The sequence below is a fragment of the Leptopilina boulardi genome, unplaced genomic scaffold, assembly GCF_019393585.1.
Source record: "Leptopilina boulardi isolate dan_hultmark-lab unplaced genomic scaffold, ZJU_Lbou_2.1 LbouV2_354, whole genome shotgun sequence".
In the NCBI taxonomy this organism is placed as follows: domain Eukaryota; kingdom Metazoa; phylum Arthropoda; class Insecta; order Hymenoptera; family Figitidae; genus Leptopilina; species Leptopilina boulardi.
The window spans coordinates 499,769-571,857 of record NW_026137923.1 but is presented as its reverse complement, the minus strand read 5'-3'; the positions used below and the strand labels follow the sequence as shown (position 1 = coordinate 571,857).

The 72,089-nt window shown below is 26.0% G+C and overlaps 3 protein-coding genes across 4 annotated transcripts; all 3 read left to right on the top strand.

Moving 5' to 3' along the window:
* Positions 1–9,303: 9,303 nt before the first annotated feature.
* LOC127286441 (facilitated trehalose transporter Tret1-like) lies at positions 9,304–13,769 on the top strand. The gene is made up of 2 exons (XM_051312874.1): positions 9,304–9,650; positions 12,007–13,769. Exons 1-2 carry the CDS (start codon positions 9,527–9,529, stop codon positions 13,353–13,355), a joined length of 1,473 nt encoding a protein of 490 aa, XP_051168831.1. The 5' UTR covers positions 9,304–9,526; the 3' UTR covers positions 13,356–13,769.
* Positions 13,770–27,702: 13,933 nt separating this feature from the next.
* LOC127286431 (otoferlin-like) lies at positions 27,703–40,616 on the top strand. The gene is made up of 13 exons (XM_051312856.1): positions 27,703–27,742; positions 28,057–28,259; positions 29,215–29,392; positions 29,692–29,885; positions 32,035–32,349; positions 32,498–32,830; positions 33,525–33,641; positions 35,352–35,486; positions 36,109–36,267; positions 36,523–36,792; positions 39,505–39,718; positions 39,925–40,148; positions 40,539–40,616. The coding sequence occupies exons 1-13, from the start codon at positions 27,703–27,705 to the stop codon at positions 40,614–40,616; spliced, it is 2,460 nt and encodes an 819-aa protein (XP_051168813.1).
* On the top strand, positions 40,104–55,104 carry LOC127286439 (otoferlin-like). 2 transcript variants are annotated; one of them, XM_051312870.1, is made up of 12 exons: positions 40,104–40,148; positions 40,539–40,610; positions 40,685–40,800; positions 40,915–41,059; positions 44,138–44,267; positions 46,337–46,665; positions 46,887–47,017; positions 47,449–47,636; positions 48,406–48,641; positions 50,374–50,546; positions 50,747–50,847; positions 54,838–55,104. In XM_051312870.1, exons 3-12 carry the CDS (start codon positions 40,687–40,689, stop codon positions 55,016–55,018), a joined length of 1,728 nt encoding a protein of 575 aa, XP_051168827.1. In that variant the 5' UTR covers positions 40,104–40,148; positions 40,539–40,610; positions 40,685–40,686; the 3' UTR covers positions 55,019–55,104. The 2 variants fall into 2 exon arrangements, with proteins under 2 accessions (XP_051168827.1, XP_051168828.1); XM_051312871.1 differs by lacking the exons at positions 40,104–40,148; positions 40,539–40,610 and having other exon boundaries at positions 40,682–40,800.
* The last annotated feature ends 16,985 nt before the right edge of the window (positions 55,105–72,089 follow it).

Here is a 72,089-nt window from a genome sequence, read left to right as displayed (position 1 = left end):
ACGCAACGAATTTTACCCTAAATCTGGGTTAAATCTTATGGGTTTTAGCATTGGAGAAAATTACCTGCAACAAAAATAACACCAGCTTTTTTTGTGTAAGTACGAATTTTATTACAAAATTTTGTTTTAAATATCTAAAAAGAAATTATTATATTAATAATTGTTTAATTTACTGTTTTATTTTACATTGACATCATAATTTTTGATAATTTATAGATTGAAAAAAATATTTCGTTCATTTGAATGTTCAGAACTTTTGGCTCATGAAATTTGATATTTTGATACTTCTCATATGTAATTCTCTGACTTTTCCATTATTTTGTTGACGAGGCGCATTATTATACACCCCAAATTTTATGTTTCATAATTTTTATTGTGCAGAAATCCATGTAAACCAAGTTGTAATTTACTAGGATCAGTCGGGGTAAATCCGAACGGGGGGTAAATCCGAACGCTAATTATTTCAGCTTAATTAAAATTTTTAAAAATAAGTTCGATATGAGAATTTTTACCTCAGATCCTCTTGAAAAGATTCTAAGTATTATCCCATTTTTTGTTTGTTAATTAGCAACAGCATAAACAAAGATAACAAGTATTGCAAAAAAGATTGAAAATCAAAGATGACACTCTTTCAGTATTTTGTCTCGTATTTGAAGAAAAAGAAGCTAAAAATTCATTTTATTATTTATAATTGTTTGTTATGAATACTAGAACAGAAACTATATTTGATTTTTGCCTTCTGTAAAATTTTATTAATAATATCAGACCGTTCGTATTTACCCAAGAAAATTGGAAAACTGGGGTAAATCCGAACGGTATTTTTAATAATTTTTTTTTACATCAAAGCCACACAAAATTGTTTTTATTTGATTACACTATTATTTTAACATTATAAAAGTACATAGAAAAAAGTTTTTCTTTTTATACGTATCCTCGTTAGTAATTAATAAGCAGAAACTTAATCTCTGTTCTCTCGAAGGAGTGTTTCAATTTTTTTACCAAATGGTTTGTTGAAAAAAGTTTTTCAGGATCTTAATAAAATTTGGTATTCTACGGTTTTTGGGGTCGCTAATTACCAATTTGAAGTCAGTTTTTCAAAATTCAAAATGGCGGACGAGAATTAAAAAATTCATTGGATTCCCTCGAAAATTGTTACTCGGGGGGTTTCAGGGTTAGCAAATTTGATCATTTTTAAAAATAAGTTTTAGGAAAGTACGCCATTTTGAATTTAAAAAATTTGACTTTTATTTTTGTATTTACATTCAATCACTCCAAAATACTTTCTGTAGCAAGTTTTGCAAAAATCCGTTATGATTTGATAAAGTTATTGAAGGTTTTAATTGTGTAATGCATTTTAATTTTTAACCTGTTTGATTTTTGTATTTATATATGATGCATTATTACATAATAGGTTTATTATCGTATTTTTTTTGAGTTTTTATATAAGTTTAACAATTGCAATACTTTAAATTTATTTTCCCTAAGATTTTTCTGAAATACAGTGGCGTTCGTATTTACCCCGGTATTTTAGGAAAGTTGCAAAGTATCGAGGTAAATACGAACGCTAAGTTTCCTGCGATTGTAATTTATCAAAAAATTTTTCTACCCCATAAAATTGTTCTATGGAAGTAAAGTAACAACTTCATGCACCAGAATACCGGAAGTATTTTTTTTTTTAAAGAAAAAACTTATGTTATTGTTGAAACTTACTAAAAGCGTTCGGATTTACCCCAGTTGACCCTATATCTCTTATACTTCTGAATAACAATGTAGTTTAACTTTTGTATAATGAATGTATAAATTATAAAAAGTTGTAAAAAATCAACATACAACGTTATATAATTATTACTTGACCGAATAAACATAATGTTATAAATTAAAATGTTCTAAAATAGAATAAATATTTTAATCCGCTACCAATAAGGCTTATTACTTATTACCAATTATTATTACCAATTACTTATTCAAAATAAAATTAATTAAAAACAAGAATTTATTTTAATTTAAATTCTACCAAATGCTTACTTGTTATATTTTTTATTTTGCAAAATTTCTATGTCTAATTTTTAATTTTCCTAATTTTTAAATTGTTTAATCATCGTTTTTCCGAACATCAAATTTTTTTAATTAACGAACAGTTATTTTCTATAATTTCCTTTCATTCTAACGTTTGATTGACCTAAAATCTGATTTTTCTAAATGACATGTTGCATATTTTTCATATCAATTATTATTGTCTCATTCAAAATAAGAAATTCAAATTCTAAACCAATGAAAATTCTGTAAAGGTAATTTTGGGTTATAGAAAAATTCTGCAATATAAGGGCATATCTTTGAAACCTTTAACTTTTCAATAAGAAAAAATTTTTTTTTGTTTTTGAGCACAATATTGAAACTCTGTCTACATAAACTTCAAGAACTAAGCTTTTCAATTATACAAGTGAACAGATAAAACAAGTTGTCTTCAAAAAGTTATAAATATTTAAAATTGAGAATTATTTTTAACCTGTAACAAAAAAATATTCAACAGGTGTTTGCTTTTTAGAATAAAAAACAGTTGAAGGGAATTTTCTAAGGGGTTATAATTTTAAAAAGCAATAAAATTCGTTTAATATTTTCAATATTTATATGAATAATAAAATACTGAAATAATGCACTGGGTATAAAAGCATGTGTCAAAAAATAACTAGATATATAAATTTTTTATTTGAATATTTACATTACATTTTAAAATAGATTTTTATTATAGTGAATTGTTTTAAAAATGTAAAATTGTAATTTTTAAAATTTACCATACGATTTTCATAGACTTTTTTCTATTTAAATTTAATATTCGTAAACTTTCCAATTTCTTTTCTATTTTTCTTTTCTCTCGCATCTTATCTTTTTTCAGAATGAATTTTTTTGGATCCATTTTTGTGTCTCGAAATAAACATTAAAACTTAACCTTCAGGTTTTAATAATTAATGACAGTTTCTATAAAAAAAATTATAATCGGCAACTTCGTACATAACAATTTCTTTCTAAAAAATTTCGGTCGATTCCAATCGACCGTAATTGATGAATATTTTTACATTATCTTTGCAATAAAGTATTTTTTCTCGAAGCACATTCACGGGATGTTAAATGGCACATGTGAAAATATATACAAGTACTTTTCGAATACTTTTATATGATTTTCATGAAGTATCACTCGTATTACGGTTGTTTTCAAATTTTGTCCACGCGTGTTTTCGTTTATTTAACTTATAATAGTTTTTTGAAGACATGAAGCACATCAATTTATTATGTCTCAAAATAATTATAGTAACTTGATCTTTGATTTCCCATAAGTTATTTTAACGTGCCGCTTGTCTTATAAAAGAAAAATCATAAATACGATGATTACGGTCGAAAAGGTTAAAAGTGAGGGACATCTTTTAAAAGCTTATAAATTTTTTCACAATTAATAAAATATTAATTTCCCTGCGAAAATGTGTTCACCGATTAATTAACATTGAAAAAATATATTTCAGAATTAGTAATTTTTATTAAATCTAAAACTATATCGTTTAAAGCATCAGAAAGTATGGTTAAGGACAAGTAGACATTGTTAAAATCGCGTATTAAAATTGAAATAATTATTTATGTATTTAATAAATTAAAGTGGAATCTTTTGGAAATGATTGATTGTATCAAGCATTAATATTTCCAACAAAAACCAACGAAAAATTTATTAAAATTATCAAAATATATGCGAGGGACATTAAAGTTAAAGGTTCTAGAGATATGCCCATAAAAAATCGGTTTAGTGAAAATTCTGCAAAATAATAATTCGAACGAATAAAAATTTGTTTCAAAAAAAGTTCTATATAAAATGAAAATTTTAATTAATTTCAATCGGAATTGTAAAATAAATAAATTATTAATTTTAAATAAAAAAATTGCAAAACTTCCTTCAAGGGTTCTGTAAAGCACTTAGAATTTACGCAAGGCTTTTGAGAGTTTCAAAGACTCCGAAAAATTTGACGGCTCCTGAGCGACGAATATTAATAAAAGGGATTTCAACATTTAGGGTGGAATAACGATGGAAACAGTAACCCGGGATATATAACGACATGACGAACTAAATATAAATATATATATACGTGAAAAAAAGGACGATTCAAAGGATGGAAAAAAGAAAATGGTCCAGGGGTATATATATATATGTGGTGTGGGTTTGTAAGTTAACCCTGATAGCTGGTTGAGGGCACGCGGGCCGAGTGTGCCCCACTCCGGGGGTCACCGTTGGGGGTGTTCTCGTTATATTTGCACAGTTCTTTTCAAAAAGGGTCACGTGCCCTTGAGTTCCCTCAAGCCGATATCGTATTTGTAGAACACGCACTCGTTTCACTCATCCATTATTACAATCCGCTGTTTCTGTTTGTGTGTTTTGGCGCAGTCGTTACGAGGAGTCTCTTTTGGTTTCACACACTTGTCCCGAGTTCTGAACTACGGGGCATTATACCTCGAAACAATGCCCACACCCGCAATCGAGAATCGAACCTCATCAGAAGTAAAAAAAAAAAATACAGCATCCCGTTTCATATATATATATATATATATATATATATATATATATTGGAATCACGTGGGAAAAAGATTTCTTTTTTTTATCCTCGCAATACCCTCAAGAATATACCACATACTTTGCGTAATCAAATTTTTCTTTTGCAAAAAATAAATTCTCCTTGTGCGGAGAAATTCATGTAATATTTTTAAATTTAGCAGAATAACAATTGTACACAGAAAAAAATAAAATCTTAAAATGAGAAGAAAATTCTTCTCAACATTTACTTTTACAATTTAATTTCAATATATGAATATTCATCTAAAAAATAGAGGATTCTTTTTTTTTTATTGAAGAAAATTTTGGTTAGATGATTACTTATAATCTTTCTTTTTCAGTTGAAAGTATTCTTTTCCAATTGCGAGATTTTTTTTCTCTAATTGAGATTATTCCTCTAGAAATATAGTTTTTTGTTTTTTTACGTACACCTTCAAACTGTTCAAAAAGTGACAGTTATGAAATAAATAACGGAAACCTAAGAAACCTTCTATGTGAAGTGGGACTAACAAATTACATCTGTAATTTTGAAAATAATATTAATTACTTATAATTAATAATGTTATTATAATAAATTAATGGCAATGTGTTTAACCCCTTTTCTTTTTTTGATTAGAATTTTTTAATATTCCAGTTAGAATTGAATTTTTCAGAATCATAATCTATAAATATTATTTTTAAAATATATTCATTTTTATGTAAATAAAAATAAGAATGAATATTTCTCTTCCATATTTTTATTTGTAAAAATGTTTATAAATAAATTTTTCAATTTTTGGAAGGATGGAAATAAAAATTATTATGTAAATAATTCATAAACTTTTTCACTTTCATACTATGCATTTTATTTTAAAATTAACTTAAGTTAAATGTATTTTTCATAAACTAAAAATGTTTGATATTTTTATTATATAGAAACTCGTGTTTTTGTCATGCTTCGTTCTCTAAAATGATTTCTTTCCCTATAAATAAATTAATCCAAGTTCTCAAGGGTGAACTAACTAATATTATTTCTTCTAATTAAATAAAGAAGATTGACACATTTCTGAACTTGACGTAGGATTGAAATGACTTATTAGAGATTATTCCTCTCAATTAGATATGAATACTTTAGTGCCCATATATAAGAGGAAAAAATGCGTCAAAAGAAGAGGAATCCTCTAAAATTAAGAACTTATTTTTTCGGTTGTATAATTATTATTTATAAAAAATATATCTCTAACCTTAGTCTGCAACTGATGTATCCGATGATGCATCGTTTTGGACGATAAGATGTGCCGGAAACACACGCGATTTAAAAAATTTCGAACACTCCCGAAAACGCACAATATTAAAAAACAAAATTTACTTTTCTCTAAAGATTTAAATGATCGTTATTTTAAGAATTTCGAACACTCTCGGAAAAAAAAATTTACTAAAAGACAAAAGAAAAATGTTTAACACTCCCGAAGTTATTCACTTATCAAATCTGAAAAATAATAAAAGAGAATATATATAGAAAATATTTTAACAACGACTTTTAAAATTAGAAAATTTACTCTTGCACGTTATGATCACGTCTAAACAGGTCAATACAGGAATTGCTACTGATTGAATTTTATTCTCTTTGGGGTGTTTTCAAACAATTCAATATTGTTATGACCTTTCAAAATAAACAATAAATAATTATCGGAATGCAGGTACAGAGATATACATTATTTACAAAATCGCTTTGTCAAAAAAGTACTTTGAAATTATAATTTTCAATTTAAATATTATTTTACTTATACAATATAAATTATACTTGAAGTTTTTAACTTGTCAGAGAAAAATGATTTATTTTTAGTTTAACGAAATCGTAAGGACAAATTGTTATTCTTAAGACTAAAAGTCGATTTTCACCTTTTTGTTCATTCTACACTGTAAAAAAAAAAATTTGATTCAAATAATCGGTTACTTGTCTATTATAAAATAAATATTTATTTTTATGTAAAAAATTATTACATATTTGAGTCAATATAATAATAAAGAATTTTATGTGAATCTGAGCAATTGTTTTAAAAAATTCCCGACATATTGGATCCGCAATATTAAGTTTTAAAAATCTGACTTCGGATTCGTAATCAGCAACCCCAAAAACTCCCGAGTTACGAGTTTTGGTCGTCGTGATTCTCCAAAAACAGGTTACTTTTCACAATAACATTTATTTTTTAAACATAGCGTTCTAAATAAATTTTTTTCGTAATATAAATACAGCAAGAGTAAGATGAAAAAATAACCTCAAAATTTATAAATTATATTACTTCAGTTTTAAATATAATTTTGGTCAATTTATGAATTTTTAAATTCCGAATAATTTTAACTAATTAATATAAGTGGAAATATAATTAATTAACATAACTTAAGATAAATTAAAATTAAACTAAATTTTTTGCTTTTGGTAATAATAAACATAAGGATGAAGAATAACTATGCAAAGTTTCATATTTTTTTCAATAATAATTTTGAAATTATTAAGTGGAGAAGTAAAAAATGACCTATTTATGGGGAATCACCCGTAGACAGTATAAACAGAATTAATAGGGAAATATACTCAGGGTTGGACACTTCGCTTTTCTTAGAAAAAGAACAGTAGCGCAATCTATGAACGGACGTGGCGAAGCTTCTCGTAGTGAAACCTAACTTTTTGTGCCATTACATTTTTGGAGGATCAAAAGCAGCGTCTGCTGTGACGTCGGTGCATTTGTAGGAACGAAAAAAGTTTTGTGAGCGATGTGATTAAACATAAAAAATGAATAAAGAAAACAAGAAATCGGCAAGGTAAGTTTTTTGCATGTATTTTGGGGTTCATGATTGAAGAAAAAATGAAGTAAAAAATCGAATCGCGAAACATGTCTACACTGAGAGAAGTTTAACGCAACATCTGCATTTTTTGAGGGACAGATATTGTACCACAATTATGTGCAGACGCAGTACTAAAACCGAACAGCAGCAGCGCCAATTGAGTACTGATTCTGACCTAACTTGTGGGACAAACGATTTAGTACAGTATCTGTCCACCAAAAAGCGCAGCTGCGATACAATTTAGAACCGATGTTGCTCGAAAGGTTAGGTACACTATCTGAACGTGTGTTTAGTACGAAATCTATGTTTAACTTCTCTCAGTGTAGTTATGGTTAGCACAATTCGAAAATGTTACTTCTACTTAGGGTTGGACACTTTGTTAATTATGAATTTGACAAAATTTATAAATAAATATACAAATAAACATTGACGCACACACACAGCACATATTCTGCCAAAAATATTAGCAAAATAATAATAACGTTAAAAATGCAAAAATGAACTTAAAAATCGTTTTCAGTAACGTTATAAATAATATTAATTGTCAACTATAAATAATAATATAAAAATGAAAAAATAAACATAATAAACGTTTTCAGTAACGTTATAAATCACACATAGCACGGCTTTTTGCTGTGAGGTTACTGTAAGGATATCTGTAAGGTTTGTAAAGTTACCGTGTGAGCCTGCAGTAAACTTGAGGTAATCTTAAAACTTCCACCTTACAATAAGCTTACACAGTAAAGCTAAGGTAAGCTTACATTGTAAGGTCGTGGTAAGTTTACATGGTAAGGTTGTGGTAAGCTTACACGGTAAGGTTGTTGTAACCTTCCTTTAAGGTTATTGTAAGGTTGTTGTAAGGTTACTGTAAACATAGAATGTTATTAAAAAATAAATTTTATTAATATTTATGCGCAGTAGTTTTCTATGGCACATAGGCTGCGCAGTAACTTTTATTTAACAAAGCCCTATTGGGGTTCATGAAGTACTTTACCAAATATATAATTTTTTATAAAAAAAATTATAATATAATATATATTATAATATAATTATTTTTAATATATTTTCATATTACTTTATGTTTACAGTAACCTTACAGCATCTTTACAGTAACCTTGCGGGAAGCTTACAACAACCTTACCATGTAAACTTACCACGACCTTACTGTGTAAGCTTACTGTAAGGCGGAAGTTTTAAGATTACTTCAAGTTAATTATAAATAGAAAAAATAAATTTTTTGACAGTAATTTATAAATAATATTTAGGTTTCAAGTAAATAAATTTGCTAGTGGTATACAGTTTGTAATAAAATTTCCCTTTCTTAAATTCATATTCAAAAGATTTTAATAGAATTAAATTTTTAATTTACCTAAATGTAATTATAATTTTCGTTTTTTATCAAAAAAAATTTCGGCTTTTACCCAACGGATAAAATCATTAAAATCAAACAAAAAAAATCCTTTCAAAATTTTTGCACAAGTTTTTTATTTTTGTAAAGAAGAAGAGGGAAATCTGAACAAATATCTTACGAAACGGGATCAATGATTGCACGGCAATTGAAAAGATTCATTAAAAAAAAAATGATGTAACACGAGAAACAATTTTCTCTTCAAGGAAATTATACGGTGTTTGTTGAAAGCTTTACAACTACTCTATATTTAATTGATACTTTTATATGTAGAGATATTAAAAGATTAATATCATACACTAAGTTCATATACACAAGTGGCAATGTTTGAATATGAATCTTGATAAAATGAATAATGTGTTTGATAACTATATCAAATTCTTGACGATCAAATAAAGCAAAAAAGGTGTGCATATATTTAATAGCATATTTATGTAACAGGTGTGTAACTCATCTGATCAGACTTCTTATATGGAATAGAACTTCCGTAGCGTGAGCAATGCAATTTTATTGTGAAAAAAAAGTTTGTTAAAATTCAATTGAAAATTAAAATATCTGTTAAAATAATTCTAGTTTGTTTTTTTAAAATTAGTGTAAATAGGATTAATAATAAATTTATAAAAGTATTTTTTGCATTAAAAAAAAATAATGTATTGAATATCATATAAAATCAATGAATATTTCTTGACTTTAATATTGTTGAAATAATGAAACTTAATTTATTTTCGTGTATTACGAATAGTGATGAGAAAAAAAGTGAAAAAGCGTACAGTTACGATGTGAATAAGCAACATGGGAGTCAAGCTTTACAATTTATTGCAGCAATCAGTGGTAATTAATGAGATAATTTTTTCATATTCTTCCAAGAGTATTAAAATTTTAAGACTATCGTCATTTTTATGAACTCTCCCTAAAATGAAATTAATTAAAAATAACTAATTGTTAGTAAAACCATGGCTGACTTTTTGCTTTAGTACATAAAAAATATTCATAATAAATTTAGCAATTAGTGAAAAAATAATTAATTATTAATCAATAAATAACTTTAAAAAAAAGTTAAATTTAATTAATCGTATAAAAATTTGTTGAAAAATATTTTAACATAATCTAAAAATGAATTTAAGTCGTAGTTATTTTAAACTAAATGATTAGTGGAAATATTATTATTTATTTTTTTTATCATTTATTATTATTATTTGAAATATTACTATTTAAATCACTTACTAACTTTTTGCTATAATTATAGAATTATTTTTAATTTTAACAAATTCATATTTAAAAGAAACATTATTATTATTATCGATGAATTATTTAACAGTCATTAGAAAAATGTAGATTAATCATGAAAAATATACAAAAGTATTAAATTTTATCTATTTACCATGAAATTAAAATTACAAAATAGAGTTACAAAGAAAAAAAATTAAATTTACAGATGGATAAATTTAATAAGAAAAAAAAAAATTCAGAAATAATTTTTCATTGTACATATTAATTATATATTACTTTTAAAAATTTTATAAGTTTAACTTAAATATTTCCGAATATTAAATGTTTTTAATGCACTTTTACATAATGCAATGATTTTTTAATTTTTTAGTATAGAAATATGAAACAATTTACCTTTAATTTTAAAGTTTTAAGAATTTTGCAACTTAAGAATTCAAATTCTTAGGTATTAATATTAGTATAGAAGATTTTTTAAAATTGACAAAAATATATTGTAGTGTACAAATATCAAAAATTATAATCATAATCTACTAAATTTGTATTTTTATAATTTTAACTGAGAGAACAAAAATTTTATTAATATATTTAACCAAAATCAGTTTGTCACAAATATTTTTTGGACTAAGGAAAAAAAGTTCTGTCGCACTATAATAACAAAATATGATGAAGTTGGCGTCGACACTCAGCGTCAAAAATTATTTTTCACGGGACAAAAAATATCAAATCATTTTTAAAAATGTTTTAGGTCCACATAATACCATAAAAAGTATTTCTTAAAGCATTATTTGGACCGAAAATAATAAAAAAAAATATAATTTGACATTTTTGGTCATGTGAAAAATAATTTTCGGCGCTGAGCATCGACGCCAATTTCATGGAAGTAAAATTTTTTTGTTATATTAAAACAAAAAATATATTTTAATTATAACAAAAATTTTAATACCTAAAAATTTTGTTATTTATTTTTAATAAAATTTTTTTAATTTGTTTTGCAAATTAATAATATCGACGTTTAAATATTTGTAATAAAAATTACAATAAAATTTTATAATAATTAAAAAATTTTTAGTGTAATTATTTTCGCATATCAGATGCAAGAGAATCACGCTTATTACTCTTCTTTTTATAAATAGACATAAGTTCATTCATTTCAAACTGCATGAGTATAATGTAATATTTTCTTATTTACATATATCAGCTGTTCGGTTAATCCTCTTTTCCTTCATAAGTAGAGAGATTATGAAAAGTTATTTATGAATGAAAGCATATTTAAATATACAATATCAAAAAGAAATTTTTCTTTCTTTAATTTTTTTTTTTTTTTTGATAAATAATTTTATAAATTTAATCATAATTTCTTCATTTATTAAAAAAAATTAAGATTTTAATTAAAAAAAATAATTTTGTATTCGAATAATCTTAGAGGCAAAAACTGTTAGGTTATGTTTGTGATTTTTGGATTGAAAATACACAAAGAGGATTAACTCTTAATATAAAGCACTGATATTTAAGTCTTATTAGATCCAAAATATTTAATAAAAATTTATTTTTATTTTACACAATAATTAAAAATGAACGTTTAATCAAGCTAAAACTATCACTAAACATAACCTAAAATTTTGTTGCCTCTAAGGTACCTTTTCTCGTAGCGTATCACATATACAAATAAGATTTTATCATATTAAAATCTTTCTTTTTATTATTAAAATTGACAAGAAAAAGAAAGAATTAAAAAAAGTAAAAACATTTTTAAGAAAATGATAAAAAAAAAATATTTAAAATAAAATTTGAAGAAATTATAAAAAAGTTTCTTATTCATTTGAACCTTCTCCGTACTTATATCAGGGTACAATCGCTATTCATATATCTTTCTAATTTATTGTTTGTATAATTTTATACATATTTAACCTCATATATTTAAGTAACCAAGTGTCATAATTGTGTAATATATTTTCAGCGTGCATCTCAGGAATTGGATTCGGTGCATGTGAAACATGGACATCGCCAGCTCTGCCGTATCTAAAGAGCAAGAAATCCGAATTTCCGGTCTCTGTCGTTCAAGGCTCATGGATAGCATCATTATTCAGTCTCGGTGGAATTTTTGGCTATCTAATCTATCCACTTCTTGTAAATCGAATAGGACGGAAAAATTCTCTACTTTTATTTTCCCTACCGCAAATAATTGGATGGATGACGACAATATTTGCAAAAAATTACATTACTCTCTATATATCGCGTGTAATCAGTGGAATTGGTTATTGTTCATCGCTTGGATTATTGGTGATTTATCTTGGTGAAATTGCCGACAAGGACATTAGAGGAATTTTATTATTTATTATAAAAATTTCCTATGACATTGGTATTCTTGTTGTTGCAGTGGCAGGTGCTTTTTTATCATATAACAAAATGAATTGTGTAATGCTTACATTGCCAATATTTTTCCTCGCTACTTTTCTATTTATGCCAGAAACACCATATTATTATCTTTTGCGTGGTAATGATAAAATGGCAATAAAAAGTTTAATGAAACTTCAAGGTTTCAAGAATTCCGATCAAGTTAAAGTTGAAATTGAACGAATGAAATTGGCAACGCATGATGAAAATTTACATAAGGAAAATAGTTTATGGAAATTGTTTAAGCATAGAAAACATCGTAAGGCATTAATGATTGCACTATGTGCTGATATAACTAAAGTATTTTCTGGCTATTTTGCCATTTTAACTTATACACAAACTATTTTTCAATATAATAAATCATCACTTGATCCAAAATATGCGACAATTATTATGGTGGTTGTGAAAATAATTTCTGGATTAATTGCCTCGCAGCTCATTGATTCTGTTGGTAGAAGAATTTTGGTTATTTTCTCGGGAATATTTGCATCAATATCATTGGGTATTGTTGGAACATTTTATTATTTACAATATTTGCGAGTTGATTTTTTACCCATGATTAGTTGGTTACCACTATTTGGTTTAACATGTTTTGAAGTGTTTTGCGCTTTTGGAGTGAGTCCCATGCCATTTGTATTGCTTGGAGAACTTTTTCCAACTGATGTTAAAGGACCGGCGACTGCATGTGTCACAATAATCACGGAATTTTTACTTTTTATTGTCACATTTGGTTTTGAGGTACTCAATAAAGCGGAGGGTATTTACACGAGTTTTTGGATATATACTGTTTGTTGTTTCATTGGATCGATAACATTATTTTTTGTCATGCCTGAAACGAAAGGTCGAAATCTCGAGGAAATTCAACATATTCTAATGGAGAAACGAAAATCTCCCAAAACGCCCGCACTCTAAAGTTATTAATTATTTATAATTAAATATGTGACCGAACAATGTAGTGGGCAATACATTTCTTTAAGTTTGAACAAATTTTGCAAAAAAAAAAAAATATATGTTTTTAAAATTTAATACCTTTTTCGGTTACTCTATTGTATATATCATAATAATGCGAATTTATAGAATTTCCGTGAAATTCTAATTAATTTTTGTAAAAAAAGTAAGAAACAATTTTCTAATCGAGCGATTAGAAATAATCCAATGATGAGTGATTGCATTTTTTCAATAATAAATGATAAATAAATAAATGTGTGAAAGAACAAATTTTTAATAATAAAAATCAAGAATTTGTGATGATGTTAAAGACTTCGCGAGAAAATATTTAGGATTGTAAATCTTGAAATATATTATATTCTATCCTTATCCATTTTATTAATATTGGTGACTAATAATTTTAATTGGATATATATGTAAAATTTATATATTAATTTTAAAAATATTATAATCTTGAAATAAAATTTCTGTAAAAAATAAGAATTTAAATAATAAAATTTATTAAAAAACAAAAAAAAATAAAATTTTAAATAAAAATTTATTTGCAAATTTAATTCAAAAAATTTTACTATCATTCCATATACATAATATTGTACTATTTATATTCTCCGAAACGAGAGAAAGACATTATTATATAGGAAAATTAGTATTCAAAAAAAAAAAAAAAATTAACACGCTAAATGCTTACTTATTTAGAAAACGATATTATAGAATGAATTGACGATTATCAAAAGAAAAATACACAAACTAAATGGTAAAATTTGTGCAAACGTTGCTGTTCCGGTGGGAGGTCGCAATTAACTTACTGCATAATTATAAAGCAGGAAGTTATTTTCGCGCATAATAATATTTTCACAGAATCTGGAATTAAAGAAAATCATATTCTCGCATAATTATGTAGTTTTGTTATTAGTTCTATGATTTCATCATACTGATTATAAATTTTTATCAAGTAAAATTTACATTTTAGCCGAATTTTTTTTTAATAAAAATTTATAAACGGAGAGAAATAAATATAGTACGGGGTATCAGTTACAATCCATATAATGTACAGAGTAACATCTTGATTGTAGTGGGTAACATAACCATATTTTTTGTAACATCTTTGATGGTAACGGATAAAATGTACTTTTAACCATCAAGATCTTAACATCTATTTCTCTCAGTGTGTATATATAATATATTAAATTGTCAAAAGTTTTTGTTTATTTATTTATTTATTTGGAACATAACGGGACATGCCCTTTCGTACAAAAGTACTCCTAAATCTAAAAATTACAATACTATATTTTGCTAAATCTAGGTAGCCACTTAAGAAATGATATTTTAGTTTTCGTTTAGCAAGATATTACGTAATGATGTTGTGAATCGTTTGACATTATTATCAAAGAAATTGATGTCGTTTGAAATCATGTTTGCCTCTCTGCTGAGTCTAGCAATCAATGAATTATTACCATAATTAGTTCTGTGAAATGCCACCGAAAACAATGTATATCGCCTAGAAAACATTCTGGGCACTGATAAATTTATCATAGAGAGAAGTGAAGGAAAAAAGATAGCTCCATTCATAAGTGTATACAAAAAAGCCATATCTGCAAAGTGGAACCGTGAATTTAACAATGGTATATTTAATACCGATCTAAGTTCCCTGTAATCATGTGTATGCAAGTCAAAGGGGATATTGAGTAATCTCGCGGCAAATCTAAGAAATTTGTTCTGAACACGTTCAATTCTGATTATATGGAAGATGTAGAAAGGTGCCCAAATGATACATGCATATTCTATAATTGTTCTGACAAGCGTCAGGTACAAAGTCCTGATGGTTAACATATTATGAAAAACTGAGGCACATCTCATTATAAAACCCAAGACTTTAGAGGCTTTTGAAACAGTCTCAGTAATATGATCATTAAATACTAAATTACTATTAAATACAACACCCAAATCACGCACCCTCTCTACTCTCTCCAAAATATGACCATCAATAGTGTAGTTGTTTAAATATAAATTTACACTACCTTTCGAAAAGGTTACAACAAAACTCTTTTTAATGTTTATACTTAAATGATTTTTAACACACCATTTTTGGAGTCTTTTTAAATCTTTTTGTAACTTCAAAATATCTTTTCGAAAGGTAGACGGATGAATCACTTTATAACACTTGAGGTCGTCAGCATAAAGTAAGAACGATGAGTGCCTGAATATTTGCTTTATATCATTCATATATAAAATGAACATTAAGGGGCCTAGGCGTGATCCCTGTGATACCCCAGAGGTTGCTAGAAAAGGATCGCTAAATTCACCACCAACCCTTACCACCTGATACCTGTCAGAAAGATAATTTTTGAAAAAAAGAACAATATTGTCAGAAATGCCCAGTGATTTCAGTTTATTTATAAGTATATTATGGTCCACCTTATCAAACGCCTTCGATATATAAGCATAGATAACATCGACTTGCAATCCCTTTTCTAATTTTTCTGTTAAAAAGGTTGTAAAAATACCCAAATTTGTTACAGTGGATCTACCCCTGGCGAAACCATGCTGTTCATCGATTATAGCTTCAGAGACCGATGTATAAAAATTATCATAAATTATACTCTCAAATATTTTTGCAAAAACACTTAAAATTGTTATAGGCCTATAGTTCTGGGTATTATTTTTATTATCAGACTTATAAACTGGAGTTATCAGTCCCTTCTTCCATTCATATGGAAAAACACAATATTTTAGCGATTTATTAAAAATTATAAACAAAGGTTCAATTAACGAATATCCACATGACTTTACAATGAATGGAGAAATTCTATCGGGACCTGGCCCCTTACTGACATCTAAGTCTTTAATTTGTTATTTAGTTTAAAAAAATTAATTAAATGAATGATAAATAAGAAAAAAATATTTCTTTGTTTAAATGAAAAACAATATTTTTTGTTTGAATTAAATAAAAAACAGGGAAATTTTTTTGACAGATTAAAAAAATTTTTTTAACGTAATTTAAATAATTTTTTTTTTATATAGATTTTTTTTGATGTTTTTTTAATGTAAATTCGATAGAGGAAGTCAAATATATATATATATATAAGAGAATCCAAAATGATGGCAATTTACCACTTGCAAAGACACGTGCCTAAATGAATCGCGTGCGCTATAATAGATCTTGAATTTGTACACCCTCGATTATTTTGCTCGCTCTATGGGATCTATAGGCATCACTCCCTCTTTTATATATATATACAAATCCCATTCAATTCAGAGCGTGGCGTTTATACCGATTTGGTGTTAATGATGTCTGTTATTGATATCTACCTTCTTTTTTTTTATTATGAATATATTTTTCACGCGTATAACAAAAAATTTAGGAAAAAAAGTAAAATGTATCAATGAAAGCGCCAATAAAAATTGTATAAAAAACAGAACAATTGTATATATATATATATATATATATATATATATATATATATATATAAATATATATATATATGAATAATGTATTTTTCACATTTTCACACAATAAAAAAGAAAAAAAAATTGTATATCTATTTTGATATTTTTAACAGTATCCTAATCGATAAAATATAACGATATTTAAATGTCAATTTTTGGTACTTATTTAAGAATCTTTCTTTTTTACTTTATAATTACAGTGAAAAAAAAATTTATTTGATTGAAATACTCGATTACTTGACTATTATCAAATAAATATATTTATTTGAACTAAATTATTTTTATTTGAATTAAATAAATTCTATTTGAACCAATAATTTTTGTATTTGAAAGAAATACCATCTCAAATAATAATTATTTGATACAAATAAAATATATTTATTTGATAATACTCAAGTATAATCGAGTATTTGAATCAAATAAATTTTTTTTTATCTGTGTATTATTGATGGAAAAAATTATTGATAAAAACTTATATATATATGTGACTTACCGATCGTTGATTTTTTTTTCTCCTCCACTTGCATTTTCACTGATAAATGTCCAGTGGTTTAATTTTTTGATGTTTTTTTTTTATCTATTGTTCAAGAAATTAGTAATTTTTCTTTTTGTATTTCAGTAGCCTGTAGGTAGATTACACAGTCTACATTGTTGAAAGGCATAGTATCAGATTCGCGAATCGGGCCAATCTGCAAGTAAATGACCAAAAACATAATTAGTATATTTATAATGGCACAAGAAACTAGAAATTAATTATAAAATAGATCAATACTCTCTAAATTTGAATTATAGTGAGAATTCGTTCTTTAATTCGAATTAGTATAGAAATCACTAATTTTTAGTAAAATAATTATACTATTTTATTAAGTGAATTTTTTTTTTTTTTTACTAAATTTGTAGTAAAAAATGACGATCTAAAAATGAATTAAAGTTTATAAAAGTATCAAATCGCCGTGAATTGAGAAAATTAGTGGATCAAATACGGACAAGTAAATGATTTTCTTGAATCAATATGATACTTTTTTTCAGTATATATATTAACATAAAATATTCTGTCCCAACTTCGTGTCACAATTGGTGTACTGTATGAAATTAATATTAAAATATTTTTCGAAAAAGCGTAATTTTTTTTTTTTATTGTAAGGACAGGTATAATTATTATATGTATATGTGATTATATAAATCGAAAAGAAACAGGACCACCCAAAAATTAATATATGATCATTTCCAAACTTACTGTTATAGTAAATTTCACACGCACGATAATTTTAGAATTTGTGTTAAAATGTTGAATCAAAAAGACGACACATTTATAAGCTACTTTATTGAGGTTTAGATATGGGAAAAGTCTTGATTTAAAAAAAAAAAAAAAAAATTATAGAAATATATTCTCCAAGAAAAGGCGATTATACTAAAATTCCTATTCTTCATATAAGTATATTTCTTTTTTCCTTCTGGCTTTTATTCGTCGATTACCACGGTTTCATAATGATTCTTGTGGGCTTCTCTTCCATTTGGATGTTTCTCTCTCTCTCTTTTTCTCCTGTCGTCGCCCATTGAGATAAAAAGATCCGTTCCTCCCATACCTTCCAGGTTATAACGCTTTCGCACCTGTGACACCGTGCCTGAATGTTTCAAGCTCTAAACATTTTGATTTACGAGCCATTTACACATATTGAGCCTCATGTGCTTGGAAACCGGCACGTTTAATGCCTTTGGCGAGTGGCCATTCCTATGGAAATGTCGTGGACTTTCAAATCTCATTTTATCTGATATCTTATTATACTCTTATTTTAGTCTCCTCGTCGTCGTCGTTCTTTTGCTATGGATGCTGCACTCTCGCACACATTGCATATATATATATATATATATATAAAGGATATTCAAAGACAAGTCGCGGAAGGTCTTCCGTTTATTTTTCTTCTTCTCCACTTCTTCATCCAGGGACACATTATAATGATAATATTCTTCCAACAACCCATTTGAACGCATATCAATCATAAACGATTTTACGATCTTTCGATACTTTCGAGGCGCCTGTTTCTAATTTTAAAATTCTCCTTTTAATCACACAGCAAATATATTTATTTTTAATATCATATAATAATTTAGATATTTTAGTTTCTTTTACGCATGATCCTTTTTCTTTATACAAAAATGACAAGTTGTCTCATAAGTTAAAAAAAAATTCTCCCATTCATTTATTTTGCAAAAATAAAAAAAAATTGGCTACTAATTAAATTAATTTTGTAAGAAGTTAAGTTTCTTTTTTTCTATAGTCATGTTTCATAAAAAAAATTAATGAATGGAAAAAAGCTTAAGGAAATAATTAAAGTCCTATATATATATATATATATTTATAAAATTTTGTCTGAATGAATAACAGAAGCTGTTATTATTTGCATAGCACTAGCAGTAATTGACGTGTGAAGTTCACATTCGTGTCTGACTGTATATAGACACTTCTCTATTATAATCTGACTGTCACTCGAAAAGTCAAGACAGCCGCTATTGTATAGCGGCTGTCACCTACCTATTCATGTGTCGACTAACATGAGTAGACAAAATTTCATCAAGCTAGAAAATACAATATTTTTTATCAATTACATATATATATATATATATATATATATATGCTTTCTATCCACATCACTTTTTTTAAAACCACTTTTTCCTTTCTCTTGCATACCTATATATAAAATCAAAATGGTGAAAAAAATACAATAATCATCTTAAATTTCACTTTATTCTTATAGGAAATGAGACTGACCGAGTTTTATGAGATTTATTATTGAACTACCATTTTTATTATAATTGATTAGTAAAATTTAACTAATTTATAGTAAAAAGTCAGTCACTATTTTAAATTATAGTTAAAATAAATTTATACTAACGGATCCATCTCAATAAATCATGCAGGCAGTTCGATATGAGTATATAAACAAAATTTTCTTTTTTTACACTTTTTTTTCAAAATTTGAAAAATTCATTTTTTGGAATTTTTGAAAAAAATCGTTGTTTATATTTTTTGAAATAACTTTTTCCTATATTGGTAAAAAATTTTAATTAATTCTTGGCATCAAAACGAATCTATTTTTATGTATATAAATTTTACATTTTATCAATATTTATATTATTTGCATAAAAATAATTATTTAAAATTCAATAAACATAATCTTTATTTAATTTTGAATATATTTTTTGTAATTTTTTAGTTTTCAACTAAACTGACGGTAACTAAGGCAATGATGATCACTGGGGCATTTAATATTTTCTAAAATTTCATAACATTTTTTGTTGTAATTTTTATGGATATTTTAAGATTTTTTAAAAAAAATAGTTTTTTTTACAATTTTTTCTTAAAAATATCATAACTTCTCCAATTTTCAAGCTTATGGCTTATTTTTTTCAGTTTTTTTTTAATACTTTTTTTTGGAAAATAATAAAAAATCTTAAAAAAAACAATAAATACTGTAAAACGATAATATGTTTTTGAATTTTTAGAAAAAAATTTAATTTCCGCAATTTTTTAGATTTTTAATTGTTTTTTAGGACAACATTTTTTTTTAAACTTTAGTAGAAAAAAACAAGAATTACTAAGTCGAATAGTAATATTTATATTAATTACAATGAGTTTAGCTAAATTTTTTTGTATAATTAAAAACAAATGATTTTCAATTATATTTTTAAATGTGATTTTTCTAACACAGAAAATTAAAAGGCATTAAAATAATAAGCGTTGCAGCTTATTTTAATGCCTTTTAATTTTCTGTGAAATTAAGTACAATATAGTGACGTGGCGACATCTTCAAAAAAATCAGCAAACTTTCTACCTACAAAAGCAGTTATCGACTAAGTTTGAATAAAAAAATCACCCTCTAAAGTAGAATAAAATTCAAAAAATAAAATTATAATCTTATTTATAAACTTATTATTTTTCAGCGTCCAACAAATTTTTTTTTTTTTTTTTTAAATAAATATTATTAATAAAAACTACTTTTCCAAGAAAATTACTATCCCATTTACTTATTTGACATAGTAAAAAAAAATTAATGAACATTATAGATACACAAAATTACTTGACATTAAAAAAAATCAAATTAGGGTCAACTGGGGTAAATCCGAACGCTTTTAGTAAGTTTCAACAATAACATAAGTTTTTTCTTTAAAAAAAAAATACTTCCGGTATTCTGGTGCATGAAGTTGTTACTTTACTTCCATAGAACAATTTTATGGGGTAGAAAAATTTTTTGATAAATTACAATCGCAGGAAACTTAGCGTTCGTATTTACCTCGATACTTTGCAACTTTCCTAAAATATGGGGGTAAATACGAACGCCACTGTATTTCAGAAAAATCTTAGGGAAAATAAATTTAAAGTATTGCAATTGTTAAACTTATATAAAAACTCAAAAAAAATACGATAATAAACCTATTATGTAATAATGCATCATATATAAATACAAAAATCAAACAGGTTAAAAATTAAAATGCATTACACAATTAAAACCTTCAATAACTTTATCAAATCATAACGGATTTTTGCAAAACTTGCTACAGAAAGTATTTTGGAGTGATTGAATGTAAATACAAAAATAAAAGTCAAATTTTTTTAATTCAAAATGGCGTACTTTCCTAAAACTTATTTTTAAAAATGATCAAATTTGCTAACCCTGAAACCCCCCGAGTAACAATTTTCGAGGGAATCCAATGAATTTTTTAATTCTCGTCCGCCATTTTGAATTTTGAAAAACTGACTTCAAATTGGTAATTAGCGACCCCAAAAACCGTAGAATACCAAATTTTATTAAGATCCTGAAAAAGTTTTTTCAACAAACCATTTGGCAAAAAAATTGAAACACTCCTTCGAGAGAACAGAGATTAAGTTTCTGCTTATTAATTACTAACGAGGATACGTATAGAAAGAAAAACTTTTTTCTATGTACTTTTATAATGTTAAAATAATAGTGTAATCAAATAAAAACAATTTTGTGTGGCTTTGATGTAAAAAAAAATTATTAAAAATACCGTTCGGATTTACCCCAGTTTTCCAATTTTCTTGGGTAAATACGAACGGTCTGATATTATTAACAAAATTTTACAGAAGGCAAAAATCAAATATAGTTTCTGTTCTAGTATTCATAACAAACAATTATAAATAATAAAATGAATTTTTAGCTTCTTTTTCTTCAAATACGAGACAAAATACTGAAAGAGTGTCATCTTTGATTTTCAATCTTTTTTGCAATACTTGTTATCTTTGTTTATGCTGTTGCTAATTAACAAACAAAAAATGGGATAATACTTAGAATCTCTTCAAGAGGATCTGAGGTAAAAATTCTCATATCGAACTTATTTTTAAAAATTTTAATTAAGCTGAAATAATTAGCGTTCGGATTTACCCCCCGTTCGGATTTACCCCGACTGACCCTAAAAAAATAAATAAATAAATTATCAAAATTCTAACAGCAGTAAAATACATAATATTAAAAAAAAAAAAATAACTTAAAAAACTCATATAAATGAAAATAAAAAACAGAACATTTTCAAGAACTACATTTTAAAATAAAAATTTCAAAATTGAAATCTCTGCTGACTAAATTTAAATAATTTGTCTTGAAAAGTTCTGTTCTTTCAATGATCGGTAAAATAAAAAATCGGAAAAAAATTTGCCTAAATTATTGAGAGCAAGGATTCTCGTGGTGGTGAAATCGTCAGATCTTGGTAAAAGAAATTGGAAGTCGAATCCCTTATTAAAATAGCACGCCACCGCCTGGTAAAGTAAATTCTGCTAAATCTAGATGCAGTGGCAAAAGACTGCCTCTTGGTGAGGACCAATTTAGACATACCACCGTATTGGGAACCCCAAGACCCTGAATTCGAAGGTCCATGCAACTTGTATCAGTCCCCAACAAATTGGTGAAATAAATCCAGTTCGCGCGAAACTTACGCTTTTTTTACAACCCACGAATTTTGTTTGTCGATCAATAAATCTTGTTTGTTCTCTACCGGAGAAATTCTTATTTCTCTTAAAAAGGAATTACAGCAAGGAGTCGACACAATTCGCAACGCCATATCGTATATCTCAACACATGTATGCCATTATTTTTTTTTTTTTTTTTTTTTTTTTTTTTATTTCAAAAACCATATCTCTTTCTTCTTATTGCTCACGATTCAACGCGAGAATCCTTTCTTCATTTTATATTTCATAAATAATAAAATAATAATAATAATAATAAAAGCCAAATAATAATGACACAAAGTATATTTTTTATAAAAAAATTTTTTTTTTTTCTTAGTATCAATTTAAACCAATCAATATTTTATTTTCAATCACAGAAATTAATTAATAATTTTTAAAGAATGTTACAAAGAATTTTAAGATTCAATTAAAAATTTGAATCTTTGGAATATTAGTAGTATTTAAATAAAACCAAAATATTAAATTATTAAATATAAAGTTATAAAATCGTATATGTGAATCAGTCAAATTTTACTGGAAACGGAGTCATTTAATCAATCAGTAGAATATTAAATCAATTAGTAGAATTTTACCGAAAATCTACAATATCCTTTTTATTGTCAGTTGATAAAATAGATTTAAAAAAAAATAATGATAAATATAATCACAAACAATCATAATATTCGATTGATGAAATTAAGAAAACCTATTTTTTGAGATTATTATTATTAATTAATTTCATCAATTATTAATTTGACTGATTTAAAAAATTAAAAATGTATAAATTTTTTTAAAAACTATAATTTTAAAATCAATTTCAGAGTAATTTTCATTTAATTTTTAATTTCTTTTGTAAACAGTTTGAAAATTGTCAATTTTTTTTTATAATTTAGCAATTTTTTAATTTAAAAAATTTTTTTTGTTATAGTTTTCATATATATATATATTCATAAATATTTTCAGTTCAAATATATAAATACTTTTCTTATTTATGAAATGTTCTGAATTTTACGTTCTATGTATAGAATAAAAAAAAGATATTCCATGCATCGTTTGTTGATAGAGAAGATTTTACGTTTTGTTTTAGTTACCAATTTGCCTGTTTTTTTTTCATTGAAAATCAATATTGGTTATAACTTTAAAAGTAGAATTCAACTTTTCTGATTTGTAACTTACCAATATGGGATAAGAGATTTCCAGTTATTTTCTACTTTATCCAATGAAGCGCTGCTCGCGTATTCTACACTTATTTCTGAAAAATAAAAAAATTTCAAATATATTAAAAAAATATTCCAGTTTTGTTTTTCATTAAATTAATCAAATTTATATCATAAAATAATTAATGTTACATCATTAAAACGGAGAAAAATAGTTTAATTGAATTGAAAGAAATCATTTTCTATACAAACATTAATTTTTTTTTTAAATAATTAAAATTTAATATTGAATTTTATATTACAAAAATTTTGAGTACATAATGATAAATTTGTTTACAACTATTAATTAACTGGAAATTTGTAATTATATGAATTATTAGTTAGTTATTATTATTATTATTATTTATATTTTTTTTACCATAATAATCATTTTTGCTTCCTCCGTTGAGCAAGTATTATTGTTATTATGTATTATCAATGTTTTTTCAAAAAGTTTGAAAATATTAAAGTTTAAATAAAATATACGTAATTTGATAAATTAAACAAACGAAAGTCCTTTTTGTATTTCGAGGCAAATTCATTGTTGACATTTCAAAGTAAAAATAAAAAAAAAAATTTCAACAAAAATGCCTCTTGTGAAAAAGCATGCTAAACACAGCTCATATCAAGTTTCAGTGACAATTCTCGAAGCAAGACACCTGCAGCAAAACAGTAATCCCTTGGTCATAGTAAAAGTAGGCAACCAAAAAAAAAGAACAGTTGTTCGTGAACGTACAGATAACCCCTTTTATAATGAGGTGATTATATCACTTTGTTTAATTAAAGCACAAATTTTAACTTTGAAATTTATTTCACATATCTAATTTATGTATAAAAATTAATTAATTAATATTGTCAAAATCATTCTTTATAAAATATTAATAAATTTTCTATATTAATTCAGAAACAAAATAATGAAATGCTATTTCAATTGAGAAAATTGAAATGAAATATTTTATTTTTATTTCATTATTTTTCAATATTAATTATTTATTTCTTTTTAGTATTTTGTATTTAACCTATCGAGTAGTTTTGACGTTTTTCTGAGCACGAAAATTATCATATCAGTTTATTTGAGAGGTTGCCTGAAGCGAATCAAATTTTACGGCAGCATAGTTTTCGAAGTCGCTACAGTCTGGGATCAACCAGGTACTTTCAAACATGTACTTATATATAAATTTATAATATCTTATTTAAAAAAATAAATAAATTTTCTCACTTTCAAACTACAGTACACATTCGTTAAAATTCAGATATATAATTAATTAATTTTCAATCAAATCACGACATTGATATAAGTTTCAATTTACATTTATAACTAAAGATACTTTAAACAATTGCAAAAAATTAATAAAAAATTATTAATTATGGGATATAGAATTTTTTTCAACAACTTGTGTATTAATAATTATTATACAATTACATGATTTTTATTATTATAAATATTTGAATTATATGAATTTTTAATATTTCGAATAAGATCATGAATATTATCACAAATGGGCAATGCTCACAAATCCAAAAGATCCTCTAGCTGGAGCTAAAGGTTATGTTAAATGTAACATTAATGTTCAAATAAAAGGGGAAAAAGTAAAAGTTCATCCGGAAACAGATGGTGAAGACGATATCGAAGGGTAATTATTATATTAATAAAATCAAAAAATTTGCTTTCTATATAAATTCTCTCTTAATTTAAATCAGTGGAATTTTACTTATTCACCAGTGTATTTCACACAAAAAACAAATACTGAAACCATTAACATCTTAAAATCAAAATTCCTTAAAACTAGTGTAATTTTAATCTTAAAACTAGATTAAGTCAATTTTAGGACTTAAAATAATACACTCAAGGCTGAAATTCAGTAAAAATGTTTCTAATGTTAACGGTTTTAGTCAAAAGTGAACTGAAAGTAAGTATTATTTTTTAAGTGTGTTTCACTAATTCAAATTAAGACAGTATTAATTAAAAATTAGAAACTAATTTAATAATTATCAGCCATCTATGGTTGACACATTAATTTCTAGGGTCGTTATTATTTTGACACAAAATTTTTCGTATTCTTTAAAAATCAATAGAATTTTCATTTTAAAGAATTTAATTACATATGATTATTATTTTTTAGACGAATTTTTATTTAACAGAACTTTTATTTGATAGAATTTCTCTTTAGCAACTTTTTATTCAAAAAATTTTAATTTAATCAAATATTAATTTAGAAGAATTTTCATTTAACAGAATTTTAAGTGATTTGAATTATTAAATGCCAAAAATTTCAATTCACCGAATTTTAATTAGTCCAAATTTTTATTTACATGAATTGTTATTTGATAGATTAAAACGCCGAATTTTTATTTTTGTCCGAAATTAAAAATATCCGACAAACAATATTGACAAAAAGATGTCGGTGCAAATTTTAAAAATAAACCAATCAGAAATTATTCAGAAAATTGTGGAATTTTAAAATTGGCTACGAAATATATTTTTGTCGATTGTTTGTCGGCCATTTTCAGTATCGAATAAATTTTCAGCAAAAAATAACTGATAGCAAAAAAAAAAAAAATTATATAATATAATTAAAATGATTTAAATCAAGAGTAATATGAAATCATACGATTCTGTGGATTTGCCCATAATATGTCAACTAAAGAAATAGGATGAATGTGTCAACCATAGAAAATGAATAGGTATCTCGCATATTTTTCAATATATAAATGAATGTTCAAAACATATATATATATTTTTTTCTTTCTCCGTGTTGAAATTGAATTTAAATAAAAATTCACAACTTTCTTTCAAATGTTCAGAAAACTTTTTTTTTACACTCTTAATACATTTTCGCGAGTTTCGCGAACGTAAATAAATTTAATAACTTTTACTGCAGAAATTTATTGCTTCCCTTGGGAGATGGTTTGCAGCCTACAAGACTTAGAGCCAGTTACATTTTTATAATTTATCGAGTCGATAGTTTGGCAGGTTCCATTGGTTCTTGTCGTTGCTCACGAGACCCTAAAGATATAAACCCATTTGTGCAAATATCTTTTGCAGGAATGAAAGTAAGAAAAATATAATCTCTCGTAAAAAAGAAAAACAAAATGTATATATATATATATTTATTTATAGTTTAAATTTGTTAAGCATGTTTTAAAGTACATATATTTCCCATATATAAAAAAAAGTTTTATGATCTTAACATAAAACAATTTTATGTCCTGTAAAATTTATTATGAATACTTAGGGGATAATATTATGATAGTATGTACATCACTATTACGAGAATTTTTATTTTTTCTCTGTGTCACTCTAAAAACTGTAATAGGAAAATATAGTTAGATTAACTGAGATTTATGGAGATCATATTTTGACCTTACTTTATGATTGTATGATAAATTTTTTCTATATTTATGTGTTTTTTTTTGAATATTTAAAAAAAAAAATTTTTTCATTAAATAAATTCAATAATAAATAGTTTAGTTAATAAATTACATGATGAAATAGGTATTTGAATTATTTTCATTCAGGCTGAAACAAGTGAAGGAAAACGTACTTTCGAACATAGATTTGATGAAAAAATTATTTTTAAAGAAATGTTCCCGCCTTTATTTCATCGAGTTAGAATTGCCTTAAAAAATCGAATACGAAGTTGCAGTAGTAATGAAATTGCTGTTTACACTTTAAATTTAAAAGATATATCACATGCTGGAGAAAATGGTAAAATTTAAAAATAATTATTTAATTATTTATTGTGGTACTTTTTGATCTAAAATTAAAATTTTTTTGGGTCGGTATCATATTGATAGAAATATTTTTGTGAAAATTTTTATAATATTGTATAACCGGTAATAATGTTAGTTTGTACAACTATTAAAATCCAAAATTATATTTTGTACTACGATTATATTTTTATTTCCATTGTTTATTATTATTAATTAAAATTAAATTTCATAACAATGATATTTTTAAGAGTAATTATTTTTTTATAACTTTGATATAGTCAAGAAAAAGATTTTTGAAGTGTAAAATTTAATTCAATTTATCATATTATATTTGTTTTTCCATCAGGATTTCTGCCTACATTTGGTCCATCTTTCATCCACTTTTATGGCATTGGATCAGCGAGAAAAATTTCCTGCATAGGAAATTGTTCAGTTCCACTGCCGATTTATCGTGGAAGATTACTACTTTCACTGAAAACGGAAATCAATGATCCTGAATCTGCTGGAGCCACTGGAGTTGAAATAGAACCCGCAGCATCCATCAAAGAAGTAAAAATTTGTTTAAAATTAATCAAATTAACTTTAAAATATTTAAAGTAAAAAAAATTCTCATTTCATTTTTATTTAATGATAAATTTTTTTAATTATTATTCTAATTATATCTATACATTTTTTTTGTCACTATTGATCAAATATTCTATAGAATTATTTAATTAAAAATATATCAATTAATTTAACGAAAAAGATAAATTTCAAAGTCGATATTGTTTAAATCATATAAATTAATCTTTAATTAAATTTGATGAGCTTTTTTTATGTAAACAACAATGCAATTGAAAATTAAATTTTAAGAGAATTAAATTATATTGAAGGAAGTTGCCATTAACACAAGATTTCCCTTGGCAATGTTATTTAAAAAATTCAATAAAGCAGTTGTACCAAAGTTAGTCATTAAATTTTGAGTTACGAGCTTAGTATCCGAATCCAATACGTACAACTTATTGGAACTAAAATTTATGACCAATTTCGGTAGATCTCACTTAACGTTCCACTTAGTCATCAAACCGCAAACTTTCCTAAATTACTGAGCAGTGCGTACACAAGTTGTCACATAACATTCACTTAATTTTCATTAAATAATAAATGAAATTAAATAACTTATAAGACGCGACCAAATCTCTTTACAGTTAATTCTTTTGCATTATTTTAAATTAAATAGTAAATATAGCTATTTCCCGTTTTCTCATCAGACATAAAACTTGTTTGATAATAATATTGTTAATAATGTTAATAAACATTTTTCTTCTAAACATTATAATCATTAAATGAAAATAATAAACGTGTAATATTTTTAATTGAAAATTTTCAAAATATAGTTTAAATATATATAGATTTAATATTTATGTGCTATATTTTAATAATTTGCTTTATGGTATAATTTATCATATTATTTATTGTTTGATAAATTATTTTATGTGCAAATATTAATCTTCTCTGATGACAGAAAAGTTTTTGGGACACCGAGCAATATCTTTTGGTTGGTATAATCTACGATGTATGCATGATAGATCGAAGTCGATTTAAGTCAAAATTTATAAGTTTCGAAATCAATTTGGGAAATTCAGGAAACCAACAATTTTCACAAAATCAATGCCCTTTTAATGAAAGTGATGAATCTGATGGTTCGTTAAAAATATATGCACAATTTTTTTTCTTTATATCTAAAAAAAAATCGTAATTCAAAAATAACTCATACAAATAATAATAATAATAATAATAATAAAAATAATAATAATTTTAAAAAAACAAAAAACAAAAAAGAAGTAACATTATTAACATAATGCAAAAAACGGTTGTAAATAAAATTTGATCAAAATGAAATTATTTGATAAAATTGTTGAAATGCAGAAAAATCTTGAAATAAATAAAGAAGAATTTTTATATACTTAGATGGGGAAAAAATCATTTACTTTTTTTTTAGATGAAGAAACAATGGAAACGAATCTGCAGTACGAGAGTCGAACTCAATCGAGAGGAACGGTTACAATGGATGAAAAATATAATTACATGCCCCTAGGCTCAAGTAAACCCTGCATTTATGTTAAATCATGTTGGCCAAATGTTGAATGGCGAACAATCAACAGTAACGCTCTTTCATACGTTGCCAAATTTCTCGTAAGTATCAACTTTATTTATGTTTTTTTTTTTTTGCACATAAAATATTTTTCAAATTAAGCAAGTTAATAATATTATTAAAAATAATTAAGAATTTATATTACTAAAAAAAATTAATTTAAGAGGAACAATTAGCTAGAATTAGTAATGCATTAAAATCAAAGTTTTAATTTGCATATATCTCAAAATTGTATTTTTTTTACTCTTTTTTAATTGTCTCAATGGAAAGCTTGACTAATTTTCTATAAGATATGTAATTTTTAGAGTGGGATCTTTTAAAGTTTTTCAAATATTAACAATAATTAATCCTCCGAGAGCGCTCTAGCCGCGCACCACTATGTTCCGGTAGGCAACACTCCTTACACGTAAGAGCACCAATTTATCTGCCGCGGCTTAGCGGCGCGCTCGGCTGATTAACCCCTTCGCAGTCGAGTTAAAAATCGCTGGTGGGCCTAAAACGGTCCGAAAAAAAAGTTTCCAAAAAAATATGACTTCATCATATTTAAGGTTTTTGTGGTCGCTGAATTCGAATTTGAGGTCAGTTTTTCAAAATTCAAAATGGCGGATCCAATATGGCGGACAAATTTTTAAAAAATCAATCCAATTTGCCTGAAATTTGTTACTCGGGGGTTTTTGGGGTCGCTAAATTCAAATTTGAGGTCAGTTTTTCAAAATTCAAAATGGCGGATCCAATATGGCGGACAAATTTTTAAAAAATCAATCCAATTTGCCTGAAATTTGTTACTCGGGGGTTTTTGGGGTCGCTAAATTCAAATTTGAGGTCAGTTTTTCAAAATTCAAAATGGCGGATCCAATATGGCGGACAAATTTTTAAAAAATCAATCCAATTTGCCTGAAATTTGTTACTCGGGGGTCTTTGGGATCGCTGAATTCGAATTTGAGGTCGGTTTTTCAAAATTCAAAATGGCGGATCCAATATGGCGGACAAATTAAAAAAAAATTTTTTTTTTAAATTTGTCCGCCATATTGGATCCGCTATGGCGGACAAATTTAAAAAAAAAATTTTTTTTTAATTTGTCCGCCATATTGGATCCGCTATTTTGAATTTTGAAAAACCGACCTCAAATTCGAATTCAGCGATCCCAAAGACCCCCGAGTAACAAATTTCAGAAAAATCGGATTGATTTTTTAAAAATTTGTCCGTCATATTGGATCCGCCATTTTGAATTTTGAAAAACTGACCTCAAATTCGAATTCAGCGACTACGAAAACCCCCGAGTAACAATTTGTGGTCAAAACGCATTAATTTTTAAATTATCCGCCATATTGGGTTGCCATATTGGATCCGCCATTTTGAATTTTGAAAAACCGACCTCAGATTCGTAATCAGAGACCCCGAAAACCCCTGAGCAACGAGTTTCATGTAAATCTGATAAATTTTAAGTTTTCATGGTCGCCATTTTGGGTCCGCCATTTTGTTTTTTTGAAATCTGACTTTAAATTTGAATTCAGCGACCCCAAAAACCCCCGAGTAACAAATTTCAGACGAATCAAGTTAAATTTAGTATTATTTTTTTGCGATGGCCATATATGGCCACTTGCACAGAGGTGGCACGACTTTTTCTGGCCACATATGGGCCCTGGACTGTCAAGGGGTTAATTATTAATATCTCTAAAATTTTAAAAGATCACATTTTGAAAATTACATATCTAATAGAAAATTAATCAAGCTTTCCATTGAGATAATTAAAAAAAAAGCAAAAAAAAAATCTAATTTTGAGATATATGCAAATTAAAACTTTGATCTTGATTTACAAGGTTAAATTTTATTTCTTCGAAAAAAATATTTATTAAAATTTAGATTTACATGACAATATTTTGTTCAAGTTTGTACTAAATACTTTTTAAAATTTCAAAACTTCGATTTTAAATATAAAATTTTTTAAAAAAACAAGAAATTAGAGGATAAGTTTTTTTAAAGTTTCATTTATTTTTAGTAATTTTTACATTAAATTCGCTATCTCTCTAGAAAATAGATTCACATAAATTGTGAGAACTTTACACAGACCTCTAGAAAACGTATATCGAAAGTTTGATATAATTAAAAAGGAAAAAAAAAACACCACCGTGGATGAATATAGCAATTCTCCTCGGCACCTTTTAAATCACGAAGAATGTTTTATTTCAGGAGGTGGAGCTCGAAAAACTAGAGACTTTAATTGCAGTGGAGCATGAAAGCGCTTACGTGAAATACAATGAATTGATTAAATCCTTAAAGCAGTATTGTTTGCACTATCTACATTTAATGGATACGGGCAGATATGAAGACGAAGGTGGTACAACCAGACTCGATAGGCACAGAGTCAATTTGTGTCGTGAAGAAATCAAATATATTTTAAAAGTCATTAAAATTAATGGAGAGCTCGTCAATAATAATTATATAAATATTGCCACAACACATGCCTATCATTTTCTTAAAATCATTCGAGATCTTTGCAAAGATGTAAATATATTAAATATATTATATAAAAATATTAAAAATCCAAGTTCAACAAAAATTTAGATTTGAAAGTTTATGATTTTGAAAAAATTAAGAGCACAAAAATTGTCACAGTTTATTTTTTGTTTTGTTGATTTAAAAATATTTTTAGCCACAGCATAATATGCCAGATATATTTATTTGGATGTTGGTGGGATCGAAGCGCGTAGCATACGCTCAATTACCAGCCGAACAAATTATTTACACGGACGAAAATGTGGCACGTGGTGCAGAATGTGGAGAGTGTATAAATTTATTCATGAAAAATGTCGAAGACGAAAGCGATTCACTCGATTATAACGCATGTAAAGTGGAAATATTTTTATGGATGGGAAATGTGAGATACGTTGAGGCTTGCTGGAGTGCAATACCATCAGGGTACGAGCTCAATCACCAATTGAACCTTGACACGTTTCCACGATTTTTCAAATACAACGAGTCCTCGGTACTTCATTTTTGTTTTTTTCTATGTCATATTTTACGTACCAGAATTTACAATTTTTATATTTACTTTTTATAAACCACTGACTCAGATATTTGTCATTTACAAAAAAAAAAAAAAAAATTTATATACCACTGATTCAGATATTTATCATTTAAAAAAAAAATAACGATATGCTAAACTTAAAAATATTTTTTAAAAAAATTAAATTTTAATTAAAAATAAAATGAGATTTTTCCATATCAAACTAAAATTAAAAGGAAAAAAAAAATTCCACGTTTCCCATTATATAAAAAAAATTTTTTTACAGTGATTTTTTTTGCAAACATAATTTTTATACATATTTCAATATATTGTAGATAAAAATCAGGTTTAAAAAAATATTTCAATACTCGATTTATCAGATTTTGAAAAATTGATCCTCATTTTTTTTTTCTTTAAAAAATTTAATTCTTTCTAATTCAATTTGCACAGTAAAATAAATTCTAAAAAAATTATATGTGAAAAGACAATCGAAAAAGTAAAAAAAAAGAAAAAGTATAAGTAATATGTTCTTGAAAAGGAAAATAAAAATCTTCGGAGCTTATATAGGTTTATACGTTTTTCACACACAGTTGCAACTCTAAAATCCCGTCACGCGACTTATGACTCTTTTGTGGAAATCAACGTTCTTAAAAAGTAATAAAATAAATTACAGAAATTCCAGTTACGAGCTCACATATTTCAAGGGCACTTTGAACCGGGAATGGACACCTCGGGCTTATTGGATCCATTGGTGCGAGTTTTATTTTACGGCTACACCTTGACGTCGACAGTAAGTCACAAGATAGTTCATTTAATCTAAATCAAATTAGTATATAGTAAAAAAAAATAAAAAAAAAAAAGTTTACAAAGAAAAGTCAAGATATTTTTTTCGAGTTAATTAATTTTTTTTTTCATATAAACTTTATTCATGTAAATATTTTATTTTACATAAAAATAATCAAATAATTTATTGTAATATATTTAATTTTTTTTTTTTAGAAAAGTTTAAATTAATAAATTACACAAAATATAATGTTTTATAATATTTATAAATTTGCTAATGTAGGGTCAACCGGGGTAAATCCGAACGCTTTTAGTAAGTTTCAACAATAACATAAGTTTTTTCTTTAAAAAAAAAATACTTCCGGTATTCCGGTGCATGAAGTTGTTACTTTACTTCCATAGAACAATTTTATGGGGTAGCAAAAATTTTTGATAAATTACAATCGCAGGAAACTTAGCGTTCGTATTTACCTCGATACTTTGCAACTTTCCTAAAATATGGGGGTAAATACGAACGCCACTGTATTTCAGAAAAATCTTAGGGAAAATAAATTTAAAGTATTGCAATTGTTAAACTTATATAAAAACTCAAAAAAAATACGATAATAAACCTATTATGTAATAATGCATCATATATAAATACAAAAATCAAACAGGTTAAAAATTAAAATGCATTACACAATTAAAACCTTTAATAACTTTATCAAATCATAACGGATTTTTGCAAAACTTGCTACACAAAGTATTTTGGAGTGATTGAATGTAAATACAAAAATAAAAGTCAAATTTTTTAAATTCAAAATGGCGTACTTTCCTAAAACTTATTTTTAAAAATGATCAAATTTGCTAACCCTGAAACCCCCCGAGTAACAATTTTCGAGCGAATCCAATGAATTTTTTAATTCTCGTCCGCCATTTTGAATTTTGAAAAACTGACTTCAAATTGGTAATTAGCGACCCCAAAAACCGTAGAATACCAAATTTTATTAAGATCCTGAAAAACTTTTTTCAACAAACCATTTGGCAAAAAAATTGAAACACTCCTTCGAGAGAACAGAGATTAAGTTTCTGCTTATTAATTACTAACGAGGATACGTATAGAAAGAAAAACTTTTTTCTATGTACTTTTATAATGTTAAAATAATAGTGTAATCAAATAAAAACAATTTTATGTGGCTTTGATGTAAAAAAAAATTATTAAAAATACCGTTCGGATTTACCCCAGTTTTCCAATTTTCTTGGGTAAATACGAACGGTCTGATATTATTAATAAAATTTTACAGAAGGCAAAAATCAAATATAGTTTCTGTTCTAGTATTCATAACAAACAATTATAAATAATAAAATGAATTTTTAGCTTCTTTTTCTTCAAATACGAGACAAAATACTGAAAGAGTGTCATCTTTGATTTTCAATCTTTTTTGCAATACTTGTTATCTTTGTTTATGCTGTTGCTAATTAACAAACAAAAAATGGGATAATACTTAGAATCTCTTCAAGAGGATCTGAGGTAAAAATTCTCATATCGAACTTATTTTTAAAAATTTTAATTAAGCTGAAATAATTAGCGTTCGGATTTACCCTCCGTTCGGATTTACCCCGACTGACCCTACTATATAATAAATAAAATGATAAAAATATTATTTGCATAATATAAGTTGTCGCTTATAATAATTAATGTAACAAAATTATTATTCAGTCATTGTGTAACTGACAGGTTATTAAACAAAGCCTCGACCCTTTCTGGGATCAAACACTAATTTTCCCTCCTGTCGAGTTATATGGAACAAGAGATCACTTGAAAATGTTTCCACCAAAAATCGTATTGGAAATTTTTGACAAGGATTTTTGTGTAATTGGAATTTTTTTATTATAAAAAATAATTATACCAGTGAAGGTTATATTTTATCTACACAAGTAAACTGTATTTTACATAGTGAAAAATTAGAAAACAATTTTTTTGAATTAAAGAAAAAAAAATAATTAAAAGAAAGGAAAAATACAAGAATTATTTATAGAGGCAAAAAAAATATTTAATTGATTTAAAAAATCATTTATTAAATTAAAAAATTTTTCTTTTTAAACTAAATAAATTTTCTTCAAAATAATCAAACCTTTTCAAAAATATTGTTTACAGTTAAATAATTATTTTAAGTTAAAAAAAATCTTCCTTTAAATAAGTTTTCTAAACATAAAAAACATTATGCTAAATAAAAAAAAAAGAAAACTTTTTTCATGAATATTATATCAAATTTATGATATGTATGTGAATTCAAGTATAAATTGAAAATATTGTTGAAACGTAAATTTTTTTTATGATTTTTAATAAAGTAACGTTCAATATTTTAATGAAGTCATCTGAGCGAAAAACACAAATACGGTTTAATAACTTTCCACTTATTTCCACAGTATATTTATATATATACACATACGTACAAAATGCTGTTTGAGGTTTTATAGTCGGCTTATTTCAGGGAACGGAATTTTGTGGTAGATGCATTGCAACCCCGATAGTAAAACTCAACTCGGAAACATATTCACCACCCAATTTTCCGCCCACTTTGCAATGGTACAAATTTCACTCCCAAAGGGAATGTAGCGGCGAGGTTTTAGCAGCTTTTGAACTCATTGAGGTGACAGATGTCTTTTAATCGTATTTTTCCCATTTAGAGAGCCTGTTATCCGCACTGTTTCACTGTTTCGACAGATGGGACTTTGTTATTTCAACGAAAAAAAATTTAATTAACAGATTTCAAAAATAATTCAAAATAAATTATTATTATTATTCATTTATTTATTAGTAGTATAAACTGGCTTACAAAAAAGAAAAATAAATTATTATTGTTATTATTTATTAATGATAAAAAATTGCCTCGCTAATTTTCCAGGTGGGAAATGATGAGATCGTGGATTTACCGTTAAACACATCCACAAACAAGAAGATTTATAAAGTGCCCGATTATATACGACCAAAAATGACAAATTATCGTTTAGAAGTGATATTTTGGGGTGTTCGCGATATGAAGAAAATCAATTTTGTTCCGGTTTATAAACCGAGAATTATCATTGAATGTTCAGGTGTCTATGTAAAATCCGAAGTAATGGAAAATGCAAAGAAATTCTCCAATTTCGAAGATATTCATTTTATCATTGATTTGGTAAGCAAATATGATTTTAATCAGTTACATACCCAGATAGCACGAAAACTTGCAGCAAGCTTGCGGCAAGGTTACCATGCAAGCTTGTCTGAGCGAGCGAAATGTCCCACCCAGGGCAAGCTTGCCGTGAAAGCTTGCTACAATCTTGCCATGAAAGATTGCTACAAGATTGCTGTAAGCATACTAAGAATGATTGCGGCAAGCTTGCCGTGAAATATTGCTGTAAGCTTGCTACGTAAGGTTGCAGGGGAATTTCAACAAGCTTCTGGAAAGGTTGCTGCAATTTTCAAAAAATTCATTTTGAATTAAAAAAAAATTTATTTGTTTTCTAAATTTGAAAATCCTTGTGACATTTATTATTATTAATTATGTCCTGTTTATTTTCATTTGGATTGAACTCGGGACTGGGAATTGAACTCGGGTTCGATAGACACTAACCAAAAACCCTAACCGAGAACCTACTCGACAACTATCAGAGAATAAAAAAATCTTACTCTTAACCCTCGTTTTTCAACTGTTTTTCAACTCATAAAAACAGTCGAGGGTTAAGAGCAAGATTTTTTATTCTCTGATAGTTGGTCGAGTAGGTTCTCGGTTAGGGTCTTTGGTTAGTGTCTGTCGAACCCGGGTTCAATTTCCAGTCCCCTCAAATTTGTTTCAAAAATTTTTTCGTTAAGTTTCCAAATGAAAATAAACAGGACATAATTAATAATAATAAACGTCACAAGGATTTTGAAATTTAGAAAACAAATAAATTTTTTTTTAATTCAAAATGTATTTTTTGAAAATTGCAGCAACCTTGCAGCAACCTTTCCGAAAGCTTGTTGAAATTCCCCTGCAACCTTACGTAGCAAGCTTACAGCAATATTTCACGGCAAGCTTGCCGCAATCATTCTTAGTATGCTTGCAGCAATCTTGTAGCAATCTTTCATGGCAAGATTGCAGCAACCTTTCCTGGAAAGCTTACAGTAAGCTTTCACGGCAAGCTTGCCCTGGGTGGGACATTTCGCTAGCTCAGACAAGCTTGCAGTAAGCTTGCACAGTAAGCTTGCCGCAAGTTTCCGTGCTATCTGGGTATATATATGGCTCAAATTTTTTTACCGCGTTTTGTACCCTTCAAAAAAGAGCTTTATAATTTTTTTTTAATTTTTTCATCAAGCCATTTATGAGATATAAATTTTTTAAAATTTGAGAATTTTTAAGATTTTTTATTTATGAATGCTCATAACTTTCTTAAAAATGCATCAATTTTAATAGTTTTTTCTTTCAAAGTCAACTTTTCAAAAATTTTCATGCAAAAAATTATAAAATTAAAATTTACTATATTTTTTCTTAAAATCTTGTTTTTAAAACTAATTGTATCCTTTGATTTTTTTTCAATTTAAAAAAAAAAATTTAAGCCTAGTCTGGTCGTGGGAAAACAATTTCTTCTTCAATATATTTTCAGAGTTTTTTTAAATTATCAAAATTTTAAAATTTTTTATACTACGTATTTTTATATATTTTGATGAGCTGATTATACGAAAATCATAGTGACAATACCCTCAAATTTGATTTTTATGGTGAAAACTATAAATTCTTAAAATTTTTGGTTTTTTTTCGTTTATTGGGTAAAATATGCAAAATTTTTAAAAAGTTCATAAGGTATAAAAAATGTATTTCAATAAGATTTACAACATTTGTTTAAAAGTTTCTTTTTTTAATTTTGCATGTTTTCCCAATAAATAAAAAAAAAACAAAAATTTTATGACTTTATTATGGTTTTCACCATAAAAATAAAATTTGTGGATATTGACACTATGATTTTTATAATCAGTGCATCAAAAAATACATAAAAGTACGTAGTATAAAAAACAACTGGAGATGTTTTAAAAAAAATTCCAAAAATATTGAAAAAATCACTTTCCCACGACCGAACTGGGCTTAAAATTTTTGCAAAAGGAATTAGTTTTGAAAATTTGTCGAAAAAAAAATTGAACAGTACATACAGTTTTAAAAATAAAATTTTAATTTTTAAATTACAAAAAAATATATTACCTACCTAAATTATTTTTCTGGAAGGAAGTTATGAGCATTCAAAAATAAAAAATCATTAAAATTCTGAAATTTTGTAAAATTCATATCTTGCTAAAAAAAATTGAAAAAAATCAAGAAAGCTAGTCTCAATTAGTATACTAAAAACAAAAAAGTTTTAAAAAAATCGGAGATATAAATGCAAAATGGTGTCTGATTTTACGTGGAATAGCTCAATATATATATAAATGTTCAATAAGACGTTATTGAGAAAAGCAGGTGTTGGAAATTCAATGAAACCCGAATTTAGGAAAGTTTCGTCGCGTGCAGAATGTGTTAAAATAAATTAGAGGTGTACAGGACTCGAGGGAATAGACTTCAGGTTTATCTCAAACTTGAAGCATATTATTGTCATTGGACTCGAGTTTATACATCGCGACCTCTGAATATTCATCATTTAAGGAATCATGCATTAAGAATAAATTAGATATATGGAAAATGGGATGAAAGAGGAGGGGGGGGATCTTCTTACTTATTTGCTTATAATAAAATAGTTAAAAAATAAAAAAAATTGCTCTAAATTAAATACCAGTTAAAATTTTTAATTAATTACACACAATTATAATAATAATAATAATAATAATAATAATAATAATAATAATAATAATAAATGACAAAATTTTATTTTATTAAACAAAGGACATGCCAATAGAAAGTGTTTATTGTCCAGCAATTTCCATAAAGGCCTACGATTCACGAGGTTTTGGATGTTTCAAATACGCCGGAGTTTGCATTATTCCAACTGCTTATAAATTTTTAGAGGAATTAATAACTCAAGTGGATTATGATTGTCAAATACACGAAATGAAAAATGTTAAAATTTGTCACGATCAAAAAATTCCATCCACAATATGTAAGAAATTGAAATTAAATAACATTTTTTTTATGTCAAAAACATAATTTTTTTCTCTACAAATTTGATAAATTTATATTTATAATTTTTTTTACAATACAAAATTTTATTTTAAATATAAATTATATATAAATAAAAATATATATTATTTTCATTTAATATTTAAAAAAAAAATGATTAGTAACTAAATTTAAATATTTTGAAAGTAACAATTCCCGACGATTACGATCCAACAAATGATGAAACAGTGTGTTTGATAAGTTACAAAAAAATGTCGGGTCAAGATTTTAATTCAAAATTAACAAGATTTTTTGGATCGATCAAACGTTTTACAAAACGTACACCATCGGAGAAAAAAAAGGAAGAGGTATACGAGCTGGATAAGGATGAAACACATGATTGGTGGAGCAAATATTACGCTTCTCTCGAGGTAAACTTACAATTTCCACCAACAACATTTTTCTCCTATTTGAACAGTTATATATGTAACATATTTCTCCTGAAGCAATACCTCTTTCTAAACGAGTTAGAAAATTGAGAAAACCTAGAGAAAACGAAGAAAATTTTTCGTTTCTATATAATATAATATATATAGTGATAAGAATGAATATATCTTTTGTGAAAATGTTATTTTCAATTTGTTAAATTTTATCATAATTTTAAAATTAAATTAAAATTCCAAAATAAAAATAACATTCGAAAGTAAAAAAAAATTGACAATTCAATATCTACTAGAAATAAATGCATTAAATTATTAAATTAATTTTTAATCGCAATTAGACAAAAATATAATAATTCCTTTTCGTATAAAATTATATAGGAGGAAAGAAATCGTGAACTCGGAATTGTAAGGAACTTACTTCCAGGTCAAAAACCAGTTCCCACATTTAAGGTATAATTTTTGAAAAAAGAAAAGAAAACAGGTATATTTTATTCATTACAATTAGATTTATTCCACCGAACTAGAAATGGAACCAAAGTTCTCGAGATTTCAAGACAGACTTCGAACTTTTGAATTGTGGAGGGGCAAAAGAACTGGTGACCCAAATCAGGATGAGAAGAATTTTGCCGGAAAATTTAAGGTGATAATTTAAAAGGAAAAAAAAAATTTTCTTTTTTTTATTACTTCAATTTTGTCATTTTTTTCGTAGAAAAAAATTTATTATCCCAATAGTGACATATTCTGAAAATTTCAGGGATTTATAGCATTATATCAATGGCCTCATCCTGAACAATTGCTATGCAAATCGAGAACAGGTAGAAATGCAATCGATGGTCTGTACAACGATTATCCTTCACAGGAACCGCTTCAACTACTTGTGCGGCTGTACGTTATAAAAGGTATAGTTATTTTAAATGCAAATTCACAGCAATTGTGGCTTAAAAAGAGTGCTTCGTGCCTTAAGTTGTATTAACTGATGTCTATTTTTTTTTTTACAAATTAATGCCACATCTATAAACGAACTAAAATTATACTCTTCTCAACTTTTTTTAGGTACCGGAATTCAGTTAAAAATTATTCATGTATTCAAAAGAAATTTTTTTAAAAATCTTTTGTTTAAAAATCTTGTTGGATTTTTAGGGCGTACGTAAATATTCATATTTGCTATCTTGAAAAATTAGAAAACAATTTTTTAATAGAACTTTTAAATTCTAGTAAATTGAAATAAATGAAACTTCAATTTAATAAAAATCTGCAGTTGAATGTAAATTATAAAATTACTTATAAATTAAATTTAAAAGAATTATTTCACTGCAATAAAATTCATATTTGTGAAATATTGAATTTTTCAAGGAGCAGATGTCTTCTAGACTTCGCATTACGAAAATGAGGGTTTCGCATCGTTTTTCTAAAATGGTATCGTTTCTTGGAAATGTGTTTTTTTGCAGAAATACGATGCCATAATCCCTGCAAACGAATTCTCTCAATTTCATCTTACGAGGAGCAAACTTCAACATTCTAAAACTTTTTCTAATAAAATCTCTCCCCCCACCCCCTTCAGTTTCAATTCACCTTTGCGCATCTTCACTTTTGATACTTTAGTTTCACGTCTCTTTTCATGAAATCCAACATTTCCAAATCTTAACTGACTCTTTATAAACATTTAATCTACTCTCATTTCGAAAAGTTGAAAGAGAACTTTCAATTCTAAAGACGAAAATCAACGAAAAGTTTCAACGAAAAAAAATGAATTTAAAGAATCTTCTAATATAATTTAACTTCAATTTAATTAATAAGATTCTATCAAATAGATTAGATTAATAAGTTTTTAGAACTTAGTATTTTAATTATGCACGGAGAAAAAAGAATTTTTGTGGTTACTTAAAATTAAGTCCACACAACAATTCCAGATAGTCAATATAGAACCAGCAGTTCTATTTGTTTTTGGGACAAAAAAATTGTTAAAATGTGATTGTTATTAAAACTATTCAGATTGTTCGTGAACAAACAGAATTTTTTGATGAACAAAGAAAATTGTTATGGAACAGTTGAAATAACAAAACTAAATTGTAAAATCGGCAATACAATTTGTTTTATTAACAAAGCTTTGATCCGTCTAATACAATTTGTTCAGTTTCTTTGCCTTCTAAAATAATCGATAACAGATTTTCGTAGGTCATATCACCAGTTTCATTTGCATTAAAATCTGTGGAACATGCAGCTTCTGAATCAAATTCTTCGACCTGAAACCAAAAGATTATTTTGAGTTGAAATTTGTTGTTAAATAATATTTAATATACATTTTGTATTTTTTAAGGTGAGGTTATGTTCAATAGTAACCGTGTATAACTTACCGTTAAAGATGAAATTGTCTCTTCATCCTGTCACGTCACCGTAACTTTTACATTCATGTTATAAGAATCCTTTTTTTTAATCAATACCGATTTGCGTTTCCCTGCGACTAAGCATCTTTTCTTTTATACAATATAAAAAAACCTTGCGTTTTGTCCTTTTCACACAGCTGCGATTTGAAACGAAGGCGCTCTATTTCTAATTCTCCATTTACTTATGTACTACCCCTCTAGTGTTTCTTTTCTACAATTGCGATTCGGAAACAAAGGCTTTCTAATTCTAAAACAAAGATTCTTTCTAATTTTGTAATATAATCGGACAAGCCCTCTTTTACGTTTAACTGAGAGAGAGAGAGAGAGAGAGAGAGAGAGAGAGAGAGAGAGAGAGAGAGAAGGCTAAAACTTCTAGCTTCTAATATAAGGGTGGAAAAAGCAATAGAAGACAATAAAATTTTATAGTATCTCTTACGTAAATTTGGTATAAAAAGACTACATTTATACGGAGAGACCAGTTTAGGATTTGTCACCGAAGCCGCTACGTTCAGTTCAGAACTTTTCATCATACACGTTACTTCTACTATACATATTTGGTACCAGTTCATCGTCTTCATATACGGAATCTTGTTACTTTGCACGATTTTTAAATACAAGTTCATTTTACGAGTGATTTATAGTCAAGTGTTATAAACCTCAACATTAAGAAATACTCATCTATACAAGGACCTGTTCTTTCCATATACTTGGAAAACATCTATCCTTCCTTTTGTAGAAGAATATCATTGTTGGGTCTTCGTCACGGCATTTCGAACTCCGGACCTACGGTCATTACCTATGCCCGTCAACCTTCCTGAGGCTTATAAATCAACATCCCTGGTATCAGCCTTTTTCTGTCATAACAGAAGACACCGCAGTGGTCCTTTTTCATACAACTTACATCTAAATTTTCAAGTGGAATGCTTACTTCCCCTTATTTCAAGAATGGTTGCTTCAGGATACTCTCTCTCAAAGATCAATTTTATAACTCTAAATGTTTGTCTAAATAAATTTGTAACCTTGTCATTAAAAATCACTATTCTCTTTCTTCCCTGTACCCTTAGCTCAAAGCCTTCTGCTCTGTAAATGAAACAGAAATTCACTGAATCATCGAGTGGCCATAAATAAAATAAAATATTATTTCGTTAGTTCTTTCTCTATTTGAGACGTAACAATCCATACACTACACTTGCAATAGATTTCTCACTTTAACCGGATTCATTATTTAACAGCACTTTGTGATTTAAAAAAAAACTAATAATAAAAACAAAAGTGGCACATATGCCAGAAACAAACGACGCGACGATTTGCATGCCAGTTAAAACAACATACATTTGTATTGAAAACAATCCGAATTGTAATATCAACAAATCTACTGACAACAATCCAAAAATTGTTTGCACCACAAACCCATTTTTCTCCGTATGGTCAATACTATAATTGAAATATTTTTTAAAATTAAATAATTATGAATTTTATTTTAATAATTCTCTATTTTTTTAATTAAAAAAAATTGTGAGATGAAATAAAAAGTTCAATTTCAGTACACTTTTGAAAATAATAAAAATTAATATTTTCATTATCGGCATATAGGAATCAATTTACATCCCAATGACCCACTCAGTGGAAAATCTGACCCGTATCTTCGCATTAGACTGGGAAAAAATTCTATCAACGATCGAAAAAATTACATTCCAAATAATTTGAATCCAACTTTTGGCAAGTGAGTGCTAATATAGAGAATACATTTTTATTTCCAAAAATTATACTGCAATGGAAAAAATATATATTTGATTCTGACTATTATCAAATAAATATATTTATTTTTATTAAATAATTATTATTTGATTTAATTGAATGGTATTTATTACAAATACAGAAATTATTGATTCAAATACCAGTTTATTTAATTCAAAGAAAAATTATTTGGTTTAAGAAAATATTTGTAACATTAAAAGATAAAGAAATACTTAAATACATAGTTAATGTGATGAATAAGGATTTTTTCAAATCGAGAATAGAAAAAATATATTATTTAAAAAATAAAATTGAAATCAAGTACACAATAATATATACTGAATTGATGAATTCAGTTCGATGAAATCAGATGCATAAAATACTCTGCTTCAGTCAAATCACATCAGTTGAATTAGTGACTCGCAGTAAACGGTGCAGTAAACTAATTAAAATTGGGGTCGTTACTGAAGTGCACAAACTAGACGCGTTTAATTAAGTTTCATTCATATAGACCACAATAAAGTAGAACAAGAGAAACGAATTTTAAGCCCTATAATATTCTATTATTGTTACAGAATGTTGGATAAAAAAAATTATTCAGTCAATCTCATTTTCATATTATCGCATATTATCGCATTTATTTTTAAAAGTATTTCTTTATTTAAAATAAATAAAACGATTTTATTTTTAACTGCATTTTCTTAAGTATAATGACATTTAAATTTTAAAAATATATTTTCTCTTTATTAAACAATTTTTATTTTATATTTAGGATTAAAGTTTTATATAGGTACTTTTATTATCTTTAATGACGTTTCAATTTTTTAAGCTTTTACCCTTATTTTTACTATCGATTTGTATATTTTTATAAGCTTTCTTTATTTTTACAACCATATAATTAAATAATAATCATTTAAAAAATTTAAATTTTTACTGATATAATAACAATTTTTGACTTAATTAATTTCATTCTTTAATCATTTTAAATTTATGAGTTTTTTTTTTATAAACGTAGAGATAAAAATATTTTTTTTAATTTTTTATATTTGCGCGAATAAGATACAGTCACTGGCTAACATTTGATATTTATAGGACAAAAGCTCAATAATTGAGGTCTATGAACTTTCATTAAATCTCAGAGCGATTATGAAGCATTGACCTATAATTGCGTTTCAATAATCATTATATTAAAGAATAATAATTAACCATAGATATTCACTTGATAAATTATTCTATGAATTATGTTCATAGATATTACACGATATTATGAAGACAATTGTTCATTAAACTCAACGTAAAAGAAAAATTCTATTTAAATTACCTATATACGTATAATAACGATTCAGGTATATAATAAATATCCCATTTTTTTTTATATTTCCATAAAATTTTATGTTTTTCGTTTAAATTCGAATAAATAACTTTTCTATATGGAAAATCAATAAAAGTGAAGAAAATTTATATACAATGGAAAAAAAAATTTTCTTTCTTACAAATAATTTGTTACTTATTGTCTTAAATAAATATATATTTGAATGAAAAAAATTCTTTTTTGAATCAAATAAACTGTATTCGAATCAATTATTCTTAATCTGTATTTAAAATAAATACCTTGACTCAAATAATAATTGTGATATAAATAAATATTTATTTATAATAGTTAAGTAAACAATTATTTGAGTGAAATTAATTTTTTTTCTGCTTAAACTATTTCATGAATATAAACTTTTTAGTAATTAATTATAAATAAATTTTTTCAATTAAAATAATATTAAAAAAAAAATAGGAAAATTTTTTTAGTACGAAATTAATTTTTTTAAAATACAAATGAAAATTTAAAAGTTCACATTTTGTGATAAAACCAATAGATGAGGTTTATTGGCTGGGTCAATAGCTCGTGTATTTTACGATGAGTGCAAACTAAAAATTGAAGTGGCTCTCTTGGTAAAACGAGTTTTTTTTTCTCCAAACATTGAATGCATTAGCTTATAGAAAAAAAAATTGTCAAAAGGGGAAAAAAAAACTAAAAATGAAATCACGTTTTTTGGTAAACAGATTTTTTGAAATGGAGGCAACATTTCCAAAGGATCACCTCATGACAATACAGATTTGGGACTATGATGCAACCACGCCAGATGATTTGATTGGAGAAACAAAAGTTGACATCGAAAATCGATTTTATAGTCGACACCGAGCGCATTGCGGAATCGCGAGGACATATAATACAACTGGATACAATGCATGGCGAGATAAGGAAAAACCAACTCAGATATTGGACTTTTTATGCCAGAGGAACAATCTTCCTTCTCCGGACTATCAGAAAGATTGTGTCAAGATTGGAAAACGAAAATTCCCTTTTACTGCAATTGTCGTTAACGAGAACGGTAATACAAATTGCAATGTTTATTTTCTATTTTTATTTATAATAATATTAATAATAAATTTATATGTTTGTTAAATAAAATAAAATAAATTGTCCTCTTTTTAAATTTGCTTATAATAATTTTACATACCTTGTAAAAGGAAATAAAAGAAATTAAAACAAAATTCTACAGTAAAATATAAAATCATGTAAAAATGATTCGCGGTCTATTTCATTTTACAGAAAGAGAAGAATGTATGGCTTTAAATGTCCTTCATCACTGGGAAGAATTTCCCATTTGCGGTTGTGCTTTAGTACCCGAGCATGTTGAAAGACGACCACTTTTCAACCACACAAAACCGGGACTAGAACAGGTATACTGATTTCTCAAAGACTTGATATCAAAGACAGTATATAGTTGATGAATCTCTTGCTAACGAACATTTTCTATAGTTTGTTCTATTTTATAAAAAAAAAAAAAAAAAAATTTATTCAAGTTTCCTCAATCGCGACGCTATTTTATATATATATAGTTCATCTCTATTGAAATTAAAAGCATTTATATACAACTTGAGTGGAAAAATTAGATAATTTTTAAAGGAAAATATTTTTTAATTAAAATTTTTTATATTTTTTCAAATAATAAATCAGATTGCGTAATTATTTAAAAAAAGATTTTTCTTGATATTTTGGTTAAATTAAAAAGAAAAAGTACTAATTATAGACGATATGTCATTTATGAAGTGAAAATAGAATTAGAATAATGTTTTAAACACTTTGAAATTGTCTTTATATCTATGCTAAGGGAAAGTTAGAAATGTGGATAGACATGTTTCCGATGAGCGAACTTCCGCCAAAACCGCCGATTGATATCACGCCTCAAGCACCGGAAGATTTCGAACTTCGTGTGATAATTTGGAATACCGAGAACGTTCCCCTCGTTGATAATCAATTCCTGACTGGCGAAAAGTGCTCCGATATCTACGTCAAAGGGTATACATAATATATTAAATTTTTCCATTTCAAAACTTTTCTCATCACTTCAAGAAGACTATTTTTTTTCCAATAAATTCAATCCTAAGGTCGAAAAAAAAATTTACAGCAAAAGTATCTAAAAAAAAGCAAAAAAATTCATTAATAAAATAATAAATAAAATTTAATATAATCAAATTGCACTGTCTATGCAATTACTTTTTTTTTGGCATTTTGAAAAATTTATTCAAAGAGGAAACTTCAAAAAAAAGGGAAGATATTTTTCCCACTTTAAATTCAATTCATTCAACGTACATACTTCGCCACTCAAGTAAAATTTATTATCTTTTTCAAAAATGATATTTCTCGCTACTCGTAAAGTGCAAATGCAAACAAAAAAAAAAAAAAAAAAAAAAAAAGAAAAACTAGAAATCTCCTACTTTTCTTATCTTGAAAAGAGAAACACTTTTCTTTGCACTCAGTGTAACGGAAACACGTGGAATATTTATTTTTATACTCAGCATATCCTTTTTCACCATTTTCCTTAAAATGGTTAAAAATATTTTACAACTTACATTTATGATTTAAACTTTATGTTATTATTTTATTTTTTCTTTATCAAGTTTCGCTCCGTCATATATATATATTTGTTACAAAAATATGTGAACTGTTCAATTTTTTCGAGTCAAAATTGCATAAAATTTAATTTCGAAATCTAAATCATTTAAAATTTCATGTTTCAAATTAGCTTCTTAAATTTATTTATTTTTTTTTTTTTTAATGAACATAGTTGGATTCTTCCCGAGGATATTCAAAAGACCGACGTACACTATAATTCGTTGACGGGGGAGGGAAATTTCAACTGGAGATTCATATTTCATCTGACTTATTTAAGAGGCGAGCGTTTAATGATTATCAAGAAGAAAATGTCTGCCTTCGCTCGAGATGAAACGGAAGTGAAACTACCGTGCAGATTGAATCTCCAGGTTTGGGACAGCGACCACTTTTCCTCAGATGACTTTTTAGGTGAGACTCAATTTTCCTTGAAAATTACTTTTAAAAAGTGAAGTAGTTGAAAGAAATGGCTCAGTTTGCTAGATTCGATTTACATAAAAGACGTGATTTCGGAAGTATATATATATATAGTCACACAGAGTTACGAAATTGTGCAAACTCTAGCGCATGAAATGGCAACCCTTCAACCTAGAAACTCAAGGGAGTGTAATTACTTTTTCAAGTCGCAACGAATAGGCTAACATTCCACGTATTTAAATACCGACATGAACCACTTTTTCGTTGAAATTAAGTGTTTCCTTCGGGAATGCTGTTTTACATTTTTTTTTTAAATACATATATAATATTGTTGGAAAGTACAATTAAAAAATCCAAACGCCTTTTTATCAAAACGAATTTGTATATTTTTCCTGTTTTATAAATTTAAAAATTGTTAAAAGAAATTTCTAGTTTATTATTTGTTTCTTTAAATGATGATTCGTTAAAATGGTTACATTAAAAATTAAAATTGTTTTCCTTTTTTTTATAGAAAACAAAATTTCTATTTGAATAAAATAGAAAAAATTTCGACCACTGAATTGAGAATAACCTATTCTCACATCCGGCAAGCGTTCTTTCATTTCCGGTAATCACACTGTGTGCATTCTAGATTCTAAAAGGGAAACTATTATCCTCGTAATAGTTATATATATATATATATATATATATATATATAACAGAAGAAGAGATACATAGAAACGATCATTGTTAAATGGAGTAGAAAATTGTTGTCCCATTTTCTATAATATTAATATTTTTCCAAATAAAATGATATAATTTCAGAAATTTACTCGAAATTTATTTTTCTATCGAAATCCCTACATTTTGACAAATTGAATTGAATTATTATTTTACGCAAGTCATTAATAATAATAATAAAAAAAAAGAAGAATAAAGATTAAGCGAGAAAATTAATTTTCTTATTTATTATTTTTCGAATTTCAAAAATGATCCCTGTCAGAATTTAACCGTGTGTAAAATAGAAAATGAATTAATTTTCCGCGGTAATATAAATTCCGCATATCCCTCCATTAAATGTTTGAATACATCTGAATATTTAAATATGTTCGTATACATAAAATAGTGATATTTTAATCAAGTCGTAATGTATTGTGAGCGTAAATATTATACGTATATATATTTGTTACACGTCCATCGGGAATTTCCAATATATTTCGGAATTATATGAAAATTGCTGAATAACGATGACTGAATTATTATAGAAAATCACTAAATCCACTTGTAGAATTCACATATTATGTACATGAAACGCTTTCTACCACAAATAACACGATTGGAACATGATGAAAATATTTTACAATACAAATATATTGTATTATATTGTATATATATATATACTCAATCCCAAGTCCAATAATACAGATTATTGGATAAACAATAATTTTGTCCCAAATTATTATTATTATTATTATTATTATTATTATTATTATTATTATTATTATTATTATTATTATTATTAATAATTAATAGTAAATTAAAAATTCAGAATAAATTAATAATTAACGTATTATACAATATAAAAATTTTCACAAAAAAAATTTGTGTCAATATGATACCAACCTAAATTTTTTCTTCAGTGTACAATGAAATTTGAGAAAAATACAATAAAACATAAAATTAGGAAAATTAATTTTATATTTTACAATGAATTAAAATTTTTTTACGACTTTATTTGACTTCTCAGGATCACTAAGCTTAGATTTAACGAAAATCCCCAAGGGAAGTCCTAATTCGAAAAGTTGTACATTGAAGCTTCTAGACCCTTCTTCGCCTACTATTAATTTATTCAAGATTATGAAAACCAAAGCCTGGTGGCCTTTCAGATCAACGGACGAGACAGGAATATATGTACCAGCTGTATGTAATTAAATTATTTTTTTTCTAGAAAGTATATCCTTATAAAAACAAAAAAAAAAAGAATTTGCGGTTATAATTGAATTAGCAATTTTTTCAAAGGTAAAATAAAAATTAATAATCCAATTACTTTTTTTTTTTGCAAAAAAAAAAAAAAAACAGTAAATAATGAAAAGAAGCTTCTTTTGTAAATATATATACAGGGAAAAATAGAAATGGAAATGATATTGGTGCCCATCGTTGAAGCTGAAGAGGAACCAGTAGGAAAAGGAAGAAATTCTCCCAAAGCACTTCCTCCGCCAAAGTAAGCTAAATTCTTAAAAGGGTGAATATCCCTGGAATATTAATTTTTTACTAACTTTTTCAAACTCTTACCAACGCGTTGGTTGTGCGCCAATTTATATATCAATATATAGTTCAAAACTTTTCTTTTCTCAACGAAATTTTTTTTATAAGAATTACTTTATAAACTCGCCTATACTAATTAAACAACTCGGAAGACTGAATTAATGCCGTCATTGAAAAAAAAGAAAAGAAAAAATTAAAAAAACCTCTAACAAAGTATACTCACTAGTCGAAAAAATATTATAAAGTTTCAGTAAAGTAAAACAATTTTAAATTTAATTTCAATATATAAACGTCAATCTGCAAATGACTGGTACCGCACTTGATTTATAAACTTTTCAAATGAGAAATATCTATTAATAAAAAACATTTTTAAAGCATGAAAAAAATCAAACGAATTTTCTATATCAAACATATAATTATGCTTAATTGAAAATTATTGTTATAATAATAATAATAATACATAATAAAAAAAAATTGATACAGAAAATAATGAACAATATGATAATTAAAATTATCTATATTACAATTTATGTAAAAAAAGTACTAGTTTTTAAATAAACATCATTTATGCAATATAGGTATTTTTTATCTGCCCATTTATGAACGTACAAGATCGTAAATAAATGTAAGCATCATAGTAATGGCAATCCTTGGTAATGAAATATCCTCATATATTAACTGTTGATATCAAACTAATGTTTCTTGAAAGTAAATCAAGACATAAAATTTTGATGCTGTTGCTAATAGTGTGTTATTTTTAGATTTAATTTTTTTTTAACATACAAAATATAATTGCCAATAATTTTCATATAACGAATGTTATGAAATTAATTTATTATGTTTAATACACAAAAAGTTACTTTTGAATATATTTTCCCCATATATATATACCTATATATAGTTTCTTTGAGACTTTCTCATTCACTTAAACAAACATTCTATAGATTAAAGATCGTTTTTAGTTCTTCGAACTTATTTTTTTTCTCATCGAATTCTATCTTTCTCTCATCTAAAATTTTCCAAAGTTCTTTATCAAACTTTTTCTAAGTTTCTATAACAAAGTAATTATTATTTGTCATAATAAATATTTCTTGAATTTTAAAATCATAACCAAATTTTTTTCCCCTCTAAAAGGAATTTTAAAAATTTTCAAAAATCTTCTTCTCTTTAATTCGTCAAATATATTCTCTTTTCATTTATCAATATTTTAGCAAAAAATTTTTAATTCTTTTTAAAATTTATTCATTCAATCTTTTTTTTCTGTTATTTTTCTTCTATGGCAAACTTTCTTCACCATTTTTTTTCATTTCTTCTTTTATATAGAAAGAAAAAAAGAGAATAGAAAGAAGGTGAAAGGAAAAAATTATTTCTCATTTTTAATGCACCTTTCAATCAAATATCTCAAATAAAGTGAACGTTAATTCTCGCACGAATGAACTTTCTGAAACCTAATTCAAAAAGTTGTAACAGTGCAAAATCTACTAACGGCATGAAATTTCCACGTAACTCTTCTAATCAATCTCAATAATTATATATAAAGAAAAACTTTCTTACAAGACATGTCAGGAAGTGATGGTATTGTCAAATAACTGAATAGAGCAACTAATTAAGATTGACGCGTTGTGCACAAATTTCTTTTTAATATAATTTCTTTTCACTGTTATATTATAGATATGGACATATCTCTAGAACTTTTAAACTTTGAGATATTAGAAAAATTAATTTTTTTCAGGGCACATTCGTGAAACAAATTTTATTGTCTTCAGTATTGATCAAATACTATAAAAAAATTTGCGTAATTCATTTTTACACATTGTTACGCAGCACAGTGGGCCTTATTGCAAAAAACTTGCCCAAAATCTCTAGATGTGTTTAAAACTGACTGAAATTTGTTAATCGCGGATTTTTTTGGTCGCTGATTACAAATCCGACGTTATTTTTTCAAAATTCAAAATGGCGGATCCAATATGGCGGACGACTTTTAAAAAAATTGATCCAATTGCCCTGAAATTTGTTACTTGGGGGTTTTCGTAGCTTAGTTTTTGTAACCATGTACATAAAATTTAAAGTTTCATTACTAATATTTAAAATGGTGTATCAAATATGTCAGAAAGATATTTTTCAATTATTCAATTTTTATAAAAATTTATGCCTAAGGTTTTCTAAGGTCACTGATTACGAAACTGAACTTATTTTAAAACCCAAATATATTATTATAATATAAACTAAAATTTTAAAAATCAAAATGTGTAATTTAATATTGAAATATTTAATGCTACAGTTTCGAAAATTTTATGTCCCATGGCTTATTAAGTCATAAGTAAATGTAGTTTATAACAATTTTTGAATTTTTTAAAAAATTTTGTTTGCAATTTTGGATACACCATTTTGAATTTTGAAAAATTAAGTTCAGATTCGTAATCAGTGACCCCATAAACCCCCGAGTAACAAATTTTAGGCCAATGGGATCAATTTTGTCAAAAGTTATCCGCCATATTGAATCCGCCATTATGAATTTTGTAAAACTAAGTTCAGATTCGTAGTCAGCGACGCAAAAAACCCCCGAGTAACGAATTTCAGGCCAATTGGATCAATTTTTTTAAAAGTCATCCGCCATATTGGATCCGCCATTTTGAATTTTGAAAAACAAAGTTCAGATTCATAATCAGCGACCCCAAAAATCCCCGAGTAACAAATTTGAGGCCAATGGGATCACTTTTTTAAAAAGTCGTCCGCCATATTGGATTCGCCATTTTGAATTTTGGAAAATTTAAAATTCAGATTAGTAGTCGCAGCGACCCCAAAAACCTTCGAGTGAGAAATATCAGCCAGATTTAAACACATCTATTAGTTAATACTTCACAAACTATGCGTCGGACAGTTTAGGTTTATATTCATTATTAATTATACAGTTTTAATGAAGTGTGCAAAGGTTAACGATTTTTCTGTATACTTTTATAATGCATGAGAAGAGATTACAATGAGTTGGGAGCATTTAAAAGCAAAATGCAACATGTGCTTTTCAAATATGTGGTTTTTTGATATGAGTTACGTTTTAAAATTTAATGTTTGAAGTCATTGCATTCTTTGTGTAAAGGAGGCACACATTCCTGTATGGGTTCAAATTACTTCTTATTAGGTAGATAATATAATCCCGTTGTGCCGTTACTCAAAAACCTTCGTTAAAAAAGTTATGTCAGTTTAACTGCTAACTTGTAGAAATTTTGAAAAAGTTGTCTCGCAAGTTTGAAGCTACATAGTTTTTATTCAATTTGAGGCACATCATTGTTTCATGGATTTTTTAGTTCTTCACACTCCCACCTACTTCTATTGCAAGCCACAAGACACACAATGTTTCGTTAAAAAAGTTACAGTCTATAAAATAAAAAAAAACAGTCAATATCACACACTAAAAAACTGTCGATTTCACCACTTTAACTTACGTTTGTCATTTCCTACATAATTAAAAAAATTATATAATGCATGATAAATTTAAAAAGCCCTATAATTGGTCAAATTATGGTATTGAAAAATTATTAAAAAAATTCTTAAGGTATCATAATGAGCGATAACCTAAAGTTTAAAAGTTCTAGAGATATGCCCATATATACTTTAAATTTAGTAAATAATAAATTCTAAATTAAAATGAGATTTTTCGTCTTCAGAATTTTCAATTATTTAAATCAGTGAAACGAAATAATTATCATTTAACTAAATGAAGCATTTTATGAATAAAAATTTACTGAAAATTTATTGCGAGATATTTTATCCAAAACTAGGAAAACATTTGAAAATGTTAAATAAACCAAAATAAGTAGAAAAAAATTAAAATTATGTTTTTCTTTTCTCCAAATAAATTAAAATGTGTAATATCATTAAAAAATAATTACAGCAAAATTATTATTACAAACAGAAAGTAACTTTTTTTTCGTCTTTTTATTTTCAGCCGACCTGACACGTCTTTTTCTTGGTTCCGAAATCCGTGGAAAGCTTTTTGCTTTGTGGTTTGCCGCCATTACAAGTGGAAGATTTTTTGCTGCATTGGCGTTCTTCTACTTATTTTTCTTGCAGGTTGTGGTATCTATGCCTTCCCTGGATATTTCGTCAAGCGTCTTTTGGGAGCTTGAAAGTTAAGATAACATGAAAATGTGGTCTGTACTAATGGCGAAATGAAAAAAAGGAGAGAACAAAAAAAAAAAAACAAGAAGAAACTCTCGAGAAAAACTGAAAAAAAGCCGTGTAAAAGGCAAAGTAAAAGAAAAATAAAAATAAGAAAGCTGTCTTATCTTAGGAAAATTATTTTTTTATATTACATTTATTTTATTAAACTTTCACATTTAATTTTATTCGGACTTCTTTTTTAATATTTAATTTCTTCAATATTTATTTTATCTTATCTTTTTATATATTAGATATTTCATTATTATTATTATTATTATTGTCCATAGTTTCAAAATAATTCAAATCCTTTGTAATATTTCAACAAGAAAAAGCCAGAAATCAAAATTCCTAAACCTTATTTGAAATATTCCTAGAATTATTAATAATTATCTCAAAATATTTCACTTGAATAATATTTACAATCTTCATAAATAATTTTTATATCATAAAATATTTCAGTTATAAAATAATTTTTTTCCTTCAACAAAATATATTTTGCAGACAGCAGAGTTAATTTTTGTTCCTATTTTAATGAAAACAACACATAAAACATTTTTTTGCTTCAACGTACTTTAATACGAATCTCAAAAAGTCAGATATGAAAATTTAATGAGCAGAAAGAAAAAATAAAGCGTAAGCTGGAAAATACGAAAGCGTAAGCTCAACAAAAACAAAAAAAAAATTCCCACACATATTTTTGTTTAAATTTTATTATCTTTACAAATTTTTTATTGATATTTTTTTCCCTCTATGTATTATTTAAAAGAAATTAAAAAAGAAAAAAAAACTTTGTCCCTGTGGGTGAGGGGAAGTGAAAGAAAATTGATAAAAGAGAAATAATAAATGTAAATAAAATTGATACTTTCAAATTACTTCTCAATAGTCCTTCTAATCAGAAAAGTAATAATAGTCTCTCGGTCAACATCGTCTGAAGTATACCGATCTGTCTGACTGAATTCAGTCTACTACTACTTAAGAGACTTTCATTCCCCTTTCTTATTATTCTTGGTTGCAATTTCTTTTTCTACTTAGAGTGACTTATACTACTTGCGAAAATACTTTCCGCTCAATAATGTATAATAAAATTCATATATAATTAGATAAATTTTTCATTTCATTTTGATATTCATTTTATTGAAATTTAATTTACTTGAGAGTAAAAAAGAGAAAGAGAATTAGATTTTTAATTTTAAATTAAAATTATTAAAAGTACAATCAACGAAATAGAAAATTATCATTTATATCAAATAAGTATCAAATTATGAGAAACTAAATTGTAAAATGTAAGAAAAGTAAAATTTTTTTATATTGCACATAAAGAGGAACATTTTTTTTCTCAACGAATTTTTTCAAAAAACAACCGTTCTCGACTTATTATAAGCTTTAAAAAAGTCTTTCTTTAATGTTTTATCTTTATTAGAAACAAAAATATAAAACTTTTTGCAACGCCTAAAATTGTGTAGGGTGGGCAAAATCTGCTGAGCGGCACTATATAATGTGGATACTGTCAGCGCTGTACTAACATACTAACATGTAGTTAAATCTTTAACCGGTCGGTAATATAGAAAACTATAAAAAAATTTCATTTCCAAATTTGAAATAAATAAGTGTGGCATCGAAACTAAACCTAAAGTAATTGAATAATACAAAAATCTTGAAAATATGACTTATAGTTTGCAATAATTTTTGTAAAAAAAAATTTTTCTTTTTCATTTGGTTTTTATCATTTTTATTATCAAACAGAACATTTTTATAAAAAAGCAATTTTTTTCGTGATGTTTTAACGAATTCTGACCCAAATGAATAAAATCAAAAAAAAAAAAGTAAAATGTAGTTACAATTCACGTGTCTCTTATCTGAAATTTCTAAATAAAATTTATCGAATAGTTTTTTTCCAATCACGATATTTATTTCTATTTAATGTGGTATGTAATCGAAAAATCGACAAGTGGAGAAAAAAGGGTTTTTGTATATATAGATATATACAATTGGCAAGAGTTATTTTCAGCGATAAGATGACAGAAATGGTGTTTCACTATATAAGAATGCATTTCAGACTTTAGTGCCTATCAGAAATTGTTAGATTTAGGTTAGAAGTAACCTTCCGTTACTTACAATAAAGAGCAAGTTACCCAAGAGAGTACAGAGTGAGAGAGAGAGAGAGAGAAAGAGAGAAAGGACTCCAAGACCATTAATTCTGAGCCGATCAATGAAGAAGCTCATGCGATCCAGAAACGAAAATACTCTAACAATAGAGAAATATATATTTTATTTTCAACATCTTCTTTAGTCTAAAGATCCTATAGTCCAAAATTACGATTTTCTTTTAGAGAATATATTACAGGATTTATACTTAGATTCGAAATAGTTTTTTTCTTAGATAAATTAACATAAATATAATTTATCTTAATCTATATCCTGATATTTATATCTTTTCTCTTTGATAATTTTTTTTTATCTCCCACTTTCTATAATAATAATAATTTTCATTTTTTTTATATTTACTATATTATTATTATTATTATTATTATTATTATTATTATTATTATTATTTTTTAATTATCATTTATAATTGGAAAAATAAAATACAATTAATTTATCGATCTTTTCATTTGTTTTCATTTATTTACCTATATTTAGATTTGCATTATTATCATAATTTAATTCCATGTTTTATTCATTTAATCCACTTAAATGCTCATTTGATTTACTAATTATGTGACTCGTGTAAATAATGTCTAATTAATAATTCCGGTTTATTTTAACAATGAAACTTTGTACTTTATTATTTATCACTGAAAAATAATTAACCATTTATGAAAATTTGTTATTTACTATTATTTCCTTTCAAATTATAAACAGAATGTTAAATTTAATTTTTTTTTTAAAGATCTGAGGGAAATTATTTTTCAATGATAAAATTGATATAATATTATAAAATTGTAAATTTAACAAAAAAATTCTGTCTTAAATTGTCTTTTAATTCCTTTTTCGAAACATATATATAAACTAGAGTGCAAAATGTTTTGTCCCACTGAAACTCACTTTTTCTACTGATATGAAAATTACAAAAATATATCTACCTAAATATTTTTTATTTATTCTAAATTTTTTTTTTAACATAGATGAATATTCTTTATTTTTATAAATTGATACTCCGCAACTTTTTTTTAAACATTTTGTACACAATCATTTTATTCAATTATAACGAAGACAATATTAAAAAAAAGTAGTACTAAAAATAATGTTAGAAAGTTTTTTCTGACATTTTATCGCAAGAAGGTAATCAATTTCATCGATATGTTCATCAATCAAAAGGAAGCATGAAAAATGTTATTTCCTGGTAAAAACAATATAATGTATGTCGTATATTATTTATATTCATCAATAAAATTGTATTTCTCAAAAGAAAATAATAATAATAATTTTTTTATTTTTTCGCAACAAAAAATTTAACTAAAACAGTTATGAACATAAAAATAATTTTTGAAAAAACAATCGTAAAATATTAATAAATAAAATAATTATTATTTTAATAAAAACTGATATTTTTCCATTGGATTATTTTTAATTACATAGGATTTATGTCAAAGTCTGAAGCATTTAGGCCAAGTGGAAGAAATGTTGTGTGAACTAAATAAACCAGATTGGGAAAATGGATAGTGACAGGAAGCACATGAAGTTATCAAGTGCACGTTTCCAATCCAAGAGCGAAGTGTTACGATTTGTGGATTCGTGCTTTAAATTCTAAATGTGTTCGTCGAACTGAGAAATTGCTCTTTTACTTTAAGAAATATACAAAATTATATAGTAACTTTTCCTCCTGAATTTCAAAAAAAAAAAACCAAATTCAATATCAAAAATATTTTCCACTTTATGACTAAAAAAAAAAAATCTTATTACACTTTGATTTCCCTAATATTATTACTATATATAAATATTAAATAATGATTAAAAATTTACTTATAGATGATACACAGCAATAATAATTAATATAAAGTACACAAAAATTAAAAAGCAATTTCTTTTTTAATACTTCAAATCCATAAAAAAAAAACTTTGTTACTTTTTTCTCATTAAAAAAAAAAAGAAAAAAAATACCTACGTGAAAAAAGTTATTAACAAAAATGACACACGAAACTCATTTTTTTCTAGAATGATCATAAAGAATTTTACACACAAAAGCGGCGTGGAATGACATAAATATTTAAAATAAAACATTTTATAACATTATTAAAGAAGCGTCTAGTACTATTAAGTCACATAAAAAAATAGTTCAACTAAATTACAGTTCTAATCTTTTCCCATAAAATCTTTTCAGGCATAAATTTTGTTTCTCGCTTCTACGACCCATGATGTCAACTCCACTAAACCAGACACTTCATAAATTGTTCTTGTTAAGAAGTAAATAATAACAATATAACAATAATTAAAATGTTAAAAAATAAAATGAAATAATAAATTCAAAAAAAAAATGTTTTAATAATTAAAAATATTCAAAAAAAAATATTTTCCTTCAATCTACAAAATATATAATTTAACTTTAATAACTGTTTTTAATTTATTTTTTACTTACAACTGAAATTGCGTAATTATAAAAAGAAGGAACAACAAAAAAAAATTAAAAAAATAAAGATACACAACTATCACTGAGAAAAAAATTTAGTGTTTGCAACAAAATTGTTTGGTTATGCAATTTTGGTTCTTGTAACCAAATTTTGGTTGCCTGAAACAAAGTCGTACACGGAGAAGAAAGAATTGTTGTGGTTACTAAAAATTAAGTCCACACAACAATTCCGGATTGTCAATATAGAGCCAGCAGTTCTATTTGTTTTTGGGACAAAAAAAAATTGTTAAAATGGGATTGTTATTAAAACTATTTGAATTGTTTGGTGAACAAACAGAATTGTTTGATGAACAAAGAAAATTGTTATGGAGTAGTTGAAATAACAAAACTAAATTATTAAATCGGCAATACAATTTGTTGTATTAACAAAGCTTTGATCCGTCTAATACAATTTGCTCAGTTTCTTCGCCCTCTAAAATAATCAATAGCAGATTTTCGTAGTTCATATCACCAGTTTCATTTGTATTAAAATCTGTGGAACATGCAGCTTCTGAATCAAATTCTTTGACCTGATACCAAAAAATTATTTTGAGTTGAAATTTGTTGTTAAATAATATTTAATATACATTTTGTATTTTTTAAGGTGAGGTTATGTTCAATAATAACCGTGTATAACTTACCGATAAACAATAAAATTGTCTCTTCACTTGCAATAGATTTCTCACTTTAACCGGATTCATTATTTAACAGCACTTTGTCATTTTTTAAAAAAACTAATAATAAAAGCAAAAGTGGCCCATGTGCCAGAAGCAAACGACACGACGATCTGCACGCCAGTTTGCGAGAATTCAAGATGACCACGTGACGTGGAACAATAAACTTGTCAGCTGAAAAAATTCGGATTGTTCCATCAGCAATCGGCGGAGAGTTTGCTTCTGTAACTATACGGCATTGCAAACTGATCAAATCTGACTATAAAATTCGTGTAGCTACCTCAACCAAATATTTGGTTAGGCCAACAAAATTATTTGGTTGAACATTTTTAAATTCCACCCAAAATTTGGTTTCGAGAACAAAATAATTTGGTTAACACAACAAAATAGTTTGGTCTAAAAAACCAAATGATCGTTTGTTGTCCTAACCAAAATTTGGTTGCGACAACCAAATAATTTGATTCGCTCTCAGCTCATAGCTTAAGGCCAGGTCCAAGTCGAGTCAGCTGTTCCTTTGAAGTTTCAATGGAACAGCTGATACGACTTGGACCTGGCCTTAAGAGAACAGTTAGTTTAAATCTCTCACAAGGATGGGTAGTCCAGTGGTTAGAGTTCCCGATCTTCAGTTTTAAAACAGAGGTTCGATCCCAGGCGGAGATGAGATTTTTCAAAGTCCACAAATATTTCAATTGGATAAATATAAATTCAATGTTAAATTGAACCTCCCAATTCTGTAACTTGTTTAGTACTCGGCCGGACGCTCTATTGGTAGTCGGCTAGTAGCCAGGAAGCGCTAAACAAGTTACAGAATTGGGAGGTTCAATTGATAATAAATAAATAAAAAAGATAAAAAGAAAAGAGATAAGGTAGAATAAAATTTTTAATTTTACAAAAAAGTTGTTTGTTTGATCAACCAAACATTTTTGTTGACATAACAAAAAAATTTGGTTAAAATAACCAAACATTTTTGTTATGCCAACAAAAAACACTCAACCAAATTTTTTGGTTGACTCAAACAAATAGTTTGGTTGTTTATAAATACCAACAAAAATTTTTTGTTGGCCCAACCAAATTTTAGTTGCTCTGCATAAACATTTTTCTCAGTGCACATTATATTCTGAATTAGAATCAAGAAATCAGAACTCGATAGTTATAAGGATGATGAAAAAAAACCATACCCCTTGATCAGTTAACAACGTTCACATCGTATTATAAGATCTTGGTGACGATCAACTTGAAGGAAGTAAAGCCCATTGACAGTTATCTTAGTCAAGTGACATTGAGCTTACAACCACTAACCAAGGGGGAAAACAAAAGTTTCTTAAACGATATATAGTGGAAAAATGTTGCGCTTGCGTACTGACAGATCCATTAGACACCTTCAGAGGTACTCAACCTGATGGACATCTAGTAAAAAGATCCACTAGAAAGAATGTAGGTCAATAGCATTTACCTTCATTATCATTAACGAAGAGAGAAACCTATTCCAAGGGTGGAAGAATTAAAAGAAAAAAATTTTTTTTTCTCTCCAATCGAAAATTTTAAACAATAACGATATTTTACATTTTTAATATATAATATATAAATTTTAATAATTTTCGTAATTTTTGGATTTTATTCATAAAAAAAATGTTTTTACAGTGCCCAAAACTTTATGATCTCTAAATTTGAATTAGTGAAAAGTAAGCAACTAATTCACATTAGTATCGACATTAGTAAGTATTTTGCTTTCTCTTTACGATCAGCAAATAAATTTGCTTCCTCGTGGAGAAAGCATTAACATTGAAATAAACTTACAAAAATAATATAATAATATAAACATTTGAGTACCTATACATTTGAGTAAATTATATACCAATAGATTCGTTTTCATGCAAGGAATACAATTATTTCATCTATAAACTTAAATTTAAATAATCACAAAATTTTATAGCCAAAATGTGAATTTTTGATTTTTTAACTTTCATTAATTCTTTAAATTTATATTAAAACTATACTTTATATATACCGATCGATTTGTCTTGACGTAAGAAATACGATTTTATTATATATAACCTTAAATTTTTCTATTTAAAAATTTTTTTGATTAAAAAATCTTTTGGTCAGTTTTCAGATATTAATATGATAAATAAGCCTACCAAATTTTATCTAAATCCATTAAAACCTGTTAAAGTTATCTTTTAAACAGAAAAGGGATTTTTTACTTTTTTTTTATTAACTTGTCCATAAAAAGTAAAAAAAAACAAATAAAAAAAAATTAATTATATTTTAATTACTGTTTATTATGAATTAATTATTGTTTGTTTTTACTGTTATGTAATTTACCATTAAATTTTATTGAACTAGGACTATTTTTATAATATCGATTTTTGGCAATTCCATAAAGGATGGTTCCCCCTTTAAAGCTTCAGTCATTACAATCATTGGAAAAGGAGCTCTCTCTCTCTCTTTCCCCTTCAGTCCTGACCCTTTTCACTTGGGTTACTTATTGTCGACAAGTTATTCGAGCATCGAACAAAATTTTCTTTACCGTATTCAATAATTTTCATCTTTTCCAATAATCTATATATATACAAAGTAAGTACTACGAGTTTTTGCTCATCGAGATGACTCTCAAAATCCATTGAATTTATATAGCGGAGGAAAAACAAAATTTTCTCCCATTAGAAAATATTTGTTAATTATTACTTTTTTTTCATTATTTGAGATATCATTATTTTCATGTTCATATATATAGTTTTCTTTGAAAAGTCATAATTGTCAATCTGAAATGATCCCTCGTGTCAATTTTTGGGCAACATGGAAACAATGATATACACGGAAAGAAATCTTGTTAGAATATTTAATAAATCTGAATAGAAATTTTGATATTTTTGTTTTTCAATTGCGAAACATTCTGGTTTGATAATAAAAGTTGGTATTGTTTTACGAATACCTTTAACTGAAAACATTTTACGAAAACTGAAATTATTATTTCTTAATTCAAATCTACAATTTTCGAATATTGAAAAAACTATAGAAAAAAACAGTATAAGAAATTTCGTAATTTGCTAAAACTATACGAAAAAGTAGGAGTGGTGTTATAAAATAAAGCACGTTTCAATATTTGCTAAAACTATACGAAAAAGCAGGAGCCGTGAAAAAAAGAAGAACGTCGGAACCACCAATGGCTCTTTTCTAAAATTTTCTCTCCTTTTCTATTCGAGGGTAGTGAAAACGCTTTGATTGGCTTAAAATTATTCCAAACACATCCTAACTACAATACGCATACATAAACGCAGAATAACGCAACGCATATAGATACATAATTCATGCTGAAATAAGAAATTCTGAACTTCCTTATATACTAAATAGACAGATTTTTCTGCACTTGTGAGAAACTTAATATTACATTGTTAAATATTTAAAAATAAAAATAATTATTTATTAAGAAATAATAAAATATTTTATTACCTTTCAAAGAACAATTTTTATCATAAAATCATTTAATTTAATTATAAAAGCAAACTTATAACAAATATTCTATAATTATATATTTAGAAAAAGAATTTTATCAATACTTTTTCTAGTCTATATTGCAGAAATAAAAATTATATAAAAATTATGAGCAAACCAATGAAGTATTTTATTATTAAATATTAATTAAAATTATTTTTAATTGATATTGCAGTATTAAAAATTATTTTAAAATCAGGATGTCTAGCAAGGCTTAAAGAAAAAAATTCCCTGACTTTTCTCTAACATTTTTTTTTCGTGACTACTCGTTAGTGATCGGACTCACTCGATTAACTTCGTCAAACTTCGGTGATTTTTGATATTTTTCTATCATTTTTTGAAAGAAAAAGTTTCTATTAGTATTATATGTAAATATAAGGATTTAACACCAATCCACTTTCTTATCGATTATATCAAAATGTAAAATGATTATACAAGTTAATGGAATTCTAAATACAGAAAATGAAATATTTTATTCTAATACTTGTTGCAGGGCGTATTAGAATTTAACATTTGGAGTTTTCATAAGACAATTATGAATTTCGCAAAAACTATTCTAATTTTTGTTTCCAAATACATTAAACTTTATTATTTTTATTTTATGTATTCTTAAAAAAAAGTAACGGAAGTTATTACCACCACAAAATCTGCAAAATCTTCCGCAATTGTAACTTAATATACTAAATATGAGTGTCAAAATATTAAATATCCTTACAAGATTTCTTTCCGTGATATTTGAAGAGAAGACATTAAAGTGATATATAAATATCTATAGTCGATCACTTCATTTATAAAAAAGAAATTAATACATTTTTCTTTTAATATACCTAATATAAAACTACAGGAGAAAAAAAATTCGATATTTAATTTCAATACAATCTAATTATAAATAAAATAAGAATAAATACGATTCTGAAGTACGCAACGTTTATATGATAAACGATTTTGAAAGAAATCATTTTTTAGAATGAAAAATTGTATTATTTTTGGCCTGAAAAATATTTCTTGTAGTTTTTATTAATCAACAAATTATTATAAGAAAATATTTTTTTAAATAAACAATTTTATAATTTTTCGTGTTAAATAAAAATTGATTTCTAATCGTTGATCATAAACGTTGCATACTTCAGCATCGTAAATAAATAATTAAATTAATTAAATTTTTATTTCTAATTTATTGCTTTAATTTAAAATTTTACTTAACTAATAAAAGCCAATGACAATTCTTGAATAATATGATACGTAAATAAATAATAATATTTAAAATAAAAAAGTTTTATTTAATAATATAAAAATTGTATTCATTTGAATAAAATGAAAACTGCATTTTTTTAATAATTTTCTAGCAAAAATATAATAAAAAAGAAAGCACTGCGGGCAATCAACACTGGATTTTTCATTATCCAACAATTATGTAAAAAGATTAAAATATCCCAACCTTTTTACTTTGTACATCTTCGTTCCACGCCTTTTCTAAAGCTCTTAAGTCGATTAGTGATGTTATGCATATTCGCGAAACTTCTCAGTGAACTTAATCTTCCCATTTCAGCTTTTAGTTTCTCACTTTGTGGGGGCTTTACAATTTAATGTACGTATTCCATTTTCAAATTAGAAAATAAATAAACTTCGATTATATATTTCGTTTGTTTTTTCATATGTACTCAAAATTTTAATTACACTTTTTTTTTGTCAAAAAAAATTTTATATGAAAAAATTGAAATTTGAAAAAAAAATTAAATAAAAATTGTATAGACAACAGAATAACAAATAATGTTAGAAAAATAGCAGTTTTCTTATATCAAAGGAAGTGTAAATTTTTCTCAGTGAAACCACTTTTGTCACGATACGATGCCAACAATGAAAATGATATTTTAAAAAATTGCTATTTACAATTTTCAAAGAAATGTATTTTTTCATATTTTTTACGTTATCCATTTAGAAAGTTGAACACAAAAGTTGAATTCTCTTGGAAACAAAACTTATATAATAATAATAATAATAATAATAATAATATGAGAAGCATTTGTGAAAGATGATATTTCTTTGAAACTGGAATAATGAAAAATGATAAATCGATTTCAACAATAGATTCAGACTTAATATCTATATTGTGTCGACCTTATATTATTATCACTAGATGTCAAAAAGCTCTCAATAGGGTTTCAAATTCCCCTCATCACTTCATATAAATGTATGAAGAATTTAATTTTTCTCAATTTTAGTAAACAACTGCATAAAAGATATGCAAAATACATATTTTGGGATATATCTATATATACTATCATTAAATCTGTTATAAGAAAGAGGAGAAAAGAAAGAAAAAGCAACAAATAACAAATAAAAGTATTATTCAACCGTAACTAGAAGCCTAGTGACTCGAAATCTTTCAATTGAGAAAATATGCTGTTCAAAAGTAGCGGGGCATGAGAATATATATATATATATATATTTTATTTAAGTTTCAACTTCAAATCGTTATTGGAAATTGTGAAATATCTACTCCTGAATATTGTTCAAATATTAACGAAATATTTTAACGATATTAAAAGAAACTAAAAGGAAATAATAAAATTAAATAACCAGTGTGATATGCTAAATAAACGAGCAATTATATTTTTTAATTAAAGAAATTTGGAAATTTTTCAATAGTAAACTAATATATTTTACACAAATATTCTGAAAATTTTGTTTTTATTTATATTTTTTGGAATCATTTAATTCTATCAGTGAAGTTTGAAAATTATTTCGTACAGATTTTTTTATTCCCGAGAATAAAAAGAAGTAAAATTAATAGATTTAATAAAATTTTCGTTTAATAACACAGGCACGCTGAATTCGAAGTCAGAATTGACAGATTGGCTCAAAGTTTTAAGATAATTCCAAAAAACTGATTTTGAGTATTTTGAGTTTTTTGTTACCTGCGTTTTTTTGCCATTATCTCAAAAATTTGAGAATCTAACAATTTTGACTTTGGATTCGGATTCAGCGACAAAAAATACATGAAATTACACTATTGCAGTAACATTAAAAAATTTTTTAACTTTTTGATTTTATTTTTCTTTCTGAGCAGTTTTTTGAGTTTATACCTAAAAAATAAAAGCCAATCTGATAATTCTGACTTCGGATTCGGATTCAGCGTGAAAAAATACATGGAAATAGACTAGTGTAGTGTCTCGGCCAAATAGCTTTTTATTTTTTGTGTGCCTGTGTAATCTTTTGTAATGAAAAAGATTCTTTTGTTAAAAATTAATAATCATTTATATAATTAAAAAATAAAGTAAGAACTTATTTTTGGTCTGACTGAAAAACAATTTTACCACTGATACTGAGATTACAAGAATTTTAACTGTTTTGTCTGACTAAAACTTACTTTTACTACTCATACTATAATCATTAATAAACATTATTAACAGTTTTGTTAGACTAAATATAATTTTTAAGTGTACTAAGAATTTTAGTATTTCTATCTAATCAAAATTTAGTATCACTACTTAAACGGAAATTTCATGAATTTAAACCGTTCAGTCTGACTAAAACTTATTCTTACTACTGGTAATAAAATAATAAAAATTTTAACAGTTCTGCCTGACTAAAATTTACATCCACTACTAGTTCCACTTTCACTGATTCTAATTACCTTTTTTGAGGTTATGTTTGAGTTATGTTTCACCTACACTGTAAAAAAAATGTTGTGTCGATTTACACGCCGAATGTAAAATAACTTATTCAACAATGTTAATTTATTATGCTTTGTAAATTTATAACGTTAAACATTTTAATTATTGTTATTAGTTTAGTTATTGTACATTCGGCGTGTAAATCGACACAACATTTTTTTTACAATGTATGACGTTCAATTTTGAGTTTATGTTTGACCTTAAATTTTGAGGTTATGTTGTCGAACATATAAATTTGCAGCAATATTCACGTCATTAAACAATGACGGTAATATAGACTTGCGAGTATATTCACGTCATTAATTACTGACAGTTAAACTTGCGGCTATATTCACGTCATTAATCAGTAACGGTAATATGAATTTATGGCAATATTTACATCATTAGTCAATGACGGTCATATAGACTTGCGGTTAAATTCACGACCTTAAATTTGGAGGTTATGTTCGTCTCAACTCCTGTGACATTTAACCTAATTTTGAGGTTATGTGCGCCTTTGATCAATGAGAGGGGAATTCTATATCATGTGAATGCAGTCAATAGTCGGACGTAAACATAGCCAAAACGCCTATTTTCACGTCTTGAAAGCCCAAGGATATTTATTTAAATAACACGTACTTTGGCTAAATTTTATGGTTATTATTGATACGAAAAATAACAAAAATTCAATAAAGCACAAGAGCAATAAAAATGTTATACTTAAGTAAAATTCACTTTTATATCGTTTATAATTTTTTGAGGCTTGTCTATCAGTAAATATCTTTTACTACTGATTCTAGATAAGAAGGGTGTTAAAAAATAATCTTATATGTATAAGATATAAAAGTGTGGATCTACTAAAATATTGCTAATCCTTATACAAACGATGTGGGGGTGTCAAAAAACTTTCAAAATACGCATACGTCATAATGCTCCCTAGGGTCTAAAGAAAAAGAAGAAACAATAATCATTGTAGGAGGAATACATTTTTTAAGTTGAATACTTTTTTCTTCTTAACAAATTTCCATTGATATTTTACCGGAAAAAAAATGACTTCTTTATTCAAATATATATGTATAATGCTGTATTCACACAACATATATAATAAATACTTCCCTAGCTTTAGAGTTGTGCGAATTTAGAAAAATATTTTTTTCGTTTTCTATTTCAAATACTAACTAACAAAGCAAAAATATTGAAAAGCTTTTTATTAACGCTGCAGATCTCTACCTGAAAAAAGGAGTTTTAGACTGTTTGTTTCAATTTTGATTTTTCAACAATATAACAAAAACTTTTTTTTGTACTTTAAAAATATGATTGGATTTTCGATTTATTTCACTGAAAAAACCTGCGGGTTTAATTTAAATAATATACGATATAATTTATTTAATTCAGATAAAAATTATTTGGTTCAAGTAAATATTTAAATGATAATATATTATTAAATAAATATTTACTTGTATATCAAATAATTTTTATCTGAATTTAATAAATTGAGGCTCCGGATCTTAAAAGGCACACGCTCGAATTCGCTACAAAAAAATGAGCTCAGGATTTTTCTATAATACATTCTTCTTCCGTAAAAAACTTCTTCATACAAATATAGCGAGTTTTATTTTCGTGCTACTATATAAGTGGCCTAAACCATTTAAAGTTGAAATTGATTTGATGATAATGTTGGTTTACAGTTAATTAATGGCAGCTGCATTGTTTAAGACCAGAATGTAGACTGTGTTATGAATATGTAAAATTCTATGCAGCAGAGGAGAATTGTGCAACATGAACACACGTTGACACAATAGGAACACATTATTTGAAAACAATGAGCATTAGTAATAAAAGAAGATATACCAACTTCATATATTGCACATTTTTTAATATAGAAAATTTTTGCGACACATGAGGCAAAAAAAAATTTGATGATCATAAAGAAATATGTTTTATGTCATCAAACTCATCTGATGTAATACACTGAGCTTTTAATAAACGTCATTTCAAACTTCTGTGGTCACTTTTTAATATTCACCACATTTTTACGATGCACTTTACTTTCTGCTTTACTCATGATTAGTTACAAAAAAAAATGGACAATTTAAATATTGTTACTTGAGAAAAATGCCAATTATTTAAAAGGAAGTAAATAAATATTTTATTTGAATAATAATTTAGGCTATAAATAAAAAATTTTCGATGTATACAAAGAAAAATATATAAAAACTAAACAAAAATGTTTCAGTTAAAATTCATATATTTTTATTGACTGTGACTCGAGTAGTATTTTAAAAATAGAAAACAGAGAATCTTTTAAATTCATAAAATTTACAACTTTTAAAGTCGACAAAGGATAAGAGAGGGCGACAAATGCTACTTGACATGCAATTCAGAATAAATTTGTTTAAAAGCTAGACTTCTGCCTTTTCAGTTTGTACGTCAGACATATGTACAAGAGCTGTATCTTGTGAATTTATCAATGTCAAAAAAGAAACGAGTATTTTACGTTCGACTTTTTAAGGTGGATGTAAAACGCTTGTTCGAAAACACATCAATTCTCCTAGACTTGAATACGCATTTTTTTTGCCGTTCAAACAGCAATTTTTCAGTGACACCGACTATTTTAAAGTTATATTTCACTTTACTTAAACAAAATAGAATATAGTTTACCAACATAATCTTCTCTCTCTCTCAGTATTCAAACTGTCTAAAAGTAAAGTAAGCTCTCTCCCATTTTGTGAACTTTTAAAAAATGAAATTTTTTTCAAAATATTATTTTAACCATTATAGTGCTTTAGCGGTCTGTGGGACCACTATCTAAAATTATTTCGCTTATTATTTTTTTTTAAAGTACAATAGTAGCTTGAGCTTTTCAGTAGCTTCATATTTTATAAAAAATATTATATTATATTAATAATAAATATTAATACTCGAATTTTTTTTTAAATCTATATAATTTTAAATTTTTTACTAAAAAAAAACTATAAAAAAATATATATAATTTAATAAAGAAAGTTAAGCTGACGAATTTCATGAGAAGTACTCATCTAATTTTGTAGTATCATCAAAGGTTTCTTTTTTCCTTTCTTTTTTTTAATCTTACGCCTGACATGTTCTTCTCTTTTTTATATTTTCTTTCGAGTATTTTTTGCCCGCCTAAGTGATTCGTGAAAAATGATTTTGAAATCATAAAGCGCAAAAAATAGCGGGAGAGGATTGTGACAAGGAAGATAAAGAGGGTAAAGATGGTATGGGAAGATACATTTACAGAATGAAACAGAGGAGATAAAATAGGACACAATTGAGATAAAAAAGGACGACAAGAACCGGAAGGATATATTGTTACCAATTTCCTAACCCTTTCACTAAAAACCATTTTTTCCATCCATTTAGAGAAAATAATTCTTTGCATATTTTTATTATTTTTTTTTTATAAAGTAATTTATTAAATCATTAGTTTATTTTAAGTGATTAATGATGTTGTACAGTCAGGGGAAAAGTACTCGTACTGTTAATCCATGTAAATACTGAGTAGTTTATAAACAACTATTCTATATGAAATACTCGAACCTAGAACTTAGGGCGCACAGCTATACGCTAATATTTTTCTACGTATATTCTCCCCAAGTTCAATATTCTTTAGGTTTTTCTACACTGAGAAAACTATATGTTTGATTCAAACATATTTTGTTTGAATTAAACTTAAAATGTCTTTGATATACAGTCAAACGTATTTAAGTTTACTTTAAACATATTTTTTGGTCGATAGAATAGCATATTTTTTAAGTTGAATTCAAACATATTATAATTTTGATTTGAAATATGCAGTTTTTAAGCATATTTTATGTTTAATTCAAATATAATTTTTCTTAAATCAAACAGAACATTCAAACAAATAATATGTTTAAATTAATATGGTAGATATTTTCAATATATTAAATTTAAACATACAAACTGTGTTGAATCAAACAAAATCATTTTAACTGATGTTTATGTTTGAAACAAATAATTCTTTTTCTCAGTGTAAGTGAACCATTGAACTACCATTGTAGAACAAAAATGATCCTTACAAGCTGTAAAATAAACTTCAGCAATCTAGAAATCTTTTATTTATATCTAGCAAAAGTGCATCACTTAAAATAGAACTTGTTTAGAGTTCTTCGATGGTGATTATGGTTACTACCAACAAAAATGATTCTTACAACTGCAAAATAAAAAAAATCGTAATCGCTCTACTTTTACTCTCATTTGGGTCTTCTTCGTCCGTGCATTAGATATACTCAAACGGTTAAACTTTTCGAAACTTGTGAAAATTGCTACATCAGTGTATTTTTCATTTTATAAAAATCATATACTTATTTATTCGTATTATTAGCCAAATAAGTTGTTACCTTTTATGGGCAGTGCCCTTTCGTACAAATGTACTTAATCATATAAAATACAAGAAAAATGTCTCTGCGAAACAATGATTTACTGTAACTTAAATAATACCAAAGATTTTAGTACGTAGATTGCTTATAAATGTACTTAGAGAAATACCATAGAAATCAATGTTATTGTGGTACTTATTAGCTTCTCTTGTTAACCTACTCATAACAGAGTTATTGCCATAATT

Excerpts from the sequence above, each read along its gene's own strand:
- LOC127286441 (XM_051312874.1), top strand. The coding sequence starts at position 9,527 with ATGAAACTTAATTTATTTTCGTGTATTACGAATAGTGATGAGAAAAAA. Across the intron at positions 9,651-12,006 it reads ATTTATTGCAGCAATCAGTG|CGTGCATCTCAGGAATTGGA; the intron begins GTAATTAATGAG and ends ATATATTTTCAG.
- LOC127286431 (XM_051312856.1), top strand. The coding sequence starts at position 27,703 with ATGGTAAAATTTAAAAATAATTATTTAATTATTTATTGTG. Across the intron at positions 27,743-28,056 it reads TTATTTAATTATTTATTGTG|GATTTCTGCCTACATTTGGT; the intron begins GTACTTTTTGAT and ends TTTTTCCATCAG. Across the intron at positions 33,642-35,351 it reads GCTACACCTTGACGTCGACA|GTTATTAAACAAAGCCTCGA; the intron begins GTAAGTCACAAG and ends TGTAACTGACAG.
- LOC127286439 (XM_051312870.1), top strand. The coding sequence starts at position 40,687 with ATGGAACCAAAGTTCTCGAGATTTCAAGACAGACTTCGAACTTTTGAA. Across the intron at positions 40,801-40,914 it reads ATTTTGCCGGAAAATTTAAG|GGATTTATAGCATTATATCA; the intron begins GTGATAATTTAA and ends TGAAAATTTCAG. Across the intron at positions 47,018-47,448 it reads CAAAACCGGGACTAGAACAG|GGAAAGTTAGAAATGTGGAT; the intron begins GTATACTGATTT and ends ATCTATGCTAAG.